The sequence below is a fragment of the Peromyscus eremicus genome, chromosome 1 (genome assembly GCF_949786415.1).
Source record: "Peromyscus eremicus chromosome 1, PerEre_H2_v1, whole genome shotgun sequence".
NCBI lineage: Eukaryota > Metazoa > Chordata > Mammalia > Rodentia > Cricetidae > Peromyscus > Peromyscus eremicus.
In genome coordinates this window covers 191,138,353-191,210,441 of record NC_081416.1, presented here as the reverse complement: position 1 = coordinate 191,210,441, position 72,089 = coordinate 191,138,353, and the positions used below count along the sequence as shown (strand labels likewise).

Sequence of the window (72,089 nt, the reverse complement as noted above, 5' to 3'; positions counted from 1 at the left end):
ATAAAAGAGTTTTCACTACATTCTGTCCTTGTTGTGAGAAACTTAGTGACACTGAATTAAAAAGAAATGGAAATACGAAATTATAAAACAGTAGACATACAATGCTATCTGATCACTGTCCAGATTCAGGAAACAGAGAAAGAAAATAAATTAAAATAAATTATATGAAAGCAGGAGACTGGCTAAAAAAGTAAGTGAGGAATTTAAAATTGAAAACCAAGTTTCTGCCATATCATATGTAATTGTGATAGAAATTAACACCATCAATTATAAAATTATGTTCTTTATAAAGTTTTGCTCAACAGTCTCTTGATGGCAGGCTACCACACATAGATTTCAAGAATATGAAAATGCAATGTTCTTGGAAATGTGTACAACAGAACTAAATGATAATCAGTGAGTTACATGCTAGGAAATACCTAACAAGTGAAATATTTCTGTGGATTATTACAGAGAGCTTACTGAAAATGAAGGGAAGTTTGCAGGCTATAGTTTTCTCAGAGTCAGAAAGTTGCAGCATTTTTCACATGGAGGTATTTGGCAAGCATAAAAGTAGCTGCAAAGAGCAGCTCCAGAAAGCTTTCATCAAATTTTTGAAAGCCACTCTGTACAGAACTGTATGGTAAACTCTGATTGCGTTCAAGGGGGCACTAAGAGGACATAACTTGTGGAAAGACTTAATCTGAAAAAATATGTACATAAGAATGGATACTGTCAGAGATAGTGGTATCTTGTTCTGTAGTAATGTGGAAAGGTGGGGTTACCCAACGGGAGACTAGATGATGCACAAGTATCCCTCAGATTCCAGGTTAATGTCTGTCCTGATCTATGCTATTATTTTTGCACTTTAGTCATTATGATCCCAAATTTGTGGTAGGATTTTGAAGATGATGGAATATTTTAGAGTTTAGATATTTGAATGAATGTAAATGATTACCATTACTATTATTCGTTAGAGTTATTATCACCCCCAAACTTTGAAGATAATTTCCAATTCTTATTCCATGATAAAGTGTTTGTTCCACCATCTCTCTTGTGAGAACCTGATACCACATCTTCTCATCAGCAAGATACTGCTATTATTCTTTTTTAGGCCAAAATGGTATGAAAATTCTAAAGCCATTGAATTAAATAGGATTGATATCTGTTAAGTGCTTCATCTCAGATAATTTCTTTTAACCAAGAGAGAAGTAACTAATGCTAATATACACAAATTTTTTACCTCCAGGGAAACTCACATTGTGCATATCTTTTTCTCCATAAAGTATCTTTGGTAGGATTAACTTCCTTATGTTTGTCATTGAACTCAGCTCCCTCAGCCTACCTCTGCTCCAGTCCTCACTCACTTCTGATTCTGATCTGTAATGTTTTTAACAAATATTAGCTATCCATCAGGTATATCTGTTAGTTCTACACAGTGAGAGGTTCCATTTCCTCTCACTGAAAAAGTGAAGTTACAAAGAACAAAGGGATAGAAAATACTGTGAAACAGGTGAATGAGCCTTTCTGCCATGCTCCTGTGTGCTTCTTCCTTCAGAACATAACTAGGAATGGTAACTTGCTAAACTATTGCTTGGGCAGACAATCTCCTTGTGCCATTTTCAGTTTAGAAGTAAAGGATAATACAGCATTCCATTTATACAATTGTCTGGGTAACTAACCTCTGATGGAAACAATTGCCTTCCTTTTGTTGTTATTTATTTTTGAGGCAGTAGGTTAATTAGAATATTTCTCCAGTAAAAGGCTCTTTTCCTGACTTTTGGACTTATTCCTCATATTGGGTTGTCTTGCCTAGCCTTAATACATGAGGATGTTCTTATATTTATTGTAACATTATATGCCATGTTCTGCTGACATCCATAGGAGATCTGCCCTTTCCTGAACAGAAAATGAGGCAGAATGGATTTAATCTTGGGAAAAGATATGGAGTGAAGGGGAAGGATTGCAAGGAAGGAAGAAGGGGAAACTGCAACCAGTATATAAAATAAAGAAGAAAGAAAGAAACAAGAAAAGAAAGAATGAAAAAATATTTCTCCCTCTCCTTGAATTTCTTTAAATTGTCCTTTATATCAGTCATTGATATTCCTCAAATTTGAGGTGTCTTTTTTTACTAATTGCTATCCCATGCATATATGTATTTGGATTTGCTTATATATTCCTAAATACAGCATACTGAGGACATATAATTTTCCATGTATGCATATTTACAGAGCTAAGCATATGACACTGAACACTTTGTATACACTTCCCTAGAGAGTACAACCTCCCATGACTCCAGCTTTATTCATTTTTCTGTAGTTATTTATGTAGCATTGAGGATCATATCAATGACCTGCGTGGCACAATAACCCAAGGAATGCTAGAGTGACAGAAATATCTTGGCAGTAAACAATACATCTCTAATTAGGCTCAAATCCAGCTCAAACAACAGGAGTACCATGTCAACAAACTGCCTCCTTGAGAATTTTATCTGAGTTCCCTTGCAAAAGATTATCAAAGCTGTGCTTGTTTATCATTATAAACTGTCAAGTCTGCATGTGTCCTTGCAAAGAAGACGTTTACAGACACAGACACAGATAAACACACACACACACACACACACATACACACACACAGAGAGAGAGAGAGAGAGAAAGAGAGAGAGAGAGAGAGAGAGAGAGAGAGAGAGAGAGAGAGAGAGAGAGAGAAGAAGGAGGAGGAGGAGGAGGAGGAGGAGGAGGAGGGAGGAAGAGAGGGAGAGAAAGAATGTGGAGGAAAATTAGACAGGAGGTTTTATATATGTGTCTAAGACACCTAATCGCTCCTGAAATAGACTTTCCAAGTGCAGGCAGTTGGGTTGAAGCCCCCACACTAGTGTTAAGAAATCCTCATCTATATTCTTTTTTTTTTTTTTTTTGAGACAGGGTTTCTCTGTGTAGCTTTGCGCCTTTCCTGGAACTCACTTGGTAGTCCAGGCTGGCCTCGAACTCACAGAGATCCACCTGGCTCTGCCTCCCGAGTGCTGGGATTAAAGGCGTGTGCCACCACTTCCCAGCATCATCTATATTCTATAATGAAGCCCAGTAGATGCATTGGGTCCACAGCATGAATTTTAGAGGAATTGTACCTGTGGTTCTTAATGTTATCTTAGAAGAAGGGGTAGATGTAGCTTATGGCTTCCCTTAGGAATAGCTTTTAGCAACAAAAACACTTTAAAACTTTTTATGGTAATTTCATTCTTGAGAATATGGATTTTGTTATTTTAAATGAATTTTGACTTGAAGCAAAGTACTTCCTTTATAGATGCTCATTATGAAAAAGCAATAGGATGTTAATAGAATGTTAGGCTGACCTGTCCCACAGTAAAGTCAACAGATTATTATTGTCACAATGTTTCTAAAACATAAAATGTCTGTACTATGAGAAAATTTTGTCTCAATTTTTACTATTCGATTAAACCTGAGATTAAGAAGAAATATCTCCATGCATTCATTGTCCTTCAAGTATAAATTAATTTATTTCTTAATTTTTATTGGGACGACTCTAAAAATATAATATTGATGTAAGTTTCAGAGTAATTTGAGAACATATCTAATTACTAACTTAGTAAGGAAATCTGAAGACCAACTTTAAAAGCATTGATGATATATATCAACTTTAAATGCAAATGAATAGAAAAACATTTTTGTTTTTGAGATTATAATGAAGTTACATTCATTATAATGAAATTATCATTTCTCTGTTCTTTTTTCTCCCATTAAATGCTCCAGTATATACATTCTTTCTCTTTCAAACTCATGAATTTTTTTATAATTGTTTTTACATATATACATATATATATATTTTGAGTATATTTTAGGAATATGAATGTAAATATAATAATGATACATAACAAAGAACTTATATTTATATGCACAAATAACCTATGCATTTAATTAAAATAATATAATACATGATTCACAAATATGTATATGTACATATATAATCCTAAATTATATATGAACATCATTTTATCTTACAAATTGTTATTTTTTAAAATTTTTATTTATTAAGAAATTTTCTACTCACTCTACATACCACCCACAGATCCCACCTCCTACCTCCTCCCATCCCCAACCCTCCCTCCCAAGCCACCCCACATCCCCACATCCCCCAAATCAAGGTCTCCCATGAGGAGACAGCAGAGCCCAGCACACTGAGCCTAGGCAGGTCAAAGTCCCTTCCCACTGCACCAAGGTTGTGCAGGGCATCACACCACTGGCACTGGGCTCCCAAAGGCCTGCCCATGCACCAGGGATAGATCCCGATCCCCCTGCCTGGGTGCCCCCCCAAACAGTTCAAGCCAAACAACAATCTTTCATATCCAGAGGACCTAGTTCAGTCCCATGGGGGCTCCACAGCCAGTAGTCTATAGTTCATGGGTTTCCACTAGTGTGGCCGTTCATCTCTGCACATCTACCCGTCATGATCTTGATATTGCCTGCCTGCAGAATCCCTCCTCTCTCTCATTGATTTGATTTCTGGAGGTTAGCCTGGTGCCTAGCCATGGATTTCTGCATCTTCTTCCATCAGTCAATGGACAAAAGTTCTATGATGCCAGTTAGGGTATTCACTAGACCAGTCACCAGAGTAGACCAGTCCAGGCACCCTCTAGACCACTGCCAGCAGTCCAAGATTGGATCATCCTTGTGGATTCCTGAGAGCCTCCTTAGCCCCCTGCCTCTTCCTATTCTCATAATGTCCTTATCTATCATGGTATTTCCCTTCCTGCCCTCCCACTCTGTCCCTGTTCCAGCTCGACCCTCCCATTCCACTATGTGCTCATCCACCATTCCTCACCCTCCGTCACCTCCCCACACCCAGTCTGATGATGTAGATATCACCCACTTCTCCTTTGTTGGGCCATCCATGTGACCCTCCTAGAGTCTTTCCCTGTTAGCTAGCCTCTCTGGAGCTGTGGGTTGTAGTCTGGCAATCCCTTTCCTCACATCTTGAATCCACTTATGAGTCAGGACATACTATGTTTGTCCTTCTGAGTCTGTGTTATCTCACTCAGGATGAAATTTTCTAGTTCCATCCATTTGCATGCAAATTTCATGATGTCATTGATTTTACTGCTGAGTAGTACTCCATTGTATATATGTGTCACATTTTTTTTATCCATTCTTCAGTTGAGGGGCATCTAGGTTGTTTCTAGGTTCTTTCTATTATGAATAATGCTGATATGAACATGGTTGAGCATGTTTCCTTGTGGTAAGATTGAGCATTTCTTGGGTATATGCCCAAGAGTGGCATATCTGGGTCTTGAGAAAAATTGATTCCCAATTATCTGAGAAACTCCTATACTGATTTCCAGAGTGGCTGTACAAGTTTGCATTCCCACCAACAGTGGAGAAGTGTTCCCCTTGCTCCACATCCTTTCCAACATAAGCTGTCTTCAGTGTTTTTGATCTTAGCCATTCTGGCAGGTGTAAGATGATGTCTCAGAGTTGTTTTGATTTGCACTTCCCTGATGACTAAAGATGTTGAGCAATTCCATAAATGTCTTTCAGCTATTTGAGATTCTTCTGTTGAGAATTCTCTGTTAAGCTCTGTAGCCCATTTTTTAATTGGATTGTTCAGTATTTTGAATTCTACCTTTTTAGTTTTTTATATATTTTGGAGATCAGCCCTCAGTCTATCCTGCCACCTTACTGAAGGAGTTTATCAGCTGTAGGATTTCTCTGGTAGAATTTTTGGGGTCACTTATGTATACTATTACATCATCTGCAAATAGTGAAAGTTTGACTTCTTTCTTTCCAATTTGTATCCCTTTGATCTCCTTTTTTGTCATATTGCTCTAGCTAGAGCTTCAAGTACCATGTTGAATATGTATGGGGAGAGGTGACAGCCTTGTCTTGTTCCTGATTTTAGTGGAATCGCTTTGAGTTTCTCTCTATTTACTTTGATGTTGGCTGTTAGCTTGCTGTAAATTGCCTTTATTATGTTTAGGTATGTTCCCTGTATTTCTGATCTCTCTAGAACCTTTATCATGAAGGGGTGTTGGATTTTGTCAAAGGCTTTTTCAGCATCTAATGAGGTGATCATGTGTTTTTTTCTTTCAGTTTGTTTATATGGTGTATTACATTGACAGATTTTCATATGTTGCACCATCCTTGCATCCCTTAGATGAAGCCTACTTGGTCATCGTGGATAATTTTTTTGATGTGTTCCTGAATTTGGTTAGTCAATATTTTATTGAGTATTTTTGCATCAATGTTCATGTGGGAGATTGGTATGTAATTCTTTCTTTGTTGCATCTTTGTGTGGTTTGGGTATCAGGGTAACTGTAGCTTCATAAGAAGAGTTTGGTAATATTCCTTCTGTTTCTATTGTATGGAACAATTTGAAGAGTATTAGTATTAGCTCTTCTTTGAATATCTGGTAGAATTTTGCACTGAAACCATATCATCCTGGGCTTTTTTTTTTGGTTTAGGAGATGTTTATTGACCATTTCTATTTCCTTAGGGGTTATTGGTCTATTTAAATAGTTTATCTGGCCTTGATTTAATTTAGGTATGTTGTACCTATCCAGAAAATCATCCATTTCTTTCTGATTTTCCAATTTTGTGGAGTAGATGTTTATAGTATGACCTGATGACTCTCTGAATGTCCTTATTGTCTGTTGTTATGTCTCCCTTTTCATTTCTGATTTTGTTAATTTGGATGCTTTCTCTCTGCCTTTTGGTTAATTTGGATAAGGGCTTGTCTATCTTGTAGATTTTCTCGAAGAACCAACTCTTTGTTTTATTGATTTGTATTGTTTTCTTTGTTTCTATTTAATTGATTTCAGCCCTCAAGTTGATTATTTCCTGGCATCTGTTTCTCCTGGGTAAGTTTTCTTCTTCTTGTTCTAGAGCTCTCAGGTGTGCTGTAAGTCATTAATATGAGACTTCTCCAACTTCTTTATGTGGGTATTTAGTGTGATGAATTTTCCTCTTAGCACTGCTTTTATAGTGTCCCATAAGTTTGGCTATGTTGTACATTCATTTTCATTGAATTTCTAGGAAATCTTTAATTTCTTTCTTTATTTCTTCCTTGACCGATTGGTGATTCATTTGGGCATTATTCAGTTTCCATAAGACTGTAGACTTTCTGTAATATTTGTTGTTGTTGAAATCTAACTTTAAGCCATGCTGATCCACTAAGATACAGGAGAATATTTCAAATATTTTGTATCTGTTGAGATGTGCTTTGTGACCAAGCATGTGGTCAATTTTGGAGAAGGTTCTATGGGGTGCTGGAAAGAAAGTATATTCTTTTGTGTTAGGGTGGTATATTCTGTAGATATCTATTAAGTTCATTTGAGTCATAATGTCTGTTAGTTCCTTTATTTCTTTGTTAAGTTTCTGTCTGGCAGACCTGTCCATTGGTGAGAGTGGGGTGTTGAAGTCTCCCACTACTAGTGTATGAGTATTGATGTGCGATTTAAGCTTTAGTAATGTTTCTTTTATGAATGTAGGTGTCCTTGTATTTGGGGCATAATTATTCAGAATTCAGACTTCATCTTGTCGGATTTTCCCTGTGATAAATATGTAATGTCCTTCCCAATCTCTTTTGATTAATTTTAGTTTGAAGTCTATTTTATTGCATATTGCTTCTCAAACCCATTAATTGGAAAGTCTTTTCCCAGCCTTCTATTCTGAGGTAGTGTCTGTCTTTGAAGTTGAGGTGTGTTTCTTATATGCAACAAATGGATGGATCTTGTTTTCATATCCATTCTGTTAGCCTGTGTCTTTATATAGGTGAATTGAGACCATTGATATTAATGGATATTAATGACCAGTTATCGTTAATTTCTGTTATTTTTGGTGGTAGTGTTGTATGTTTCCCTTCTTTGGTACTTGTTATTGTGGGACTATCTATTGCCGGTGTTTTCATGTGTTTATCTGACTTCCTTAGGTTGGATTTTTCCTTCCAGTTCTTTCTGTAGGTCTGGATTTGTGGAGAGATATTGTTTAAATCTGGTTTTATCATGGAATATTTTGTTTACTCTGTCTATGTTGATTGAGAGTTTTGTTAGGTATAATAGTCTGGGTTGGCATCCAAGGTCTTTTATTGTCTGCATAATGTCTGTCCAGGACTTTCTGGCTTTTAGAGTCTCAATTGAGAAGACAGGTGTTATTCTTAAGGGTCTGCCTTTATATGTTACTTGGCCTTTTTCTTTTGCAGCTCTTAATATTTTTCTTTATTCTGTATGTTTAGTGGTTTGATTATTATGTGGTGAGGGGACTTTCTTTTTGGATCCAGTCTATTTGGTGTTTTGTAACCTTCTTGTATCTTTATAGGCATTTCCTTCTTTAGGTTGGGAAAGTTTTCTTCTATGATTTTGTTGAATATATTTTCTATGCCTTTGAGTTGGTAATCTTCTTCTTCTATCCCTATTATTCTTAGGTTGGTCTTTTCATGGTGTCCCAAAATTCCTGGACATTTTGAGTTATGGTTTTGTTGGCTTTAGTGTTTTCTTTGACTGATAAATCCATTTCCTCTACTGTATATTCAATGCCAGATATCCACTCTTCCATCTCTTGCATTCTGTTGGTTTTGCTTGCTTCTGTAGTTCCTTATCATTTACTTAGATTTTCCTCTTCCAGCATTCACTCAGTTTGCATCTTTTTTATTGTTATGATTTCAATTTTCAAATCTTGGGCTGTTTTCCACACTTTTTTAATTGCTTTCTCTTGGCTATCTTTAAGGGATTTACTGATTTCTTACAATTTTCTTGTTTGAATTTTTCTCGATTTCTTTAAGGGAATTTTTCATTTCCTCTTTTAGGAACTCTAACATCTCCTTAAGGTCATTTTTAAGGTCAATTTCTTCTGTTTCTTCTGTGTTGGTATGTTCAGGTCTTGCTGATGTAGGTTCTGATGGAGCCATATTGGTTTTTATGTTGTTGACTGTATTTTTGCACTGGAGTCTACTCATCTCTTTCTCCACTTGGTGCAAGTGGTGTCTGTGTCTGAGGGCAGTTCTCTTGGTCTGATTGATACTCCTGGTCCATTGGGAGCTCTTGGTCTAGTAGGTGCTGATGGACTCTGTCTCAGAGAGCAGCTCCTAGTCCAATTGGTGCTCATGAGCTCTGTCTAAGGGAGTAGCTGCAATCTTCATGTGTGGTTGGGGGGCTTGTGGGTTACAGATTCTGGTGGGGGATGGTGGTAGTCCTACCTGTCTCCTGAGGCCTGCCTATTTGCTTGAGACTGGGACTGCAATGGGTGGTGGTGTAGGGGCACAGGGTTGTGCCCCTTGGCCCCACCTAGACAAAGACTCACTTTTTAGTCTAATCTGGCAATGGCAGGCTCTGTCTCAGGGAACACTTGCAGTCTGGGAGGGTGGGTGGGACTTGGGAGGGGTGAAGCTTGTGAATTACAGTGTCTGGTGGGGGATGGTGGTAGTCTAACCTGTCTGCAGTAGGTCTGCCTGATGACTGGCCTGAAACTGGGTCTGCAATAGGTGGTGGTGTAAGGGCATAGAGTTGTGCCCCTGGGCCCAAAGCCTAGGGGCTGGGGTGTTCAGGTATGAGGATAAAGACTCACCTCTTAGTCCAATCGGATGCTGGTGGGGTATCTCTCAGGGAACAGTTGCAGTCTTGGAGGGTGTGTGGGATTTGGGAGAGGGCCTTACAAATTATTTAGTGTTTTCTGCCTGATGGTAGGCGGATGGTAGACTTTTTCTTCCTCTGTTAGCATTAATTTGTACACTGTAGTTCTTGCATGGTTGGGGGCCCATGAGATTTTCTTATTCACATAAGGATGCTAAAAGTTGTGGTCCTAGATCAGCTCATATTTAGGAAGTATTTTTGTCATACTTTCTGTGTCTTTATTGGCAATGTATGGCATTCCTAGAAGACATAATCTCAAAGCAAACTCTCTGGTACTTACATTTTTTCTATTCCATCTTTTTCAGTGAAACCTAAACCTCAGGAGTGGCAATAGTATTTATTGTAAATGTGTCAGGTGGGACTGGAATCCACAATTCTTCATTTTGGTTGGTTGTGGCTTTTGATCATTGTATGCATCTGTTTCAATCACATGTCCTTAAAGGGATGTGAGGAGTAGACTTAACTGTATGTGTGGGAACAAGCATTTAGAATGTTTAGGGGCTATACTGCTTTAGTGAAGTGGCAGTTACAGTTTCTCCTCTGTGACCCAAGACTTCATAGCTCTTGATAGTTGGTTTAGTTTCCATAACAAGGCACAATTTTCCTTTTGAACAGCAGGAATTCTGTTCAATACAGCTAAAAACTGCATTTGCAAACCCTCTTAGCCTAATATATAGACATAAGAGCAAAGAAGTCACCACAGCAAGGATAAAACTCACAGTAGTAAAGGTCTAACAATTTTATAAAATTTTACTTTTATTTAATGATGTGGAAATGGGAAATATTTTACTTAATACATTGTATGTATTTTTAGGAACTCATGGTGAATTCTGGAGAAATGTAAAATAATAAAATTGCACATTGTAACCTATTCATGATTTTAGATGAGGAATACATACCAATTCATGGAAAATCAATGAACTGAAAGAAGCATGTAGATGTAACCAACCATCTTATTAAATAAGAAACACAGAACCAATGCAAAGAAGAAAGCCAAGAAATCACAGCTAAAAGCGTTACCCTGCAGCTAGCCTCTTTAGCCAAGAGACCTCTCCGAAAGAGAGCTACTTCCTGTGTGTTTGTCTTTACATAGTCTTTCTGTTCTGACTTCTCATTGGTTGTAAACCCAAACACATGACTGCCTCATCACTGCCTGTCTGTAGAGACTTCCAGGTCTTCTATGGTTGGTATTGAGATTAAAGGTGTGTGTCTCCAATGCTGGCTGTATCCCTGAACACACAGAGATCTACCTAGCTCTGCCTACCAAGTGCTGGGATTAAAGGTGTGTGCCACCACCGCCATGCTCTTGCCAAGGCTCTAATAGCTCTGACCCCCGGGCAACTATATTTATTAACATACAATTAAAGTCACATTTCAGTACAAATAAAATACCACCATATTTCCCCTTTTCTATTTTAATAAAAAGAGAAAAGGAAAAAGGTTATAAGTAACAAAAGAAAAACTATATACAAAAGTGAAATAACTATATACAATATATACAAGTAATAAATACCTAAACAATGTTTAGACCATTTGTATTTGACAAATTCAGAGAAAATAATTTCATTATCCTATTTTGGTAAGTCCAAAATGTATCTAATTCACTTTCTATACTAAATAATCTTCAACTATAACTAACTAATCTTCAACTCCCTCAGAGACCCAACAAGGAAATAATATTAGCTAACAAAAATAAAAACAGGAAGTGCATGCAAGCAACTTCCAAAAAATTTGTGAGTTGACAGAAACAGCCAGCTGCCTGGACAGTCACCTGAGGTTTCTCTGCAGTGTTGGGGCATCATCTTCAGCCTATAGGCTTAGTGTATCTGACAAACTCATTTTTGAAGTAGGATGTACACAAGGTCAACAGTTCAACCTCATATTGGGTGAGAGCAGTCCATATACCAGAAACACCTGAATTCCACTAGTGTCCTGTGTAGCTAGAGTTTTCCTGCCTGGCCCACAGTCAGGACAAATCTCTGCCACCCGCCAGTCCTACAACTGCTCAGACCCAACCAAGTAAACACAGAGACTTATATCACTTACAAACTGTATGGCCATACCAGGCTTCTTGCTAACTGTTCTTATATCTTAAATTAATCCATTTCTATAAATCTATACCTTGCCACATGGCTTGTGGCTTACCGGCATCTTCACATGCTGTTTGTCATGACAGCGGCTGGTAGTGTCTCTGTCTAAGCCTTCCACTTCCCAGAATTCTTCTCCTCCTTGTCCCGCCTATACTTCCTCCTGCCTGACTACTGGTCAATCAGTGTTTTATTTACTAACCAATCAGAGCAACACATTTGCCATACAGAACATCCCACAGCAGTCCTGTCATGTTTCAGGATTTTAAATTCTGATAATTGTTGATGTTTTTTACTCAGCTGTCCATTCTTCTTGGCTGTGTATATATGGCTTCATCTCAGCATCCCGTTCTTCTCCACATCCCTCTATTAAATGCCAGTCTACTATTGAGAGGCATGAGCTTAGTTACTCTTCAAGAATAACTGTTTCAGCTGCTGTTCCGTTGCACATCAGAAGCCATCGACCCACTGCCTGTTCAGCTGCCTTCAAAGAAAAGGGCAATGTACCTTTTCCAGATTGCGAAGGCCACTTTAGGGATGGTGCCATATTCTCCTGGCCTCAGAAGATGCCTTTTGATAAAGCCATAACCACACTTGTTTTGGAAAGAATCAGTAGTCCTTTGTTTCATGTCCTGTTCGTCCATTTTGACCTGTTGATTTGAGGATACTTCGTTGTCCAGTGGCTAACTTTTGCCACAATGAAAGTTAACTCCAAGTGCAGTTTCTTCAATGCCCATATTTTCTCTGAAGTAGATTGTTACTGCCAGGAGCCGACATTCTCATAGTCATAACAAAAAAGAAAAATTTTCTAAATTATTAAAACATTCTAAATGCCATATTCTGTAGATCTCCGAAGGGTTTGAATATTACCTGTTCAGATAAATGATGTGTATATATCTAGACTTAAAGAGAAAGTGGGGGTATTCATCAAGACTTAAAACAGTTGGAAATGTGACATATGTCCTCAGATGATAAATAAGGAAGGGGTCCATGTAGGCCTAGTTACTTGTTCTGAGAGACTGACATTTGATATTGAGTAATATAATTCTCATTAAGTCTACATTAAAACTTAGCATGCAATAAATTATGCAATGACTGATGAAGTATTATGTTCACAAAAGATTACATTCACATTTTGAAAATCCTGTATTCTTTAGTATAATCACTCAAACCCAAATGGAGCATGATACTTACTAAAGGGCCTTGAAGTCTTAAGAAACAGATAGATGTCCTTGTACAAATCTGGTATATTGAAAGTTTAGTATAAAATAAAATTATAATCTATATATTTTATCATAGTGATTAGAAGACAAGATAAAAATTTATTAGAATCCAATTTCAAAATTTAAAACAACATGTGATTAATGCAATTGGATAATAGAATATGCATGAAGCTCTTAAACATATAAATCAATAACATAAATATTAACAGTCTATATTAGGGAAGAATATGGTGGGATACTGTGTCTTTCCATCTTTAATCCCAGAAGAGCAGAGGCAGATGCAGGCAAATCTCTATGAGTTCAAAATGACATGATATTTACAGAAAGTTTCAGATAAGCCCAGATGTATATTCAGGTCCTACAACATGGATTTTAAGCATGTATAACTTCATTGACTCCAGTATAAAGAATCTATAATACAATTGGTTAAACACATGCTAGCCAAATGAATCAAACCTGTAATATAATGGTATAACACACATTTGCAGTAGATATCAACTGGACTTCATCTTTGAAATTCATCACTTAACATAAGAACTATGTTTAATTTTGAACTAGGTTTTGAGAGGGTTATTCCTTCTAGAATTTGACCTATTACTGATATGATGAACTGAATTCTTATCTGGCCTTACTAAGATAATATAACACTTAGGGGCAAAAATGAAGCCAAGGAGGGCTGCACTAGAAGCCAAGATAGAGAAGACTTCCATAGCCACCATGACCTTCCCCTTGGTGCTGTGGTAGACAGGGAGGAATGTGACCCAGACACAGAAGAACACCAGCATGCTAAATGATAGGAACTTGGCTTTATTGAATGTGTCATGCAGATTCGGTGACATGAAAGCCATAGTAAAACTCCCAAGTGCCAAGGAGCAGAGATATCCCAGTATACCATGGAAGGCAAAAATCTGAGCCCTTGTTACACACAACGATGATATGTCCATGTTTAGCATGAGCATCTTTGTCAAGGAAGGTAGGAGAGGTTCCTAGCCAGATTCCACAGAAGACAAGGTGGATGAGAGTACTTATGGGGATTATAAGGTTTGGAGCCTTTGATATTATTAACCACCTCACCACTTTATTTGGAAAAGTGACCTTGAAGGCAATAATCACAGTGAAAGCACCTCCAAATGTGATGTGCTGCATGATACAGGTTGTGGTGTTGGGACTGCCAACAAGGAACAGAGAAAAAAGATGGTGAGTGTGATGAGCAACATATAACTGAGGGTCCTATTATTAGCCTTGACAATTGGAGTGTCTCTGTGTGTCACAAATAGTCCAAGAACCACAGCTGTGAGTACAGAGAAGCACAGAGCTGTTGTTGTGAGAGACATCCCCAAGGGGTCCTTATGGTCAAGAAAGCTCACAGCTTTCTGGAGGCAGTGTTTCTTCTCTGTGCTTGCATAATGACTTTCTGGACACTTCATTCTCTTTTCCATATCTGGTAAAAATGAAGATGATATTTTGTTCAAATTGAAATTATCTATGTAATTCTATCCCATTTCTCTGTACTTGTTAACAGGACTGTTATCTACATCACTTTCCTTCTTCTCAGGGACAAAGAAGTATGAACTCTGTAGTGAATACTTTCATATTTATAATACACATCGTCCTTATTAGATATTTCAGTTATTATTTATATGCACATATAAACTGTATGGCTCCAACTCACGCCCCTTTACTTGTGTTTCATTCCTCACTTTCTCCATCTTTTACTTACCAACTTATTGTGCTCTCTATCTCTTCTTTTTACATTTTAATACACATTGAGTCTATTCTGTGATGGTTGTATTTACAGGTTATAGGGGAATCTGCTGGAATGTGGGTAGCATTTCAGAATCTGCAACCTTAAAGAAAAGAGATGTCCCTTTTGTTGTAAGTAGTTATCAATTACCAGTAGATTCTCATACTACTCATCTTCTTTACAGTAATATAAATTAAATAAACCTTTTCTTTCTTACATACTTTCAGTGCCTCTTTTGTTATTGGTGTGTCTCTTTGCAAGTCTTTAGAATACTGGGTTACAATGCATAAACCTGAGTTGCTAGCCAGCTGGCATTGCTCCCATTGGAAGGTTCCTCTTCTCCAAGACCCCCCAGCAGACCCTGCAATCTACATACCCTGCCCCCACACCCATCTGGCTGAGATCCCCGCCACTTCCTGAGAATTGGAGACCAGCCCCCAGCTCCCATCGGCCCAGCTGTGAGTGACTGGGGTCATACCCAGGGAGGCCTGCACCTAGGTCTCATCCCTGGGGCATAGTCATTCCAGGAGAACCCATCCCACTCGGCCCTAGTTGCCAGCCAGCAGGCAGGGCTCCCACGGAAGGTTCCCCTTCTCCAAGACCTCCCAGCAGACCCTGAAATCTACACGCCCTGCCCTTACACTCATCGACCCGATACCCCTGCCACTTCCTGAGAATTGGAGATTAGCCCCCAGCTCCCATCTGGCCCAGAGCTCCCATCTGGCCCAGAGAGCTCCTATCCAGCACAGAGAGCTCTCATCCAGCCCAGAGAGTTCCCAACTGACCCAGAGAGCTCCCATCTGGTCCAGAGAGCTCTCATCAGGCCCAGGAGCTCACACATAGCCCAGAGTGCTCCCATCCAGCCCAGAGAAATAGAGAGCCCTAATTGGACAAAGAGCCATCATTGGACCAAGAGTAAACTCAGGAGACAGGGAATCTGCTAGCCTTGATTAGACCAAGAGTGGCTTTCTGAAAAGTAGAATCTGCCACCTCTCATTGGACCAAGAGAGGCTTCCTGAAACACTGAATCTGTCAGCTCTGACTGGACCAAGAGCCCTGATAAGAACAAGAATGAATCCATGAGCAGATGGGCAGATGTCAAGTTAGAAGTATGTACAGCAATAGTAAATAATAGATAATAAAGAGCAATACAGTATCACCAGAAACTAGCCCTACTCCAACAGCAAGACCTGAACATCACAAAGTGGAAGAAGCAGAAGAAAGCAACCTTATGAATAGCATCATGAAGATGCTAGAGTCCTTTAAACAAAATCAAAAACGAAATTGAGGAAAAGATAAACAAAAAAGTGGAAGAAATCAATAAAGAAAATAAAAAGTCAAACAAAACTGGAAGAAATCTATAAAAAAAAATAGAGGAAAAGACAAAGTAGAAGAAAACAATATATCCCTTAAAGAAAACCTTGAAAAAGCAATGAAACAGATGAGAGAAACAGTTCAAGATATGAAAAGGGAAACAGAAACAGTGAGGAAGACACAAATAGGGAATGCTAGAAATAGAAAATCTGAGTAAAAGAACAGGAAACACAGATGCAAGCATAACCAACAGAATACAAGAGATGCAAAAGATTATCTTTGGCGTTGAAGATACGGTAGAAGAAATAGATTCAGCAGTCAAAGAAAATACTAAAGCCAAAAGAGTCATAACACAACATGTCCAAGAAATATGGGATACCATGAAAAGACCAAACCTATAAATAATAGGGATAGAGGAAGGAGGAGAATAACAACTCAAAAGCACAGAAAATATATTCAATAAGACCATAGAAAAAAACTTTCCCAACTTAAAGAAGGAAATGCCTATGAAGATACAAGAAGCCTATAGAACACCAAACAGACTAGACCCCCAACAAAAGTCCCCTCGCCACATAATAATTAACAAACTAAACCTAAAAAATAAAGAAAAAATGCTAAGATCAACAAAGGAAAAATGCCAAGTGACTTATAAAGGCAAACCCATCAGAATAACACCCGATTTCTCAATGGAGACTTTGAAAGCCAGAAGGACCTGGACAGATGTAATGCAGACACTAAGAGACAATTGATGCCAGCCTAGTCTAATATACCCAGCAAAACTTTCAATCATCATAGATGGAGTGAACAAGACATTCCAAGACAAAGCCAGATTTAAACAATACTTATCCACAAACCCAGCCCTACTGAAAGCACTGGAAGGAAAATTCCAACCTAAGGAAGTCAGATGCACCCTCAAAAACACAGGCAATAGATAACACCACAGCAGTAAACCCCAAAGAAGAGAAGTACACATACACTACCACCAAAAAATAACAGGAATGAACAATCTTTGGTCATTAATATCCCTTAATGTCAATGGACTTAATTCACCTAAAAAAAGACACAGGCTAACAGGGCCCATCTTTCTGCTGCATACAACAAACACATCTCAAATTAAAAAATAGACAGTACCTCAGAATAAAAGTCCAGGAAAAATTTTTTACAATCAAATGGTCTTAAGAAGCAAGCTGGTGTAGCCATCCTAATATCCAGCAAAATAGATTTCAAACTAAAATCAATCAAAAGAGATCAAGAAGGGCATTATATACTAATCACAGGAAAGATCCACCAAGATGAAGTTTCAATTCTGAACATTTATGCCCCAAACACAAGGGCACCAACATATGTAAAAGAAACATTACTAAAGCTTAAATCACATATAAAACCCCACACATTAATAGTGGGAGATTTCAACACCCCACTCTCACCACTGGACAGATCTGCCAAATTGAAACTTAACAGAGAAATAAAGGACTTAATGGATGTTATGACTCAAATAGAATTAATTAATATCTACAGAACATTCCATCCTAACAAAAAAGAATATACCTTCTTCTCAGCATGCCATGGAACTTTTCCTAAAATCGATCACATACTGGTACACAATTCATATCTCAACAGGTACAAAATTATTGGAATAACCTCCTGTGTTCTATCAGACCACCATGGGTTAAAGTTAGATTTCAGCAACAAAAACTACAGAAAGCCTACAATCTGATGGAAACTAAATAATGCTCAACTGAATCACCAATGGGTCAGGAAGAAATAAAGAAATAAATTAAAAATTTCCTAGAGATCAATGAAAATGAATATGCCACATACCCATACTTATGGTACACTATGAAAGCAGTGCTAAGAGGAAAATTCATAGCACTAAATGTCCAAATAAAGAAGTTGGAGAAATCTCACACTAGCGACTTAACAGCACACCTGAAAGCTCTAGAACAATAAGAAGCAATGTCACCCAGGAAGAATAGACTCCAGGAAATAATCAAATTGAGAGCTGAAATGAATAAAATAGAAACAAAGAGAACAATACAAAGAATCAATGAAACAAAGTGTTGGTTCTTTGAGAAAATCAACAAGATAGACAAGCCCTTATCCAAACTAACCAAAGGGCAGAGAGAGAGTGTCCAAACTAACAAAATCAGAAATGAAAAGAGAGACATAACAACTAACACTGAGGACATCCAGAGAATCATCAGGTCGTACTTCAAAAACCTCTACTCCACAAAACTGGAAAATCTATAAGAAACAGATAATTTTCTGGATAGGTACCACATACATAAGTTAAATCAGACCAGATAAACTATTTAAATAATCCAATAACCCCTAAGGAAATAGAAATCATCATTAAAAGTCTCCCAGCCAAAAAAAGCCCAGGACCAGATGGTTTCAGCATAGAATTCTACAAGATCTTCAAAGAAGAGTTAATACCAATACTTTTTAAATTGTTCCACATAATAGACACAGAAGGAAAGTTATCAAACTCCTATGAGGCTACAATTACCCTGATTCCTAAGCCAAAAAAAGATGCAACAAACAAAGAGGGCTACAGACCAGTCTCCCTCATCAACATTGATGCTAAAATACTCAATAAAATACTGGCAAACAGACTACAAGAACACATCAATACAATTATCCAACATGATCAAATAGGCTTCATCCCAGGGTTGCAAGGGTGGTTCAACATATGAAAGTCTGTCAATGTAATACACCATATAAACAAACTGAAAGAAAAAAAAACCCACATGATCATTGCACTAGACGCTGAAAAGGCATTTGACAAAATCCAACACCCCTTCATGATAAAGGTCTTGAAGAGATCAGGAATACAGGGACCATATCTAAACATAAAAAGGCAAGTTACAGCAAGCCAACAGCCAACATGAAAGTAAATGGAGTGAAACTCAAAGCAATTCCACTAAAATCAGGAACAAGGCAAGGCTGTCTGCTTTCTCCATACTTATTCAATATAGTGCTTGAAGTTCCAGCCAAGCAATAAGACAACATGAGGAGATCAAGGGGATACAAATTGGAAAGGAAGAATTCAAGCTTTCCCTATTTGCAGATGACATGATAGTATACATGAGTGACCTCAAGAATTCGACCAAGGAACTCATACAGCTTATAAACACCTTCAGCAATGTAGCAGGATACAAGATTAACTAAAAAAAATCAGTAGCCCTCCTATATACAATTGACAAACAGGCTGAGAAGGAAATCAGAGATACATCACCCTTTACAATAGCCACAATTGATATAAAATACCTTGGTGTAACTCTAACCAAGCAAGTGAAGGACCTTTATGCCTAGAAGTTTAAGTCCCTGAAAAAAGAAATTGAAGATGATGTCAAAAAATGGAAAGATCTCCCATGCTCATGGATAGGCAGGATTAACATAGTAAAAATAGCAATCTTACCAAAAGCAATCTACAGATTCAATGCAATCCCCATCAAAACACCAACACATTTCTTCACAGACCTGGAAAGAACAATAGTCAACTTCATATGGAAAAACAAAACACCCAAGATAGCCAAAAGAATCTTGTACAATAAAACAACCTCTGCAGGCAGCACGATCCCTGACTTCAAGCTCTACTACAGAGCTACAGTAATGAAAAGAGCTTGGTACTTGCATAAAAATCGCCATGTGGACCAATGGAATCGAATTGAAGACCCTGACATTAATCCGTACACCTATGAACATATCATTTTTGACAAAGAAGCCAAAGCTGTACAATTGAAAAAGAAAGCATCTTCAACAAATGGTGCTGGCATAACTGGATATCAATGTGTAGAAGGCTGCAAATAGATCCACATCTGTCACTGTGCACAAAACTTAAGTCCAATGGATCACAGACCTCAACATAAATCCAGCTACTCTGAACCTGATAGAAGAGAAGTTAAGAAGTAGTCTTGAATGCATTGGCACCAAAGATCCTTCCTAAATATAACAACAGTAGCACAGAAACTGAGAGAAACAATTGATCAATGGGACCTCTTGAAACTGTGAAGCTTTTGTAGAGCAAAGGACACAGTCAACAAGACAAAACGACAGCCTACAGAATGGTAAAAGATCTTCACCAACTCCACATCTGACAGAGGACTGATATCCAGACTATATAAAGAACTCAAAAAATTAGACATCAAAATGTCCAATAGTCCAATTAAGAAATGGGCTATAGAGCTAAACAGAGAATTCTCAACAGAGGAAGCTCAAATGGCTGAAAGACATTTAAGGAATTGCTCAACATCTCTAATCATCAGGAAAATGCAAATCAAAATGACTCTGAGATACCACCTTACTCCCACCAGAATGGCTAACATCAAAAACACTGAAGACAGCTTATACTGGAAAGGATGTGGGGTAAGGGGATCTCTCCTCCAGTGTTGTTGGGAATGCAAGCATGTACAGCCACTTTGAAAATTAATATGGTGCTTTCTTAGATATTGGGAATCAACCTCCCCCTAGACCCAGCTATACCACTCTTGGCCATGTTCCCAAGGAATGCTCAATCATAACATAAGGGCACATGCTCAGCTATGTTCATAACAACATTGTTTGTAATAGCCAGAACCTCAAAAGAACCTAGATGCCCTTCAACTGAAGAATGGATAAAGAAATTGTGGTACATATACACAATGGAGTACTACTCTGCAGAGAAAAACAATGACATCATGAGGTTTGCAGACAAATTGATGGATCTAGAAAAAATCATCCTGAGTGATATAACCCAGACTCAGAAAGAAAAACTTGGCATGTACTCACCTATAGGTAGATAGTAGATGTAAAACAAAGGATGACTAGACTGCTACTCACAACCTCAGGGAGGCTACCTAGTAAAGAGGACCCTAAGAAAGGCACAGGGATGGCACAACAACAGAGAAATGGATGAGATTTACATGAGCAAACTGGACGTGGGGGTAATGAAGGGCAAGGGTCAGGGGAAAGAGCTTAGGAGAGTGGGAGATCCCAGCTGGATCAAGAACAGAGAGAAAGACAAGGAAAGAGAGACCATGATAAATGAAGACCCCATGGAAATAGGAAGAAGTAAAGTGATAGAGAGGTCCACAAAAATCCACAAAGATACCTCCACAATAGACTACTGGCAATGGTTGAGAGAAAGCCAGAAATGACTTACTCTGGTGATTGGATGGCCAAACACCCTAACTGTTTTGGTAGAACTCTCATCCAATGACTGATGGAAGCAGATGCAGAGATCCACAGCCAGGCCCTAAGTGGAGCTCCAGGAGTCGAATTGGCGAGAAAGAGGAGAGACTGTATGAGCGAGAGATGTTGAGATCATGATTGGAAAAAGCACAGGGACAAATAGCCAAACTAGTGGAAACACATGAACTATGAACCAATAGCTGAGGAGCCCCCAACTTGATCAGGTCCTCTGGATAAGTGAGATAGTCAAATAGCTTTAACTGTTTTGGAGGCCCCCAGGCAGTGGGACCAAGACCTATCCTTAGTGCATGAACTGGCTTTCTGGAGCCTGGGACCTATGCTGGGACACTTTTTAGCAGCCTGGGTGAAGGGAGGAGGAGACTGGACCTGCTTCAACTGAATTTACCAGGCTGAGCTGAATCCCCAGGGAAGTCCTGTCCCTGGAGGAGATGGGAATGAAGGGTGGATTAGGGGGACAGTGAGGGGGGGGCGGGAGGAGGGAGGACAGGGGAATCTGTGGCTGATGTGTAAAATTAAATTATAAAATTTAAAAAATAATAAAAAATGCATAAACCTGCTTTCTTTCTGATTCTCATCATAAATTATATTCACATTATGAATTTGAATAGTGCAAAAGAGAGAAAATGGCCTGTGAAATAATTTGATAAAATTTTGTTTTTAAGCATTGGTTTTCAAATTTCTTGTCATTATAAAATACATTGTGTTTTCTAATTTTGACTCTTTTCTGTGGATGCTTTAGTAAATAGACATTACTATATTGTTACAGGATTGAATAGTGCACTAGTGAACAGTTGTAATTCTGGTTGGGGAAAGGTCAGAACTATTTTAGAGTATGAAATAAGACAGTCCTATATTATTGTGCTCTTGAAAATTTGCAAAATTCATCTTGTATTTGAGGTATATTAACAGTGATTTATGCATGCCAGATTTCTACTGTAATTTTTTCTGTGTTTGAAAAGAAACTCATTACCAGACTTTTAGTTTTATTTTATTGGTAAATTTTATTAACATATTATTGAATAATCTTCAGTAAAATCAAATTTATTTCTATATATCTTGTAAATATTGTTTCCTACAGAATGTGTCCTATTTTGACACATTGATATATCAGTTGTCAAGTTCTACTTTCAAGGTACTGCCTCAGACTCTGTTATTTCCTGCTCATTTATGTGGAGGTATTTATTTCCTTTTGGTTTTCTACCTTTCAATGGATGACTAACATGTATAACTCCATTCCTTGCTAAAGGCACATGATACATGTAATAAAACTACTATATATAGAATAACTATATGTATTTCAAGATACTACAACATTTTTAATACATTGAATCAGTAATCTATTCTCAAATATCTGACATAATTGAGTTACATAATTTTTGGAAGTATACTTCTTAATTAGAAAGTATAAAGGACTATTCATGGGTAAGTGAACCATTCCTAAGTATGTGTATATCTATATCTATATTTATATAGATATAGATACACACACACACACACACACACACATATATATATATATATATATATATATATATATATATATATATATGAATGTGTGCATTTTGTGCTTAGATATTCACTAAAGAAGTATTTTTTAATAACAGCTATTTTTAGTAACAGTCTATTATATCTCAATGTGAGAAACCCATGGGAGAGGTCTCAAAAAGATTCTAAATTCAAAGGTCATGAAATACTGCAAGGGAGTAGAAAGTTACAGACACAGCAGGCAGTTGAATATATATATTTTAGGTATGATATCATGCATATCATAACTCAAAAGTTCAGTGAAGATAAAATATCATCAAGTATGTAAGGTTAGCATAAAGTATTACCCTTAAATATGAAGCTATTTGACCTCATAGCAGCTATAAGAGGAAAACTCATTAATGTTTAAGAATGCAGCCTTTGCTAATCAATTAACACTCCACTGGGAGGCTACAGTAAAGAGTATTTGGGTAGCATAAATTGAATTGAGTGAGTTTTTCTTAATTATTTAAAATTGGGAGAGAGTAAGTTAGATAGGTAGATAAGTTGCAGATGTGGGAAGGTATGAATATGATTCAAATTCATAGTATAAAATTCTCAAAGAAAAAGAATTGTTTAAAAATTTCAAAATTGGAATAACCCCAGTAACAATTTTAATATTAGGTATGAAAATACTAGCTTTTAAATATTTTTCTTCCCAATGAAACATGCTGTGAATATGTTCATGACCTATTTTTCTAAATGGACATTCCATATTCCATTGCAGCTTTTAGGTCTTGGTACAGCTCTCCATAAAAGGCTGTAGAAATTGTTTTCAGTATATTTTTATATACTGCTTCTCAAAAATTGAAGCCAAAAATGGACATAATCCTATCAATTAAGGAAATTTAAAATTTTAGTTATACTGTACAGTCAAAAATTATATATTGGTGTTATCAAACACAAATTTCTAATCTTGTGTTCTGAATGAAATAGCTTCCTGGGAATGATCAATAGAATAACCTATCCTACACTTAGGTGAGTTATAACCATTATTGAAATACAGTTAGGAAAATATCCAATCTTGCTACTTTTTTGTTTACTATGTGTTACATTATATGTGGGACAAAGCATATTGATTAGCAAAGAGGAAAGGCATTTCCTGCAGCAAACAATATCTGCAGTTGATCATAAATATAAGTCAATTATAAATTTTAATGCCTAATCTGCACTATTTCAAGACATGGTGATGCACATTTCATATCCTAAATAAGAGAAGGAATAAATTTGTCTGACTTCTGTCTAGATATTTTTCAGTTTTTAAGATAATGCAGAATTCTGTAGAACTGTGGAACCATTTCTGTAAGATTTATTCTTACCTGTCTTACTGGAAATCTCATTGTCTCCACAAGGAGTGCTTTCATACCAGCAAACAGCCTTGACCTCCAGGGAAATTTTCCTGAATCCAGACCCATAGCTCTTACTGCACACAGACTTAGGAATCTGAGAAAATGGGAGCAACGTTAACAAATTCTCATGGTTTATTAAAAACTTCAATAATAATGTTTTTAATACCACACAATTAATTTGCAAGTTTTATTCCTATGAATTTTAAAAGGATCTTGAGCATCTGTGATCTCCATAATATTGGTCTAAGGATTATCACATTCTTAGACTATAGTATAGTGGGGTAGGAAAAATTATAATGCTGGTAGGTGATAGAAGCCATGACCTAAAAGGTCAAATGGACCTTCCAGATGGATCCTGTCTCTATACTTACTTTCTAATGTGTTGAGAAAGTTTTATGTTCATTATGATTGTGAATGTTGATTGTGAATTTGACAGGACTTATAATCATGAAGTAAACATATTGTTTGGTATATTTGTGAGTATTCCTAAAGAGAAGTTAAAAGAGTTCAGTCTAATAGTAAGCATCATCATAGGTTGTTGTATGAGAATGAATAACAATGTGAAAAGGTGATCTGTGGTATTCACATTTTTATATTGACTGAGAATATGATGTCATCAGGAACTTCATGTTCCTAGAACAATACATTTACAAAGATAAGGGCTACATTCTCATACTGTCAGCCAAAAGAAACACTTTCTTAAGTTATATTGGGTACGTAGGTATTTGCAGCAACAGAACAGGAGAGTAACATACAAACACACTCATTATAATATTTTCCCATTTAAGACATGTATAAAAGAAAAATGATAACTATTTATGGTCTGTAATTTTAAAGCATGGAATCAAAATGAAGTTTTCAAATTTTAGATACAGTGAAGAAATTCTATAGAGACATTGTGTATTGCTTTGAAATAAAAGTGGCAATCAAAAGCACAGATATATGATTACATATTTTATCAATGGTGGTGCTATCTTGAGAGTTACTGATACTATAAGAGTTGGAGACTTATTGGCAGAATTATTTCAATGGTTGGAGTTCTGGTGATTTATGAGCCTGACCTAATTCCACTATTCACTCTCTGCTTCCAGTGTGTGAACTGAGACATTATGTTTCAGGTTTCTGCCCATCTCTCCTTGGATGCCACACATTGGCATGCCTCCTGACCATAAAGGACTCCCACACCTCTAGAAATGTAGATCATATAAACTCTTTGTTTCCAAAAATCACTTTTGGTGATAGCGTTTGAACATAGCAAGAAAAAATAACTCATTCAGTTTTGTGTTGTGAATGTAAAGATTTTCTACACCAGACTACCATGGGAGACGTTATGAGGATTGCATGTACCACTTCTCAGATGTACTTAATTTGTGTCAACTTGATAACAACTAATCCATGCATCACTGAATATTAACAGACATTTAAAGCCAAGAATTTTCATTTTTAAGAATCAGGGAATGATAAAAACACTTTCTTCTATTAGTGATGATTTATCCTTCTCTACTTGGAATTTTATGTTAATGGGATTTTATTTCAAAACCAGGAGTTGTTATACTGGGGGGTATATTTGTGTTATTATGGTAAGCTTAGTGCATTGAGAGAATACATAACCCACCACTGAATATCTTTTTGGCCATTGAATCGTCTGCTCAGATAAAGACAACTGTTGACCCAGGGGAGCATTGGGCGAAAAGGATCCTACTTTCACTTTTTGTATAAGACCCTTTGGAAAATTCCAAAAGTTGAGAATATCATAATTATTATCATGTAACTTCTGTTTCAATTCTAAAGCCACGTTGGCTCCCACATGGATATTCCTCAAGAAAAGATGAAGCTGAAAGTGATGCAAGAACATATTTTAAAGTGGATGTGAGAGGTTGACCAGAAATGAATTATAGAGCGATTATCACTGGTCATAATCTCTGGTGTAGGCCATCAAACTACATATATATTTCAACATTTTCCATACATAATATATATATGTACATACTCACAAAGCCATATGTATATATGCATATGTATGTGTGTTTATATACATTTTTATATGTAAAATGTTGAAATATGTAATACCTAATTTGGTGCCTCTGAAAACTCTCAAAGTATCACATTGTTGATGCTCTAATACAATGAAAGGGATATTACCTGCCAGCAGGAGAACATCATTCTTTTCTCATTTCCTAACGGTTGCATTTGAACTTGGTGAAGACTCATCTCATGGAGACTGTGGGCCACAGTATAAACAGCTTTGTATGTATTGTAGCTGTCTTCATTCATTGCTGTGTCAAAAATGTATCTAGGCAGAAATTCCAGGGAAGCATTGAGTTGGCAGTTTTCCAAAAGTTGACAATCAAGCTCTGAAAATGAGCACTTGAAGAACATAATCCACACTTTAGGAAGGTAATTGTCTTCTGGGTACTTATAAGGATTAACTGTTTGTATAAAATTTTTGAATTCAATGACCTGCTCATGGTATTGTGAAAAAATGAGACTTCCATGGAATGAATCTAGCAAGAAAAAATCAGTGATATTAGTAAGGTCTCATTCAGAGGTCATGAGCCAAACTTTCATTGTCAAAATCTGTTGCCCTAGATTTCACATTAAACCTTGTAGTGAATCATTGTCACCATAAATGATGATGACATTGGTCGATGATTCCTGGACCATGCCAAGACTTTTCCAGTATTTGTATGAAAATGAATTCCAGGTACTTTGGATCATTTCAACAAAAGCTATGCAGACTTGATTAGTCTCCATCTTTTCTCTGATATCTGATAGAAATTGAGTCCCTCTGTGGTCATCTGGGATAAGCAAACCAATCCAGTTCCAGCCAAAATGAACAATCAGAGAGACCATTGCAAGAGACAGAGATGTGCCTTTGGGGGCCATCTGGTAGAGAGAAGTAAACTGACCTCAGTCACTGAAGATAGGGTCAAAAGGACCAACAGTGAGGTGAAGAGAAAATGATTGGGAACAAGAGAAAGAACAATGGCATTATGCACAATCCTTGTTCTGCAGACACAGATGGAAATGATCAGCATTATGATGGATTCATCTTGATTTTAAAGGCAAATTTATGATACAATTCTTCAGAAAATTACTGGACTGTCCTCCATTAATCCTCCTTGTCTACTCCATCCTCCCCTTTCTTTCCTTTCCAAGTGACTGAAATAAAGGTCCATCTTCAATTGTCTGGACACTTGTCATCAATAGTTAACTAATTCAAACCTCCCACTTTTGCTTTTGCATTTACCAAAATGTCAGCAAAAGAGATCTGATTCTTTATCCCATACAACTCCTCACCTGTGGAAATTTGTAGAGCTGAGGCAGTGTCTCAATATAAGCAGATTTTGCCCACGATGGTCCTGTCAGTACCACAACTGACTTTCTCTCCTTTACACAGTTATAATTAAGGTAGGGATTACTCATGTTTGCAAGCCAAATGAAAGAATTCATAAGAATGTCTTTCTCACTGTATGGGACATTATAAAAATCAAATCCCAGAAATATGTTGGGTAAAAAATGAGGGTTCCTGTTGATCTCCTCAATGGCAAATACCAGGGATAGAACCAATTCATATATTTTAAAATTATACCTGCAGAAATTGAATAAAAATATACCTGAGGAAATTACAGACCACACAGAGCTGCAGATTTAGTGTAATGGTTTTCTAGTGCAAATATTAGTGTTTATGTAAAATCCATATTAAAAAAAATTGCCACTAAAAGAGGAGGGTTTATATGAGAGAAAATTGTTGAGACCAAGGTTGGATAAAGCATAGGGACAAATAGCCAAACGAATGGAAACAAATGAACTATGAACCAATGGCTGAGGGGTCACCAACTGGATCAGGCCCTCTGAATGGGTGAGACAGTTGATTAGCTTGATCTGTTTGGGAGGCATCCAGGCAGTGGGACTGGGTCCTGTGCTCATTGCATGAGTTGGCTGTTTGAAACCTGGGGCCTATGCAGGGTCGCTTGGCTCGGCCTGGGATGAGGGGACTGGACCTGCCTGGACTGAGTCTACCAGGTTGATCTCAGTCCTCGTGGGAGGCTTTGCCCTGGAGGAGGTGGGAGTGGGGGGTGGGCAGGGGGAAGGTGAGGGGGGACGGAGGGGGGAGAACAGGGAAATCTGTGGCTGATATGTAGAACTGAACTGTATTGCAAAATAAAAACATGAAAAAAGTGAAAATGTACAAACATTTCTGAGAATGAAAATGCATGAATCTTAAACCTTTTTCTTAATGAATCAACTCCAAACTAATTAACTGATAAGAATTGAGGAGAAAAAAATTATGGAATTTGGAGATTTGTGAGAGATGTTTTTGATTATTTAAATTTTTTGAAAGTAAAATATAATTACATCATGAAAAAAAAGGAACTGAGAATTTTTTGCTCTGTGTTTACAGTATCGAAAATAATTCCTTGAGTAGGTGTTTATTCAATACAGCTAATTAAATGAATAAATCTGTTAGATATGCATAAAAAATTGCCACTAAATGCCTGGAATTCAACTCACTATGTTACCTCATTAGGATGATATAAGATTATATATATATATATATATATATATATATATATATATATATATATATGACCCTTATAATTGGCAGTCCTATGACTGCTCACTGTACTTTCTATTGTATTTGGTACACAAAAAAATTTACCCATAAATGTAAAAAAAGTACCTTACAAAATACTATATCCTCTGCTGCATTGTTTTTTTGTTGTGTGATTCATCTTTATGTTTGTGCAACTTTGATACATTATCTTTGTGTGAGTTTATATTACTTTTGTATCTTTTATGTGTGTGCCATTGTGTGTGAAATATTTGAAATTTAAATGTTATGAGGGAAAGACAGAGGGTAACCTCCACAAGCAGATGTGGCTTTACTTTTCCTTTTAACAGTGGCTCTACTCATCCATTTGCATATGCCTGGATTTCTTTATTGCATACTTCCAGGGCTTCTCATGTATAAGTATCCTCTCTTTTAAAAGTGGATCTACTCATCCATTTGCATATGCTTGAATTACACATGTTCACTCAGGCAATTTTTGGATATCTGAACTCAGGTAATCTCACTTGCACCTGAAGCATTTTTACCTTCTGAGATATACCTTAATTGTCAATGCCTGAAATTTAGAAATACAAGTTTCATTACAATACCATAAAATATTACTTAAAAACCTCCATGCCAGGCAATGGAAAACTGTTTTTGAATTGTTTTTAGGGGAGTCCAAGAGACTTCCTCCAAAAATATAGGCTGTTTTCTATGCCCTTCATGCCTTTTAGAAAAAGAAGGAAAGATCTTACTACTGAAGATATCACACACTTCAAACAGTGAAATGATCAATCTGTGTGTACCAGGAAGCTTCCCTACTGAGGAATGCCTCCCAAAGTTACAAAAGCAGTCATACAACCTCACAATGAAGAAAAGCTACTAGTAGTCCTATCCATCTGTAAGGAGAATGAATGACAACACTAGTAAGCAGAGTAAGACATTCTGATAGGTATAATCATGACACTTATAGCATTGGAAAACTCACAGTCACCAAATTGGACTTAAGGCATGATGGGATAGCAAGGAAGCTATGCCTGTATGTTGTACATTTAGACAACTACCTATAGCAGAAGGAATGGGCTCTAGAGAAGAACCTACTACTGTCAGTTTTCATAACTAGTATAATTTCTAAATGTAATCTAAATTAACCTTATATCCACAAATAAGTATAGCTTTCTACCTCTATAAAGATGCTTCTTTATATGGTAGATGCAGATCATTACAGGATGCCATAATTTGTAATAGTATACTGTTTAGCCAAATGCAGGGTTTTTAACCCCAATTAATACATTTACAATACAATGTCTAAACTTAAAGCCCAGGAAACTTCATAGAAGATGGGTCAAAAAAATGTTATGAGACAGAGATGGGGACAAATGTTGCAAGATATTCAAAGTCCATAGTTCTGGTAATGTCTCTAATTGTACTAACTTACTTTTTGCTTGGGTAGTTTTGCTTCTGGCTAACTAGTCTTGTTAACTGAAATATATCAACCCAGAAGATGATTTTTGTGCTTAATAGCTCACCCTGATAATATCTCAGTGCTCAACTGAGATCCTGAGCACCTAGTATAGTTTAAGCCAGCCAATAAATACTTTCTTTTTCCTTAAACTCATGTCCAAACAGTGTTCTATGGTTAGTAGCCACAACATTTCTGGAGGTTCCACCAAGATACCAGAGCAAGACCTTGAGACATAAAGTGTCTTAGAGCTCTTCAGAGCAAAGAAGAGTGCAGGGGTCAAGGAATTCATAATGGGTTTGCAGTCAGATGTCCATGTACACAGAATGTACTTTGATCAGTTTTTGCCTAGGGAATCTGAGGAATCTGATACCTTCACCCCAAAATGAAACAAATTAGAAAGTCTCTTGTTCTGTCACCTTGAAGGTCAGTCTGATTAAAGTGCCTTCTGTGTGGACACATAGGAAAGCAGTCAGAGGTGACATCTGGCCCAGTGTCTAGGAACCATGTGAAATGACACCGGGTTCCCTCTATTTGTTCAGTTGTGTGAATGTGTGGTGGCCAAACCCAGGTTGCTTTCAGTGTGTTTGTGTGTATGTAAGTGTGTGTGTGTGCGTGTGTGTGTATGTGTGTCCTTCTTTGTGTTTCTGACCTTTTTGTTTACCTGTATTTATCTGTGGCTTTCTCTGGTATCACACCCTCCCCTAATCTGTGTTAAGACCTGTGTCATCTCTTGTTGGAGACCCAAACCCTTTTGGCTCTCTTAGGTCCCCCAGGGAAACAAACACTCAAACTAACAGTTCCACCTCTCCCACAATTATTATATGTAATTTTACTATGTTAAGGTTAAAACCTTCTTTTTTGAAAAAAAAGAAAAGAGGAAGTGCTGTGGGAATTCTGTATGTCAAATGCGTTGCTCTGATTGGTCTATAAATAAAACACTGATTGGCCAGTAGCCAGGCAGGAAGTATAGGTGTGACTAACAGAGTGGAGAATTGAGGGAACTGGAAGGCGGAGGGAGACACTGCCGGCTGCGGCCATGACTAGCAGCATGTGAAGATGCTGGTAAGCCATGAGCCACGTGGCAAGGTATAGATTTATAGAAATGGGTTAATTTAAGACATAAGAACAGTTAGCAAGAAGCTTGGCATGGCCATACAGTTTGCAAGCAATAGAAGTCTCTGTGTTTACTTGGTTGGGTCTGAGTGGCTGTGGGACTGGCGGGTGAAAGAGATTTGTCCTGACTGTGTGCCAGACAGGAAAACTCTAGCTACAAGGATCTTACAGCCTAACTGATTAGCAGCCAGAGTGCTTCTTTATTTATACAGAATTTAGAAAGCAGGGATACATCCATGATGTTCCAAAACATAGATCATATCATTTTGTTTTTGGACATGTGTTTCACTTCCTTTTGCTCATCTTTTTATCATCATTAATAAACTGTGAAAAAACAGAGTTATCATTTGCAATCATTTTCCCTCAAGTTTTGACATCATCAATAAACAGAATTGACATTCTTACTCATTAACACCATAACTCAAGTTTTGAGAATCTAGAGGCAAATGGCAGCCTGTTCTCAGGCTGGTTAACTTTGGTTGCTTCAAGGACACTAGACCAAAAAAAACTTCAATCCATCCTGGACATTTTGCCATGTCTCAAGCAGTATAGTGCTCAGAGTGCCCAGGAAATAACTTCAGACCAAAGATGCTGCAGTTATTATTCCAGTTCTGGCACAATACAATCATTGTTCATATTATATGTTCATAGAATTTGTCTATATGTCTAATCTTGGCATTCTGTTGCATTATAGTGGCTCTGCATGAGCCAACTTTTCTAAGACAGGGAGGTCCTGACATCTCATTCTTTTATCATCTTTCCACTCCATACTTTGCTCATCAATATGTCTCTATGTAGGGCAGAGTTGTACACCATGAAATTGTCTGAGTGTATAGTGGGAAGTGGTTGATAATCTGAACTGTGGTCAACTCCTTAGCCCACTGAATCTTGTTGACCTTTTTGAGTTTATTTTGTTTTGACTATCTTGTTCCTGTGTAAATACAGGGACAGCTGTTTCAAGAATGTCTCACAGCCTCATGAAGAGATCTCTGGCTTTTTTTTATGTTACAACCTCCAAGGCATGAGGAAAGTCTTGAAGTAGATAAGGATATCTTCCTAAAAGCAGGGGGAATAGTATGTTCAGGACTGTCATGGGGAAGCTTAGAAGAAGCATTCCTAGGAGAAGGCATACATAATTCATAAGAAATTTCCCATCAATCTAATATCCCCAAATTGTATAAATACTAAAAGTGCCCCAAATATGCAACGGGTGGAAAGGAAAACCAAAGGTGGCATGGCTGCCATCATGTGGCTCAGCTCTGCTCTATCTTTGTCCTGAAGCTGTGCTGGCTTCATGACTTTTGCCATTTAATTCAGATATGGCTGTGCCATACACAAATTGGTATAACTGGTGAAACAGTGATTATATTTTAAATAAAATAAAATCCTTCACCCAGATTTCTATAGTGACTCTACATATTACTACTCCCATTAGGAGTCAATAATCCCTCCTAAATTCCAAGAATCTCATCATTTTTTTTCTTGATATGCTCATTTATGTATGGAGTGGAATGGAATCTCCATGATGTCTTTATTTAGATTTTTCTGATAGCTCAAGATATTGTAGATTAAAAAACAATGTTCCTAGATTTTGCATTTCTTCTTTTCAGAATTGTCTGTTCATTTTGTCTAGACTATTTAGTAACTGGTAGGTTTGTATTTAAGGTGTTTTCTTTTCATATTTAGTTACATAATTTAGATATCAAACCTTGTATTATGTAAAGTTTTCAATGATTTTTGCCTATTCTGTAGGTTGTCTGGTCTCTGGAATATAATTTCCTTTGTTGTGAAGAAAATAATTTCATGACCCTCATTTGTTGATTATTGAAACCATTTTCTATGCTGTTGAAGTGCTTTTCATAGATTTCTTCTTTTACCTGTAATTTCTGTATTTTCTTCTACAAGTTTCAGTGTATCCAGTCTTGAGTGAACTCTTTAACCCATTTTTAATTGGTGTCTGTATAGGGTAGGAGATATGGATGCATTTCAATCTGTAAGTGAATGTATAGTTTTGTCAAAAATGCTTGTTTAACTCCAGGGCATATTCTCTTGATCCCTTCACCAAAACACATGGATCCACAGCTGTTAAGATTAACTTTGAGTCAGGTTCTCTCACTGAACTTTGGGTCCCTGGAGGACATGCCCTTGTGGATATGACATAGGAGTATGAAGAGTACACAATAGAAAGTGATTAGAGAAGAGCATAAGATTCTCAGAAGTGCAATGATACGTGCTTGTGAAGAATGTAGAAGAGTGAGCTGAGGGAAAAAAGAGTATTTTTTTTGTTTTTGTTTTTTTGCAATCCTGATGGAGATGGTGAAATAAAGGTGGCCATTTACATTAGGAACCACATAGGTCATCTAGAAGTTCTCGGTAAGGAGGAAGTTGTGGCTTTGTAGAATGCCAAATAGAATATATGAGAAATGGTGTCTCATCAATGGAAGGATGTTAGCCATGTTTTCAGGATGCAAGATGGAGACATGTTAGGAGAAATGGAGCAGGGCTGACACATTAGTGAGTGTTCTGAGTAGTTACTAGGGGCGCATGCATTGAAGAAAAAAAGTTACTGGGTTTTATCCTTGGTCTTTGATTTATGTTGTGTGTCAGCAGAGTCCTTTGACTACAGATGGTCAAACTTCAGGAAAAGCCAAAGAACAAGAACCTAGTTAATTTGTACAGGTAGAAGAAGCTCACTGTCTTTTTTTAGGAAAACAGGCAACTTCTCTTTCAACTGTATTTAGCAATATGAATATAATAGTGAATTTGCATAGAAGAAATGCATTGTTTTTTCTAGGAAAAAGAGGTGAATTCTCTTTTAACTGATTTTAGCAATGTTTATAAAATAGTGAGTTTGCTTAGAGGAAATACATTGCATTTTCTAAGAAAAGAGGTATCTTTTTATAATGTATGCATATTTACAGAACTAAGCATTTGACACTGAACACTTTGTATGCAATACCTGGACAGTGTTACCTCCCATTACTTCAGCTTTACTCATTTTTCTGTAGTTATTTGTGTAGGATTGAGGATCTTATCAATGACCTGCATAGCATAATAACCCAATGAGTGCTAGAGTGACAGAAATATCTTGGCAGTAAACAAAAAAACATCTCTAATTAGGCTCAAATCCAGCTCAAAAAAGAGGAATATCATGCCAACAAACTGCCTCCTTGAGAATTTTATCTGAGTCCTCTTGCAAAAGATCACCAAAGCTAGCTTGTTTACCATTATAAACTGCCAAGTCTGCACGTGTCCTTTCAAAGGACATGCACACACACACACAGACACACACACACACACAGACACAAACACACACACACACACAGACACACACAGAAACACACACACACACACACACAGACAGAGACAGAGAGACAAAGACAGAGGAGGGAGAAATGGAGAGAGAGAAAAAAAGAATATGGAGAAAAATTAGACAGGAGGTTTCATCTATGTGTCTAAGACACCTAATTGCTCCTGAAATAGACTTTCCAGGTGCAGGCAGTTGGGTTGGAGTCCCCACCCCAGTGTTAAGAACTCCTCATCTATATTCTATAATGAAGCCTAGTGAATGCATTGGGTCCACAGCATGAATTTTAGAGGAATTGAGACTGTGGTTCTTTTTTTTTTTTTTTTTTTTTTTTTTGGTTTTTCGAGACAGGGTTTCTCTGTGTAGTTTTGCACCTTTCCTGGAACTCACTTGGTAGTCCAGGCTGGCCTCGAACTCACAGAGATCCACCTGGCTCTGCCTCCCGAGTGCTGGTATTAAAGGCGTGTGCCACCACCACCCAGCAAGACTGTGGTTCTTTTTTTTTTTTTTTTTTTAGTGGCATATATTTTTAATCCCAGCATACAGAAGACAGAAAAAGGTGTTCCTCTGAGTTCAAGGCTGGCCTGGTCTACACACTAAGTTCCCAGGCCAGCCAGGGGTACACAGTGAGACCCTGTGTCAGAAAAATTTTTTTTTTTTTTAATTTTTATTTTGCAATACAATTCAGTTCTACATATCAGCCACAGATTCCCTTGTTCTCCCCCCTCCCGCCTCCCTCACCTTCCCCCCCCAGCCCGCCCCCATTCCAATCTCCTCCCGGGCAAAGCCTTCCCCACAGACTGAGATCAACCTGGTGGACTCAGTCCAGGTAGGTCCAGTCCCCTCCTCCCAGGCTGAGCCAAGGAACCCTGCATAGGCCCCAGGTTTCAACCAGCCGACTCATGCAATGAGCACAGGACCCGGTGCCACTGCCTGGATGCCTCCCAAACAGATCAGGCCAATCAACTGTCTCACCCACTCAGAAGGCCCGATCCAGTTGGTGACCCCCCAGCCATTGGTTCACACTCCATGTAAGACTGTGGTTCTTAATGGTACCTTAGAAGAAAGAGTAGATGTAGCTTATGGCTTCCCTTGGGAATGACTTTTTGCAACAAAAACATTTTAAAACTTTTTGTGGTACTTTCCTTCTTGAGAATATAGATTTTGTTATTTTTAAGTTACTTTTGACTTCAAGCAAAGTACTTCCTTTATAGATGCTTATTATGAAAAAAAAAACAGTAGGATGTTAGTAGAATGTTAGGCTGACCTGTCACACAGTAAAGTCAACAGATTATTATTGTCATGATGTATCTAAAACATAAAATGTCTATATTATGAGAAAATTTTGTCTCAATTTTTACTATTAGGTTAAACCTGAGAGTAAGAAGAAATATCTCCACTCATTCATTGTCCTTTTAGTTTATTTTAATTTATTTCTTAATTTTTATTGGGACAACTGTTTAAATATAAGATTGATGTATGTTTCATGGTAATTTCAAAACATATCTAATTACTTACAAAGTAAGGAAATCTGAAGACCACCTTTAAAAGTGTAGATGACAAATATCAACCTTAAATGCCAATGAGTAGAAAAACAATTTATTTTTGAGATTATAATGAAATTACCTCATTTTTTGGTTCTTTTTTTTCCTCCCATTAAATGCTCCTGTATACCCATTCTTTCTTTCAAACTCATGAATTTTTTCATAATTATTATTACATAAATACATATATATGAGTGTTTGAGTAGATTGTAGGAATATAAATGTATATATAATAATGATACATAACATATAACTTATATTTACATGCACAAATAACCTATGCATTTAATTAAAATAATATATAATTCATATGAATATGTGTATGTATATGTACATTCATATGTATATGAATAATCCTAAATTATACATGAACACCATTTCGTCTTATAAATTATTTAGTTTGTTCTACCCCACAGTAGGCTTTTTCTTCCTCTGTTGGCACTGATTCGTACACTGTAGTTCTTATATGGTTGAGGCCCCATGAGATTTTTCCCATTCACATCAGGATGCCAAAAGTTGTGGTCCTAGTTCAGCTCATATTTAGGAAGTCATGTTTATCAGACTTTCTCTGTCTTTATGGGCAATGTATAACATATCTAAGAGACATAATCTCACAGCAAACTCTCTGGTCCTCAGGCTCTTACATTCTTTCTATTCCTTCTTCCTCTGTGAAACCTGAACCTTAGGAATGGCAATTGCATTTATTGTAAATATATCAGGTGGAACTGGGATCCACAATTCTTCATTTTGATTGATTGCGGTTTTATGTCATTGTATGCATCTCTTTCAATATGAAATGTCATTAAAGAGATGTGAGGAATAAACTTAATTTTATGTATGCGAACAAGTATTTAGAATGTTTAGGTGCTATGCTGTTTTAGTAAAATGAAAGTTATTGCTTCTCCTCTGAGATCCAATACTTCACTAGATCTTGGTAGTTGGTTTGGTTTCCATAGTTAGGTAAAATTTCCCCCTTGACCAGCAGGAATTCTGTTCAATTACAGCTAACAATAGTGTTTGTGAAACCTCCTAGAGTAGTATACAGATATAAAAACAAAGAAGTCACCACAGCAAGGATAAAACTCACAGTAGTAAATGTCTAACAATTTTATAGAATTTTACTTTTATTTAATGATTTGGAAATGGAAAATACTTTACTTTAAAATAGTATATGTATTTTTATGAACCAGTGATATATTCTAGAAAAATTTGTAATAATAAAGTTGTACGTTGTAACCAATTCATGAATTTACATGAAAAATACATACCAATTCAAGGAAAAACAGTAAATTGAAAGAAGCATTCAGATAAATGAGGTGTAAATGTCTACATTTGAAGAGAAATTTGGGGGTAGTCATTAAGACTTAAAACAGTTAGAAATGTGACACATGTCTTCAGAGTATAAATAAGGAAGGGGTCCATGTAGTTAGACCTAGTTACTTGTTATGAGTGACTGACATTTGACATTGGGTAACATGATTCTTACTAGGTCTACATTATAACTCTGCATGCAATATACTATGCAATGACTGATGAAGTAGTATGTTCTCAAAAGATTACATTCACATTCTCAAAATCCTGTATTCTTCAGTATAATCACTCAAACCCAAATGAAACATGATAACATATTAACGGCCTTGAGGTCTTAAGAAACAGATTGATGCCCTTGTACGAATCTGGTATATTAAAAGTTGAATATAAAATAAAATTATAATCTACATATTTTATCACAGTGATTAGGAAACAAGATAAAAATTTACTAGGATCCACTTTCAAAATTTAAAACAAAATGTGATTAACAAAATTGGATAAGAGAGTATGCATGAAGCTCTTAAAATGTAAATCAATAACATGAATAATAACAGTCTATATTAGAGAAGAATATTGTGGAGTTCTGTGACATGCTATCTTTAATCCTAGAAGAGCAGAGGCAGATGTAGGAAAATCTGTATGAGTTCAAAATAACATGATAATCACAGAAAGTTTCAGACGAGCCCAGATGTATACTGAGGTCCTGCTCATATGAATATACAACCTGGATTTTAAGCATGGATAACTTCATTGGCTCCAGTATAAAGAAGTTATAATAAAATTGATTAAACACATACTAGCCCAATGAATCAAGCCCACATTACAATGGTATAATACACATTTGTAGTATATATCAACTGGACTTCATCTTTTAAGTTCAACACTTATCATAAGAACTATGTTTAATTTTGAACTAGGTTTTGGGAGAGTTATTCCTTCTAGAATGTGGCCTATTCCTGATATGATGAACTGAATTCTTATCTGGCCTTACTAAAATAATGTAACACTTAGGTGCAAAAATGAAGCCAAGGAGGGCTGCACTAGAAGCCAAGATAGAGAAGACTTCCATAGCCACCATAAACTTTCCCTTGGTGCTGTGGTAGACAGGAAGGAATGTGACCCAGACACAGAAGAACACCAGCATGCTAAATGATAGGAACTTGGCTTCATTGAATGTGTCTGGCAGATTCCGGGACAAGAAAGCCATAATGTAACTTCCAAGTGCCAAGGAGCAGAGGTATCCCAGTATACCATGGAAGGCAAAATCTGAGCCCTTGTTACACACGAGGATGATATGTCCATGTTCAGCATGAGCATCTTTGTCAAGGAATGGAGGAGAGGTTCCTAGCCAGATTCCACAGAGGACATGGTGGATCAGAGTACATATGGGGATTATAAGGTTTAGAGCCTTTGATATTATTAACCACCTCACCACTTTATTTGGAAAAGTGATCTTGAAGGCAATAATCACAGTGATAGCTTTGGCCAACACAGTGGCAAGAGCCACAGTGAAAGCACCTCCAAATGTTATCTGCTGCAGGATACAGGTTGTGGTGTTGGGACGGCCAATGAAGAGCAAGGAACATAGGAAACAGACTGTGAGTGTTATAAGCAATGTATAACTAAGGGTCCTATTATTAGCCTTGATAATTGGAGTGTCTCTGCGCTTCACAGAGTCCAAGAACCACAGTTGTGAGTACAGAGAAGCACAGAGCTATGGTTGTGAGAGACATCCCCAAGGGGTCCTCGTGGTTTAGAAAACTCACAGCTTTCTTGAGACAGTGTTTCTTCTCTGTCTCTGCATAATGATTCTCTGGACACTTCATGCACTGATCCATACCTGATCAGAAATGAAGGAGAGATTTAATCCAAGCTGAAGTTATCCCTTTTATTCTAAGCCATTTTTCTGTACTTTTTGACAGAACTGCTATGTACATCACTTTCCTTTTTTCTCAGGGACAAAGAAACACAAACTCTGTAGTGAAAACTTTCATATTTATACCACCTAACTTCTTTATCTGATATTTCAGTTATTATTTATGTGAACTTATAAAGTGTGTTGATCCAACTTAGCCCTCTTTCCTTTTGCTCCATTCATCACCTTCTCCTACTTTTACTTTCCAACTTAATGTGCTCTCTTATCTCTTCTTTTTACATTTTAATACTCACTGAGTATATTCAGTGATGCTAGTATTTACATATTATGGGGGCAACAACTGAAATATGGGCAACATTTCAGAGACCACAACCTTAAAGAAAAGTGATGTTCCTTTTTTGGTAGTAGTTATCAATTACTAGTAGCTTCTCATACAACTCATCTTCTTTATAGTGATATAAATTAAATACACCTTACACTTTTCTCTCTTATATACCTTCACACCTCTTGTGCTATTGGTGTATCTCTTTGGAAGTTATTAGAATACTGAGTTACAATACATAAGCCTACTGTATTTCTGATACCACATCGTAAGTCATATCCACATAATTAATTTGAATATTGCAAAAGAGGGAGTATGCTCTTGAAATTATTTTCATAAAATACTCTTCTTAAACATAGGATCTCAATTTTTTTATAATTATAAAATGCTTCCTGTTTTCTAATTTTGACTCCTTTCTGGAAGCTTTAGTGAATAGGCATTGCTACATTGTTACAGGCTTGACTAATGCACTAGTGAACAGTCATCATTCCTATTGGACAAATGTCAGAACTATTGAAACAGTTTTAGGGTATGAAATAAAACAGTGTTATAATATTCTGCTCTTGGAAATTCATAAAATTCCTCTTGTATTTGAAGTACAAGATCAGTGATTTATGCATGCTGGATTTCTACTGTCATTTTTTCATATGTTTTTAAAAAAAAACTCATCACCTGATTTTCAATTTTATTTTGTTGATAAATTTTATTAACACATTATTGAATTCACTTTAGTAGAATAAAACTTATTTCTATATATCTTGTAAATAATGTTTCCTTCAGCTATTGTGACACGTTGTTATATCTGTTCTCAGGATCTACTTTCAAGGTATAACCTCAGGTTCTGTTATTTCCTTCTCTTTTATGTAGAGGTGTTCGTTTTAGTTTTCTAAGTTTTAATGGGTGACTCATATATAACTCCATTCCTTACTAAATGCACATGATACATGTAATAAGAACTACTATATATATGTGTGTGTGTGTGTGAATGTGCACATGCATATTCACTAAAGGATTGTTTCTTTTGAATAATAGCTTGAGGGCACAGTCTTTTACATCTCATTGTGAGAAATCCATGAAAGAAGTTGAAGAAAGAAGGTAAAAGTCAGAGGTCATGAAATACTTCAAGGGAATAGAAACTTCCAGACACAGCTGGGCAGTTGATTACATAAATTTGAGGTTTGATATCATGCATATAGCATGTGAAAGCTCAGGGCAGACCAAATATCATTATGTATGGAGAACTGGCATAAAGTACTACACTTAACTGAGAATCTGTTTGAACTCATAGCTGCTATACGGGGAAGACACTTTAATCTTTAAGAGTGTGGCAGGGCTGGAGGGATAGCTCAGCTGTTAAAGGCTAGGCTCACAACCAAAAATATAAGAGTGTGGCAGTAGGTATTAGTCCATATTTCATCAGGGACCCCACTCGAAAGAGTATTTGGGTAGCAGAAACTGAATTCAATGAGTTTTTCTTAATTTGTTTTAACAAGAGAGAAAAGAAATTAGGTAGGAAAGTGGAAGATTTGGGAGGGTATGAATATGATGAAAATACATAGTGTGAAATTCTCAAAGAATAGAAAATATTTCAAAATTTCAAAATTGAAATAAACCTGGTCACAAATTTAATATCAGGTGTGAAAATACTAGCTTTTAAAGATTTTTCTTCCAAATGAAACATGCTGTGAATATGTTCAGGACCTATTCTTCTAAATGGAGACTCTATATTCCATTGCAGCTCTTAGGTCTTGATACAACTCTCAGTAAGAGACCGTTGAAACTGCTTTGAGGACATTGTTTTATATACTGTTTCTCAGAATTGGAGCATAAAATGGACATAAATCTATTCATTAAGAAAATTTGAAATTTTAGTTATGCTGTGCCATCAATAATTTTACATTGGGGATATCAAACACAAATTGCTAATTTTCTGTTCTTGCTGGGAAGAATAATTATTAAAATAACCTATCTTACATTTAGGTGAGTTCTAATCATTATTGAAATAAAGTTAGAAAAACATCCAATTTGTGTACGTTATTACTATGTTTTAAATTATGTGGGGAAATAAAGAATATTGATTAGTCCAGAGGAAAGAGGTTTCCTGCAGGAAACAATAGCTGAAGTTGATCATAAATGTAAATCAATTATAAATTTCAGTGCTTTCTTTGCACTATTTCAAGACATGGTGATGTACATTTTATATCCTAAATAATAGAAGAAATAAAATTGTCTGACTTCTCTCTGGATATTTTTCAGATTTTAGAATAATGCAGAGTCCTGTCGAAATATGGAATCATTCCCAATAAGATTTCTGCTTACCTGTTTCGTTGGAAATCTCATTGTCTGGACAAGGAGTGCAATCGTAGCAGCAAACACTTTTGCCGGCTAGGGAAATTTTCCTGAATCCAGGTCCACAGTTCTCATGGCACACAGACTGAGGGATCTGAGAACAATGAGAGTAAAGGTAACAAACGCTCATGGTTTATTAAAACCCCTGAAATGACATTTTTAATATCAATTAATTAATTTGTCAGTTTTAATCTTATAAATATAGAAAGTGATTTTGAAAATCTGTGCCCTACACAAAATTGGTTTGAGGATTATCACACAATTAGACAGTTTGGAGCATAATGAGATAGGGACAGGTTTGATGCAGGGAGGTCATAGAAGCCATGATCTAGAAAGGCAAGTGGTCCTTCCAGATGGACCTTGTCTCTGTGCTTGCTTTCTAATGTGTTGAGATACTTTTATTTCCACCATGATTGTGAATCTTGCTAGTCAACTTGACAGAAGTTATAATCAGCATGTAATCAAATATTCCTGTGAGTATTCTTAAAGATAAATTTAAAGGGTTCACTCTAAAAATGAGCATCACCATTCTATATGCTGTTATCTCAGAATTAAAAATGAGAAAAAGGTGATTAGTGGTATTTGCTTTTTTCTATTGACTGAGGATATGATGTCATCAGGAACCTCATGCTCCTGGAGCAATAAATTTCCAAAGATAAGGGCTGAATGCTCATACTGTCAACCAAAAGAAACTCTTGCTTAGGTTACATTGGTATGTATGTATCTTCAGTAGCAGAAGAGGAGATAACACACATACATGTATGCTATAGTATTACAATTGAAGGGGTGGATAAAAGAAATGATAACTGCTTATCTTTGTAATTTTAAACATGGAATCAAGATGAACTATTCAAATTTTAGATACAGTGAAGGAATTCTAATAGAGACATTGTGTATTGGTTTGAATGAAAAGTGGCAATTATAAACACAGATATGTGACTATATATTTTCTCAATGGTGGTGCTATCTTGAGAGTTATTGCTAATTTAAGAGTCGCAGACTTATTGGCAGAATTACTTCAGTGGTTGTGGGTTTTGAAAATTTATGACCCTCACCTAATTCCAGTTTTCACTCTCTGCTTCCAGTGTGTGGACGGAGATATTTTGTTTCAGGTTCCTGCCCATCTCTCTATCAGTGCCACACACTGACATGCCTCCTGAAAGTAAAAGACTCATGTACCTCCAGAACTATAAATGAGATAAACTCTTTTTTTTCAAAAGTCACTTCTGGAGATTGTATTTGATCATAGCAAGAAAATATACTTATTCAGTTTTCTGTTGTGAATTTAGAGATTTTCTACATCAGAATGTCCTGTGAGACATTATGAGGATTGCATATACCAATTATCTGGTGTACTTAATTTGTATCAACTTGACAATATTTAACCAACCCATGCATCACTGAATATTAGCAGACATTTATATCTAAAACTGTCCTTTTTTAAGAATCAGGGGATGATAAAGCATTGTCTTCTAGTAGTTATTTTTTGTCTTTCTCTACTGGGAATTTTATAGTACTGGGATTTAATTTCAAAAGTAGAAGTTGTTATACTGGGGGATATATTTGTATTATTATGTTAAGTTTAATGCATTGAGATAATATATAACACACCTCTGAATATCTTTCTGGCCACTGTATCATCTGCTCAGATAAAGTCAACTGTTGACTCTGGAGACCATTGGGCAAAAAATTTCCTACTTTCACTTTTAGTCCAATACCCTTGGGAAAATTCCAAAAGTTGAGAATATCATACTTTTCATCGTCTAACTTCTGTTTCCATTCTAGAGCCATGTTGGCTCCCTCATGTATATTCCTCAAGAAAGGATGAAGCTGAAAGTGATGCAAGAAGAATATGTTTTAAAGTAGATTTGAAGATTCCACCACCAAAGGATTATAGAATAACTCTCAATGTTCATAATCTGTGGTGTAGGACACGACATTAATGTAGGTATCATTGAAGGTCAGCAATGGTTACCCAAGTTAACAGGATACAATTCTACTACTGAGGAACAGTTAGCCTCAAGAAAATCTTTTGTACGAACTTAGGAATGGAATTGGTGAGTTTTGATTGAAACATCACAATTTCTTTAAAAGAAAGCTATACCCATTTACACACAGGGTGTATCCTAAAGTTCAGTGAGTAAAATTTGAGTACTTATGACTAAATAGTAGTTAAAAGAAAACATTTATGTACTAGTACTAGTAACTTGGGATATTGAGCTTTCATTGTTTCACTGAGAAAATTCTCTAGGTTTCTGGTGTAATCATTACAATGAAAAAATTGTTCAGCTATTTGTGACACAATTTTTATATTCATTAAAATCATTTCCTATTTGCCACTAGCTCCTTATTCCTCAGCAACATAAACAGAAAGATCTGTACTGACCTGGAAGATAGGATAACACATGCAGAATCTCCTGTGGATGAATATACACAGACATACAGACAGACATATAGACAGACAGACAGACAGACACACACACACACAATCACACACACACACACACACACACACACACACACACACACACATATATATACATATGCATATACTATATGCAAAATACTGAAATATGTAATACCTAGTTTGGTGCCCCTGAAAACTCTCAAAATATCACATTGTTGATTATCTAATAGAACAGAAGGGATATTACCTGCCAGGGGAAGAACACCATTTTTTGCCCATTTCTAAATGGCTGCATCTGTGCTTGCTGAAGACTCATCTCGTGGAAACTGTGGGCCACAGTATAAACAGCTTTATATGTATTGTAGCTGTGTGCATTCATTGCCATGTCAAAAATATGTCTAGGCAGTAATTCCAAGGAAGCATTGGGGTGGCAGTTCTCCAAAAGATGACAATCCAGCTCTGAAAATGAGCACTTGAAGAACAAAAACCACAGTTTAGGAAGGTAATTGTCTTCTGGGTATTTGTAAGGATTAACTGGATAAAATTTTTAAATTCAGCCACCTGCTCATGGTGTTGTGAAAAAAATGAGACTTCCATGGAATGAATCTAGCAAGAAATAATCAGCGATATTAGTAACATCACATTGAGAAGTCATGACCCAGACTTTCCTTGTCAAAATATGTTGCCCTAGATTTTGCATTAAACCTTGTAGTGAATCATTGTCACCATAAATGATAATGATATTGGCCAATGATTCCTGGATGATAGCAAGAGTTTTCCAGTATTTGTCAGGAAATGAAGCTCCGGAGCTTTGCATCATTTCAACAAAAGCTATGCAGACTTGATTTTTCTCCATCTTTTCTCTTATATCTGATAGAAACTGAGTTCCTCTGTGGTCATCTGGGACAAGCAGACCAACCCAGGTCCAGTCAAAATGAAGCATCAGAGAGACCATTGCAAGAGACAGAGATATGCCTTTGGGGGTCATCTGGTAGAGAGAAGTAAACTGACCTCGGTCACTGAAGATAGGATCAAAAGGACCAACAGTGAGCTGAAGAGAAAACAATTGGGAACAAGAGAAAGAACAATGGCATTATGAACAATCCTTGTTCTGCAGAAACAGATGGAAATGGTCAGCATAAGGATGATTCATCCTGATTTTAAAGGCGAATTTCTGTGAGTGAATTTTCCAGACAATTACTGTGCTATTTTCTATTTTTAATAATCCTCCTTGTCTACTCCATTCTCCCCTTTCTTTTCCAAATGACTGAAATAGAGGTCCATCTCCAATTGTCTGGACAGATGTCATTGATAGCTAACTAATTCAAATAAACCTTTTGTATCTTTGGACACACCTGAAATTTCAGCAAAGGAGATCTGGCTACTTTTCCCACACAAGGCCTCACCTGTGGAAATTTGTAGAGCTGAAGCAGTGTCCCAATATGGGCAGATTTTGCCCATGATGGTCCTGTTAGTGCAGCAGCTGACTTTCTCTCCTTTACATAGTTATAATTACAGTAGGGAATTTTCAGGCCTGTGAGCCAAATAAGGGGATTCAGAAGAATGTTTTTCTCACTGTATGGGACATTATAGAAATCAAATCCCAGAGATATGTTGGGTAAAAGATGAGGGTTCCTGTTGATCTCCTCAATGGCAAATACCAGGGACAGAACCAACTGGTATATTTTAAAATTATATCTGCATAAATTGAATAAAAACACACCTGAAGAAATTATAGACCACACCGAGCTGCAGATTTTTTGCAGTAGATTTCTAGTTCAAATATTAGTGTTTATATAAAATTCACATTTAAATTTCCCACTAAATGACTGAGTTCAACTGCCTATGTTACTTTGTTAGGATGATATAAGATCCTGTAGGTATGACCCACATAATTGGCTGTCCCATGACTGTTCACTGTACTTTCTATTGTATTTGGTACACTAAAAGTTTTGCCCATGAATTTAAAAATTGTCCCTTACAAATTACTTTATCTCCTGCTGCATTGTTCTTTGATGTTTGTCTTCTACATAGGAAAACAAATAATCCTCCATTAAGACACTCGGCTTTCCAAGATAATATCTTAATCAAGAATACTGCTGAGTTAGTGTGACTCATTTTTATAAATATTTGTGATATTTTGACAACATTGTTTTGTGTGAGTTTATATTACTTTTGTATCATTTGTATGTGCGCCTGTGTGTGTGTGTGTGTGTGTGTGTGTGTGTGTGTGCATGTTTGCGCATGCCACTCTATGTGAAAATGTTTGAATTTTAGATGTTGTGAGTGCAAGACAGAGGAAAACCTCTACAGGCATTTCTGGCTTTACTTTTCCTTTTTAACAGAGTCGCTATTGTTTCCGTTGCATATGCCTGGATATCTTCATTGCAAACTTCAAGACTTCTCAGGTATAAGTTTCCTCTCCTCCACATGATCCCTAGATTACAAATGTTCACTCAAGAATTTTCTGTGGATCTGAACTCAGGGAATCTCACTTGCAACTGAAGCATTTTTACCTTCTGTGATATTCCTTATTTTAGTGCCAATGTCTGAAATTTAGAAAAATAGGTTTAGTGGGAAAATAGTTTATAAAAGGGCCATTGGGAGACTGTGACAAGAGTTACAGTCCTTGGGCTACAGAATGTCATCTTAAAAAGCCAAATTTATAGATGGCTACCTCTCTTGGCTACAAGCTGAAGATGGAAAAAGAGACTCTCTCAACAGGATTGTTGTCATCCTTCACATTCCAACTACAAAGACTAAGGGACAGATTCCAGAATTCCTAGGTGCAACAGGGTATTTCAGCCTCTAGATACCAGTGATTGTGGAAACAGCAATGCCTCTATACATAAGCACAGAGTAGAAAAAATAAGGCCTTAATCTTGATTGAGACTAAATGAAAGACATTCAAGGCTTTAAAAATATCTCTGAATTTGGCTCCAGCCCTAGAACTTCCAGATGCCTCAAAACCTTTTCATTGTCAGTCCATCACAGAAAAGACAAAGGGAGTTTTACCCAAATGTTGGAACCATGGAAATTCCCTGAGATACATCAGTCCAAATGATTGGAGCCTGTAGTCACAGGATGACCTGTCTGTCAAATATGTGTGGAGAGTACTGCTAGCTTCATAAAAAAATGCAATCAAGTTAAATGTGTTAAGATCTGATACTCATAGTATCTAGGAAAAATGAGGTCTTCTACTGAGGAAAAAAAATCACCAACTGTTAAATGAGAGTTTGGCCCAGTACAAAACTCTACTCATGGCCCCAACTTGAGTTCAGTTTGTCATCAACGAGCTATCGTTCTTGCCTGATGATGCCCTACAGTTGCTCATATAAGACTGTCACCACATGAAAGATGAAACCAGGTATATGGGAGGTGCAATACTTACTTTTAATGAAATTATTTGTGCCCAAACCAGGAAACTCATCCCAGGTAGAGGAACTGAATGATCTAGCCCAGTATCTCATATGGGGAAAAGGAAACTCCACTACTATATACATGAACCATCAGTTGATATGACTTTACAAGAGGGTATGTCAACTGTGTTATCTATAGAGAAAAATGGCTTCTCACTGCTGGAAAAAAAGACATTCAAAATCTTGGCCCTCCTAGGGGCTGTGTGGCTTCCCCTAGAAATTGCTGTTCTCCATAGACATACAGTTGAACTCACTGTCTGACAGATGACACTAAAACCTATTGATGTTCTGATGACACATACCACAAGCCAGTGCTACTTGAGATTGCATGGTAAAGAAAAATGGTCAGTACAAAACTATATGTAGTCAGGAGATATCCTATGTCTTGGCCTGCTGGCAGTCAGAACAAATCTCTCCCACTTGTATCCCCCAAGTAAACACACAGAGGCTTATATTAATTATAACTGCATGGCTATTGCTCAATGTTTTTGCTAGCTAGATCTTATATCTTAAATTAGCCCATAACTATTAATCTAAGTATCACCACATATTCTGTGGCTTTACCCATGTCCCATTACATGTTGCTTCTTGGGTGACTTGCTGGCGTCTCTCCCATGCCTTCTTCCTGACTTTCTTTTTGAATTTACTGCCTGCCTCTAAGCTGCCTTGCCATAAGCCAAATGGCTTTTTTTATTAACCAATCAGAGCAACACATATTTTCAGTATACAGAAAGACATTCCTCTATCATCTATTTGTTGATGGAAGGTACCAGAGGAAAAGTTCATTCTCTCAGAAATAACTGGCTGCATTCTGGTTATAAACCTTCACCAGGCTACTCCCCTGGGTACCACAAAACTTTCTGAGTTGTTCAGACCAAGGTTTGTTATACCTATACTTGACACACTAGCATGGCATATCTCAGCCATATTCCAGGATTGTGTTAAAATTAATCAAAAACAGAGAGCCCTTACCCAGGAAGGGATCAAATGAAAGACAAACACCCAGTAAAACTTTGGGAAAACTGACTTCAACCAAGATCTGGCTTACTGGGGAAGGGAAAAATACTTAAACTTTCTTAAAGATACCGCTTTTCAGTGGTTAGAAGTGTTTCCCATGTAGACTAAAATTGTTTGAATAGTAGCTAAAAAGCTAAGGCATGAATAGGTGCTCCAATTTGGCTTCCTTGTAGCAATAGGGTCCAACAATATCCTGATTTTCATAGCCCAAACCCTCTTAATTAATAGCTATGGATTTAGACATACAGCAAAAACTTCACTGTGTATCTAGACCTCAGAGTTCTGAGCTGGCAGAAAGAATGAACAGGATATCAAATGAAACTCTAAAAAAATTCTCATTAGAATCCAGAAAAAGATGGCTAGGCTTCCTCCTTTACTGTGCTTCAGTTTACTGCTCTCCATATAGGGAGGGATTAACTACCTATGAGATTAGATTTGGAATTATATATTGCCCACCTGCTTCACCAGCTCAGAGAGAAGTAGTTGACAAAATTATGTAACCATTCCTTTACCAAGTCACTAAAGGCGTTCCAGTTCTCCATACAGGCTATTCACTGAATTATCTGAGATACCAGCCATCTTCTGAGTCCACCACCAATTTCACTTTGCTTAAGTAAATCGATAACCTCTGTGTCAAGTGAGTACCCAAAGGGACACTGGAGCTAATCTGTTAAGGACCCTACAAGGTCATTCTCTCTACTCCTCTGGTGGTGAATGTAGGCGCTCTTACATCATAAACCTACCACACCCAGATAAAGAAAGCGGAAGTCACAGATGATATTCTCAAATGGAATGTCTCTGAAATATGTATGCATTAATAATAAGGTTTCATTGGTCCTCAGGTTGTTGCACTTCCTGCTCTTATAACTCTTACTGAATCTTGTGTTTTTCACTATGGATATGAACATAGGGTCACAGTCAAAGCCTCACTGCTCTCTGGGCTGGAATGGAAAATGAGGATGACAGATACATGGAAGGTATTATCTAATGTGACTACAGACCAGCAAGCAACCTTTATCTCATCTTAACCTTTACTTGCTGATGTCTACTTAAAGTGTTTGGATGTATTGGAGAAATGAAGGACATGAGAGTTTATCTTTCTAGATAGTAATACAGAGTTTACAATTCCATGCATTCCCTGTGGCTTTGTACCCTAGTTGCCAGCATCAAGGAGATTTCCATTGTAAAACTGGAAAGTCCTAAAAAGATTGATTTAAAAACATCTGGTCACTGGGAAATAGGAATAACCTAAGCAATCAGACTCTATTCTGCAGGTGGGACCTTAGGGGTGGAGTTAATCATTCCCATCCAAAATCAGCCAGAATTTTTGGTTATGCTTAGACCATGCCCTCATACTACATAGGGATATGAATTAAACAGACTGTCATCCCATTGACTGACATACTTACAGTGACTCAGGGTAGCTTTAATTAACATTAGGAGACTTACAAAGGACAAAGAAATCTAATATCCCAAATTTTAACCTACAGGCTTTTCCTTATTTGGATAGCTGATATTCAGCCTATAGAAGAACATTAAGATTTCCTGTTTCTGAACTAAAAAACAGTTAGATTCTTTTGCAGAAATGTTCCCACAAAATTGGAGAGGCTTAGAGTTCTCATGAAATATAGGAATGTATGTATGGATTTGGGAGAAAACAGGTTTCTCTTTACTAATTAGTCAGTAGAAATTAGAGAAATTCTTGGCATGGTTGTAAAAATATCTGCTCCCCCTGACAAACTACTCTGCTATCAGCACTGGGTGGGCATCTAACTCTCATTCTGATTGGATCATAAACTAAAATGGTCATGATTTAGCTCATTCCCTGAGAACAGTGGTGAATGTAGCAGTGCCCCAGTCCTTAGTAGGCCTCCAGAGCCTAGCACAACTGACTGGATGGTGGAAGTGCCATTCAGCTTGTAAAGGTCAGCAAATGGACAGCACCACCTGATGAAAATGAAAACAACACACATAGTTTTCAGAAAGATTCTAAATGTATTAAACTTGCTTTTTGCTTTTGTAGTTCCAATTCCAGCTACCTCTTCTTGTTAACTGATGTATTTTTAACACAGAACATGTATTTTGTACTTAAAAGCTCATCCTGAGAAATTTGCCATGGTACCCTGGGATTCTGATCATCTAGTATAGTTGCAGGCTGGCTTAGAAAGGTTTTATATTGGCTTAAATTCTGTTCCAAAATTCTTCTCTGGTGAATATCCTAAACACTAAATTGTATACATAAAACCAGGAATAAAAATTAGTTGATATCATCCAGTTATGAGCCCTGCAAGGTGCAAAAATAACTGACCTAATAAGACATGACCTCTGATGCAATAGCAAAAGAAATGTTACAAGAATATTCAAATAATTTTCTATTTGGATCAAGGGCATGTTCCATGAGAAGAAACTCATTCATAGCATGGTTATTTGGAACACAAAAGAGACCATAGGCCCAAGGAGAGAATATGATATTATTCTGCTAAATGGAATAGAATTAGCATGACTCCTAATAATTTATTTGTCAAATCATAGATCAGAACATTGATCCATTTTTGTCACAGAAACCTCTCCTGATCATTTTGGAGAGAATGAGGCACTGGATAATGCTCAGCTTCAGAGGAAGAATACATATTATTCTCAGGCACAGAAATTTCTGTGATCTTCCAGAGGTTGTAGATAATTAAAAGATAATTATTTTCCAGAAAGAACAGAGTAATTGTGGATACAAATGCATATTTTCAGTGACACCAGATGTGCAAAAGGTTATGATAGGAAAAAAACTCAAGCATAAAGAAGAGTGTTTTGTGTGAAATCTCACTACTAACCATGGGGCTTTTGTATTTGATAGGTTTTGTGACAGAAAATTATTTTCAAAGTTTGCCCTTTGGTAATTTTACCACAGTCCAGAGAAGCTCCAGTGCTAAGAGTAATTCAACACATAAACAGGACTCTTTGGCGATAAAAGAAGAAATTTCAAACTTAGGTGAATAGTATGGTTAATATGGAGGAGTACATATGGAAGGAGTTAGGGGAGGCATGAATATAATCAAAACACCCTGTATTTAAGTTCTCATTTAATTGATAAAATATTTAAAGACACCAAGAAAGCAGCCAGACACACCAAAATGATAAATAAAAGAACTGCAGATACTGGAAGGAAATTGGGCACAAAATTCCTCAATAGTTGAAACCAAGAAAAAAACAGTGGAAACCAAGTTTTCTCTTCTATAAATATGTAGCTTTAAATGTGTGTATATATGTATTTATGCATACACACATACACCATACTTTTTGAGAGTTTCATGCATGTATGTAGTCTCATGAACATATTATAGTTCATAATCCCTGGTATATTTTCCATGAAAAAACAGCAGAGGTGCTCAAAGCATCCAAACAGTAAGCAAAGATAAGGGGGTAGAAACGATAATCAATACATGTGATCAGTTTATGTTGGGTCTCTGTTTCTTACAATATATAGCATACCAAAAATTATGTACAGTTCATGCACAGACACTTAAAATGTTTTTGCAGCATGAACACTATACTGTTAGGGTTTAAAAATGAAAGTGAAACAAAACAAAACACTGAGATAGCTATGGAGTAAACCATACCGGTTGCCTAGAAGTCAGCAGTGAGGGAGAGAAGTAAGAAAGCCATGCTTAAACTGCTTGAGTTAAGCAAACATGGAGGTCAGACACAGATTGAGAAGAAGCCACATGGCAGGGAAGATGCTTTCAGAGAAAGAGAAAGAGAGCCCAAGATATCACAGAAGCATAGTTAGGATCTGTCCAGAACCCAAAAGAGAGAAACAAAAAGGAAACAAAAACAAATTAGATTTTTCTGAATCAGCACTCAGTTGTGTTCAAAATCAAGAAAACTTATGATACAATCAAGTACTTAAATTTGAGATGTGGCTGTTTGAGAATTTCTATACAAAATTTTAAACCTATCTCCTATATACCAGTTAAAATTAACTTTAGATTTTAATATATTTCATGTATATTTACTTTTAAAAAATTTCACTAATTTGAAAACCTTAAGAAACTGGCAAAAAATGGTTAGAAATAAAAATACAAGATTCTGACTCTTCAAAATATGATGTAAAGTATTGTCAGGGGACGATAACTGTAGAAAATGTACAGTCATATTCAAAGGCTTAGAAATTTGAGAATATGTTCTAGGAATTCCTGAATTGCATAATTTCTACTGGAAATCAGACACATCATTATTTATTTATTCAATTACACTAGATACAATTGGATAAGTATTGGATACTTTAATATTGGATATTTAATATTTTTATATATTGGATATATATAATATATTGGCTAATATAATATTTTATAAATATTATCCAATATTTGGATATTTTAATATTTGATAATTTAATATTTTTAATATTAAAATGTTATTTTTTAATAATTTAAAATTGGATAATTTAATTGGATAATTTAATATTTTTAATCTCGTCAGACAAAAATCAATCTAAAATATCTGAATTATTACTGAATGTGAATTCAGTGGTAGATAGACACATGTATTTCAGGAAGTGACACATTGAGAGAAATTTTAAAATAATCACCACAGTGGTAATGCTGGCAACCTTCAGCACTCACTTTGTGAGACCCTGAAAAACATTCTTACACAAGGTAGGTTGGTGTATATCTGATTATCTTCCTGTATGTTTGTTTCTGGCTGTGATATATCTGGGAAGATTACACATTTATTGTGAAACACCCTAAGAAAAAGAGGATAGCAGGTAAGATCTCAGTACTTATGAGAAGTACATACTGAGGATGAAAAAAGCACAGTGGCTAAACCAGAACAAACAGCAAAGAAGGGCTTTAAAAATAAATTAATGCAGTCCACACAGACCTTTATAAAAGGATGTAGAGAGTGTTCAGTGATCACTCTACCCATATGAAAAGAAAAGGTCATAAACCCTCAATTCATTGAAAGAGGGACATCAATCATGAGACCACAGGCAATAATGGAGAGAAGATCTCAGAATCATGACAGATTTAGGAGTAGAGACATTTTTACTGGTAATACACAGACGGAGGACACATGAGGAAAAACACACAAGGTGACTTCGATTGTCTGAGTTATGCTCCAGAAAACTGATAATTATATCCCTTTACTGTTTTTTTCAATTCCAGAAAAAATAAAATGTACATATATTTTCAAAAATAAATGAAGTATTAAAAAACTTAGAACAAGCATCCCACTGCAAAATATTTTAGAATAAGCTGCAAGAAAATGCTTTTGCTTATGGTGTATGAAACTACACACAAAATAGAATATATTTTATTAAAAGAGAAAAACTATTAACATCTAAATTGTGCAAGACAATATTCATATGACACATGAGTTTATATCACCTTATTAACATAAGAAATGTTTGTAGAGTTGTAGTAAGCTACTTTGATATATCAAGTCAGTCACATTTTTAAGTAAATGGGAGGGATATGTTCTTCATCTCATACACTTCTAGAGACAATACCAATTTTAATTTGGAAGGATAACAGCCACCATGTATAACAGGATTTGCAATATGGGACAAAATATGGTTCACCCTATAAGCACTGATTATGGTCTGAGTTTGATCTCAACACATACATGGTGGGAGGTGAAGTTATCCTCTCACAGATGGTCTCTCACCTGCATGTGAGAACTGAGGCATAAGTGTACATGGACACACACAAACATTGTAGTAAAAATGCTTTGAAAAGTCTGTACCATGTGTATTCTATTAGACTACGTTATGTTGCCTATAAAAGATAACTTACATTAATTGGAATAAATTTTTAATGTTCATATATCATATTATCTGAACAGTTATGATAGCCTTAAAGTAAAATCCAGTTAGAAATTTGGAATACACAAAAACCAATATAGTGGAGCTAAATTCCTGCCCACCACTTATATGATTTGTAATCTTGATAACTAAGATGATTATTTCTAAACATGTAAAAATGCAGAAACAATTGAAAAGAGACAAAGAGACAGAGCCTTAGAGAGATGACACATTCACTCTTTGAACATATATATACACTCTCACACTATAATAAATGATGCAATCAGAAGCCATACAAAATGATGTTAGTTTAGAGATACATACACTTCTTGTACCCCAACATGTGTGAAAAAAGCGTAGGAAAATATACAGTGGTAGAATTTGAGGGAGAAAAGAAAAGGTGGAAAGTCATACATGTTAATCTTTTGTAGTAACAAAAATATTTTCCTGTCACAAATTTGGTTTGATTTTATTTCTGACTTAATACAAAACTGTCTATGTGGCTACAATCATATCTATTTGTCTTATGAACACACTCATGAAAATGAGATAAAAAAACTTATTTAAGATGCATTGAGCAAACATGTAAAAGGGAAAATCTGTCTGAGAGTAAAATATTAGCAAATAATTAATGTAATTTAAAAAATCTTGAAGACAGGAAGAGGTATTTTGACAACAAAGAATTATTACCAACTTCTAATTCTGACACCCTTACTCCTAAATCAGTGGCCTCTTACACACACAAACTTGTGTATCTACCATCACATCCCTCCATAGTAACAGCTTTTGGGGACATCGCATCTTTTCACAAGAGAACATAAAGACTTCTAGGTTGCACTGGAGAGCCAGGTCAAATCTTGATAAAACCATCTTCCCTCCGAAGACCTAACATGAGAAACAAGTGGCTGTAAAGTCATGGCCAACCAAGATCACAAGATTACAATTGTCATATTCAGAAACACTAATTAGTAAACAAGCAAGCGACCTTATTGTATCATCATTGAGAAAAGAAAAATAAATGAAGACTGACATACAATTAAATTAGGAATTTTGGATTGGAAAAGGGTTTTTCATGATAAAAATAACAAGTATAGAAGCTTGAATCCAAATATCACCTGGGTCATTTTTAACGTGAAATCTGAAACAGGATAAATGAACAACACTTACTGTATGTGCAGGTCGGTGTAAATGTGCGGCAGATAAGGATGTGGAACTTTGTTACCTGTGTAGAAAGTATGAACTGGGAAAAATACACCAATGACCACATCTCCTTCATGGTGAAAATCTTCTTTGTTTATGACATAACACTCAGAGGAGCTATAGGCATGACTGTGATTAAACAAGATCCTGATAATAATAACAAAAAGAAAACATCTTATTAACACGTGTGTCTGCTCAGACATCAGTCTGATGGATCCAGATCTCATAGTGTCCTGCAGGTTTTTACTTAGCTCAAGTGTTTGTGACTATATGCGCTTCTAACTTTGTTGATGAGTGAGGTTGTCACAGTAATCACTCTGAGCACTTTCTTATACAATCTCCACTGCCACTGAGAATTCTGGAACTCTTTCTACCCTTGGGCTCTGCATCTGAGGCCCTGTACTCAGGTGAAAAACAAGCTGGAAAATACGTTTGTAGATTTTCTTCTGTATCCGCAGGCACCATGATTTCAGCTAAAGCAACAGGCGGTAAGAGCTCAGGGATTAAGTCCTCTTTGGCCAATTTGGTTACAAAAATGAAACAAGAAACTTTTCATATGAAAATAACTGAGATTGTTGTAAACAGCGTACATAAGAGGATGCCATTCTAATTTTAATGGGAAAGAGTAGGGGCCAAACTCCCAAGAGGGACAAAACCCACCAAAATGATTTCATGATTTCCCAAACCAAAGTATCAGTGGATTCTACCTTGCTTAATGTCTGTGTTTCAGAGTTTCATTCCTTCTGTGATACATCTACACATGCATATTAATATAATGTCCACACCCAGTACAATCCACTTACTTCTCACTTTGAGAAAATTAATAGTCCTGCTAAACTATTCAGTTCCAAATGGGCCACTTGATTGAGTAATGAATTTTCCTGTTCAGATTCTGGACTTTGAGCTACTGTGCCATTGCTGTCCTAGTTAATCCTAAGATAATCACTAAATAGGTATGTTGTTCTAGTCCATACCTGTATCGAGTGATGTGGCTTTTCCAGCTACTTTTCTGAGAACATGGGGATAATAGAAAATCCTTCTCTTTTCTGTATAGAATGTAATATGGTGATATTTTATTTGTACTGAAATGTGATTTTATTTGTAAATAAAGTTGCCTGGGGGTCATAGCAGAGCTGGGCGTTCACGGTGCATGCCTTTAATTCCAGCATTGGGTAGGCAGAGCTAGGTAGATCTCTGTGTGGTCAAGGATACAGCCAGCATTGGAGACACACGCCTTTAATCTCAATATCAACCATAGAAGACATGGAGGTCTGTACAGACAGGTAGTGACAAGGTGGTCATGTGGTTGGGTTTACAACCAATGAGAAGGCAGAACAGAAAGTCTACATAAAGACAAACACATAGGAAGTAGGTCTCTGTTGGCTGAAGAGGATTGCTGAAGCAGGAAGGGTAAGGCTCTTAGCTCTGACCTCTTGGACTTTTATCTTTACATTGGCTCTGTGTTTCTTATTTAACAAGACGGTTTCTTCTACAGCATAATAATATAAAAACCTCTAAATGTATCCTTCACCTAATACACAAAAGCTGTGATGAGGAGGGCTCTATTTCCCAGTTCACAGGATAAGGTAACACAGTGAAAGTTCTTTGTATTATCTTGCATTAGTGAATTGATTCTCCAAACCATATATAAGCTCCTTGAGGAAATGCTGGAAAAGTGAAGTGAAACTGAGGATTGATAACCATTATTCTTTCTGAGTCATATGAAGTAGAAGGCAGACAGAATCATCTGAAATAAGCCACTTGGAGTTGAAATTAGGAAATTCTTCCTTCACTTTTGCATAGAAAAATATCACTTGTGTGTCAATAACGGAAAGTAAGATGAAGCGAGATAACCAAAGAGGATATGTGGATGTTGTATAAATGTCCCATAAGGGATGTGCTGCTTACACACAACATTCTTTGGACTTTATCACATAGATCCTAAGATGTGTTCTTTTTTATTTTAGATTATATTTTACTTTATGTCTTAGAAGCTCATTATTTTCTAATGAGAGAAAGAAATCAAGTGGATTTTTTTCTTTTTTTTAAAGCAAGTAGTTTATTTATTTATTTATTTATTTATTTATTTATTTATTTATTTATTTATTTATTTATGCTTTTTTGAGACAGGGTTTCTCTGTGTAGCTTTGTGCCTTTCCTTTTCTCTCTGTAGACAAGGCTGGCCTTGAACTCAGAAAGATCTGCCTGCCTCTAACTCTTGAGTGCTGGAATTAAAGGCATGTACCACCACCATCCAGCTCAAGTGGATTTTAATATGAGGGAAGACTGAGTGGAACTGGAATGAGTGGAGGGATGGAAAATTATGATCAGGATATATTGTATGAGAAAAGATTATATTTTTAATAAAACTTGGAAAATTAAAAAGAAGAAAGTGTAGCATGTATCTTAAAAGGTCTTATTAATAAAAATGAACCTGGAGCCAGGTATTGGGGTGAACACTGAAAGACCAGAGAGACAGAACAGGCCACAGCTAACTTCACCTCACCAACTTCTCAGCCGATCTTGTTTCCTCCAACTGGAAGCATCTGAGTCCTCATCTGGAATGAATCTCAGCTGAACTGCTGCTAAAAGCCTAAAAGCTTAACCAGGGTCTAGTAGAAGGCCTAGTTCCTCATGAATTATAATCCTTTCTGCTTCCTGCCATCACTTCCTGGGATTAAAGGTATGTGTCACCATGCCTGGCTGGTGGCTTTGAACTCAGAGATCTGGATGGATCTCTGACTCCAGAATGCTAGTATTAAAGGTGTGTGTATGTGTGTGTGTGTGTGTGTGTGTGTGTGTGTGTGTGTGTGTGTACCACCATTTTCTGGCCTCTATGTCTAACTAGTGGTTGTTCTGTTCTCTGACCCCAGAAAGGTTATTAGGGTACACAATATATTGGGGGACACAATATCACCTCAAGAAAGCAAAATAATTTCACTTTAATGAATTAGATATCTATTCTTTTTATGGATTTGCCAATCCAGACATAATACACATATCAAAACTAACATCTAGTACCTTATTGAATACCATATGCACCATCATGGTATTCCACACATTATTTCTTTCTTTGTGTGTTTATTTCTTTTTGTTTTAAAATCCCAATCAGTTTCCTCTCCTTCCCCTCTCCCCACATCCTCCCACTCCCCAACACACCCCTCCAGTATTCCTCCACTGTTTCTCTTCAGATACATGTTGGTCCACCATGCATGTCAGACAGCTATGGTTTAAAAAGTTATAGTAAGACTGAGCAATTCCTCTTCTATTAAAGATAGAGGAGGCAATCATGTAGGAGTAATGGGTTTCAAAATCAGGCAACAGAGTCAGAGACAGACCCTCATCCCACTGTTATTAGTTCCACAAGAAGACTAAGCTACACAACTGTAACATGTATGCAGATGGAATAGATCAGTCCCCTGCAGTGGAGTACTGGGATAGACAACTGGAATCTGGGGGCATCTCTGTGATGATCTACAACCTAGAGCAATGGAAACTCTCAGGAATCGATGAGGATGTCTCTAAGACTCTTAGCAATAGGGGATATTGGGCCTAAACCAGTCATCTCCTATAACCAGACAAGAATTTCAGGGGAGGAACTGGGACACCAACAGAGCATTATTTCTTACAAAGAAACTGTCTTCACAGGCAGAAAATTACAATATTAAGCCCATATTCGTGAAATTCACTAGTATTAATATGGCTTCCACCATCCCTCATTAGCCAGCGTGTAATGGTGAAATGGCCTTTCTAATTAGGATACCATTTATGTGGTGTTTGCATTGTGGGCTGTGACAGTGCTCTCCAGGAGGTGGTGTTTGCTTTTAATCAGGATCCAGTATATTGTATGCTTTCTTTCTCAGCCATCATTTATGGGTCAAGGAATTATGGGGTAGAAATTAGAATGTTTCCATTCCATATCACTTCTAGTGATACAGGAAGTAATGCTTATTGCTGCCATGAACTGATAGTTTGCTGTCCTAAAAATGTGATTTTAGGAGCTGGAGTACTACTCCCTGGAGGCACAATATATATTTCTCCCAATTAGGACCTTATATTTCACCCTGGTCAATTTGAGCTTTCAAGGCCCTTATTGAGTAGGCTACCATACGATTAACAGTGCTAAGAGATGTGATTGGTCCACACTACTGAGGAACTATTCAGTTGTTTTTCTATAATGAAGGTATAGAAGATTATACTTGGATTAAAGCAGATCCCTTAGGACTATGGTCTGTGTTACCATGTCCTGGGATTAATGCCAGTGCGAAACTGAAACTAAAACTAATCCATGTCTGATGATACAGAGCCCATGACTTTCAGAGTGAAGATAGATATACACCATTAAGGGAAAGAAAAAAGACCTTTTTAGGTGCTTGGTTACTATGGGGGAAATAAATAATGAGTGGAAGTATAATGTTATTAATAATATCTAAACCCATATGAACAGTTGCAGAAATGCAGACATTTTTGTTAGGAACACCTTTCTGTGTATAAATACGTATATGTCAGTATTTGTGATTTAACTCATTATTCCTCATATGTCATAAAAGTATTTTATATATTCATGGTTTCTAATGTTATGAGAAAAAAAGACTAAATGTTTCTTAAGGGACCTCACCATCTATTTTAAAATGATAATGATGCATTTGACATTATAAATGAGATTGTTGTATTATATTCATTGGAGCACATGACCTGGTTATTGTTTTCATAACAAATAAAGCATGACATAAAAAGATTTGATTGTGTGTCATGTTGATATTGAATGGACTTTTGATGGTTAGGCTCTGTTTACTACTGGACTGTGCTGTGGGATGTCCTGTATGCTATAAATATATGTTGCTATGATTGATTGATAAATAAAATGCTGATTGGCCAGTAACCAGGCCGGCAGGATAGCTGGGTGGGACTGAGATAATTCCAACTACAAATAGTACCCAATGGGGTGGCAAGAGTTTCCACCTAAAACTTGAGAAAAAAGATTCTACTACAGAGCTAAAAACAGCTTCCTTGTTGTCTCTGTCAAGTTAGTGGCAGCCTGGGGGTTTGAGCTATGCTATGGCGGGTTCATGGCATGCAGGCTTGACCTACGCTGTGTTACACAGAGGTGTCTCCAAGCTGTGCACTATGCTGTGTGTTGGATACAGTTTTTGCTAGTTAAAAAAAGGGGGTTTCTGGGCTACATGCTGCTGAGTGGAATCATAGACCCACTGCTTCTGAGAGTTGATAGCTCCTAGAGCTGGTGTTAAACATACCACCACTATGTTGAAAAGCTGAGGTGGGTGGAGCCAGCAGCCATAGCTACAGTTTCAGTTTTAGAATGCTGCAGTTTAAAGCAATAGATTCAAAATAAGACAGATTCAGATGGGATAAACCTCTAAACAGTTTACAATGTATGTAAAAATGTACATAGGCTTGAAAGAGAGAAAAAATATATGCAGTTATATAAAGAAATAGATAGTATTTAAAAATAAAGTCTTTAAAGAGACAGTAAAGGTAGTATAAATAAATACACCATATAAAGATGGATGTTACATAGAGAATCTGGATTGTGTTGTCTTTGGGATTTTTAACTGCAGAGAGACATTTGATTATAAATTCAGATGAGTTAAACCAATATGTATATTTTAAAGGTAACTTGACTTCAAAATTTGGATCTAAAGATATGCTGCTTTGGAAAGAAGGCTCTGCTTTTGTTTCCACAGAAAGCAAGAGGCTATGGATTTGTTCTAGATTAAGATACATCACTTTTGACCAGCCAAGCCCCCCTGAAATGTCTCTGATGACACCATGGCCCAGGTGATCCAACATCCAAAATGGTTTCAAGGCAACTGGTGCAGACAATACAGCCTCACAGACTACTCAAAAATCCTAAAATTTTCTTTATGCCCCCATATGAATACAGTGCTCTCACCCAGCCAGAAGTAGTATGAGAAACTATGCCCAAATTTCCAAATATACCAAGCTGACTTTGGAGATGGAATTGGCTCACTCCTACTCTAAACCCAAGCATATTCTTAAAAAAAAAAAAAACTAGGTTGAGAGATTCTTGGGTCCCATATTAGAAAATCCCTCTAGTGTGGGAAAGATAAAAATCAATATTTTCATTTAAAATAGGTTGATTATAAATAAAATCTCTTTCTAAAGAAGAAAAGGAGATAGAATAGATATCATAGGAGGAAAGGATAGATTAATGAACCTAATGTTAATAAGCAATAACTTGTTTAGAAATGTTTTACATTGCTATGGATTTAAACTTAATTTGGTTATAGTATATATATAAATATATATATATATTATATAGAAATAAATATATATATTTCTACTCCCGTTTGAGGTATTATGTTTATGTAACTCATTTAGAATGTAATGGATAATTAAGAAATACAGATTAATAATTAGTTTTTTATGATAGTCAAACTTGTAGCCATGTTAGTTAAGTTTTCTAGGTATACATAGATATATTTCAGATAGATAGGTAATCTTCAAATACTTCAAAGACCTACAGAATATGGCATTTAAAATGTTTTAAAAATTAGACTTTCTGGACAGTGAGACATGCCTGCTCCTGGCAGCACCAATTTACTTCAGATAGGAGGATGGACATTGAAGACACTCTGTATGGAGTTGATCTTCTTCTTGGCAAAAATAGCCATTTGGGCAAGAAACTGTTCTTGCCTAGACTGCTTAATCAACTGGACATGCAGGACCCATAGGAAGGTGACCACAGAACTTTGCTTGGCAAAATGGTCATTCAGGTTCCTGCTTCACAGAGGAAACTGCCAGACATTCTACAGGACAAAGTGAAAAGTGACTGAGAGACTCTAGACCTATAGGCTGAAGACAGATGACACAACTTAACAAATGAACTTTAGATGACTGTCCAGGCTGCCAGCTGTCTCTGTCTACTCTCGCAAGACTCCCAAAAGTTGCTTGTGACCTTCTCCCATTTCTCAGGTAATATTATACTCTTCTGAGGTCTTTGATGTAGTTGAAGACTAGATAGTTATAATTTTCCTTACTTATGATAAAAGATAAGTTAGATATGAAACCCTAGACGCACAAATATAAGATATATAGGATATCTTATTTAATTCTGCCAAATACATGGATTAGATGTTATAAATAGACTGGATATTGTAACTGTAATTCTTGCTTGATAATTGTTTTGTTATATGCAATTTTACTATGTGAAAGTTAAAATCTTCCTTTAAAAAAAACCTAGAAAAGTGGAAGTGCTGTGGGATGTCCTGTATGTTGTAAATATATGTTGAATGATTGACTGATAAAAAAAATTGGCCAGTAGCCAGGCAGGAAGTATAGTGTAGGCAGGACAAGAAGAAAGGAGAATTCTGGGTAGAAGAGGGCTAGGAGACACTGCCAACTGCTGCCATGAGAAGATGTTAAGATACCAGTAAGCCTCAGCCTGAACTAGACCCTCTGGATAACTGAGACAGTTGATTAGCTTTAAATGTTTGGGAGGCCCCCAGAAAGTGGAGCCAGTACCTGTCCTAGGTGCATGGGTTGTCTTTTTGGGGCCTGGGGCCTATGCTGGGACACTTTGCCCAGCCTTGGTGTAGGGAGGAGGGGACTGGACCTGCCTCGGTTGAGTCTACCAGGCTGGGCTGACTCCCCAGAGGAGACCTTGCCTTGGAGGAGGCGGGAATGTGGGTGAATTGGGGGGGACCAATAGGGGGTAGGAGGAGGGAGGATGGGGGAATCTGTGGCTGATATGTGAAATTAAGTTAATTATAAAATAAAAAATATTTTTTAAAAAAAGATACCAGTAAGCCATGAGCCACAGGGCAACTTATAGATGAATAGAAATGGGTTATTTTAAGTTGTAATATTTAGATAGCAAGAAGCCTGAGCCATTAGCCCAAACAATTTAAATAATATAAGCATACGTATGTTTATTTGAGTCTGAATGGCTGCTGGGCCAGGAGGGACTGGAGGTAACTCCAGCTACAGGACTGCATATTGGATAATCTAAAAAACTATTCGGAATGCCTGAAACATATGTTCTTAATGAGAATACTGGGAGCAAGAAAACCTACCATGAAGGTGGGCTTCAACTTCTGGTAACAGACAGGACAAAGGGTATTAGACAAAAAAAAAAAAAAAAAAAAAACTTTAATTTTTAATGACTTGTCCTCACTCATGTACCATATCAGTCTCTACTGTTGGTCTGCAATTATTTCACTGATATTTGCATCAGACTCTTTATGATTTCAGCACAGAATGGCAATAAGCACCTCTCCAGGAATTTTCAAAGACTTCAACACAATCTTTGGACTGCTGAGACATCCAGTCCCCTGAACTGAACTACTGAATTATCAGTCATTCCAGTGTGAGATATCGATTGCTGAACTACCTAGAACACAACAGGGAAACCTATCCCATAAATCCCATAAATATACAAATATATGTACTCATTCTCTATATTCTCTTACAAAATAGTCCACAGTAATACAGTTTATTTTCTGTACTCTTACCCTCAACTTTGTAAGCCTGGACATTATAAGTTCTCATTAGCCTGCTCACCACACCTACTGCTATTTGCTCTTTGACATGATGGCCTGAAATCTCTCTAAAATAAAGAAATAAATAGTACTCTTTGTTTTCATAAATTTTATGTCATTTAAATTCTAATAAATAAGAGAGAAGTAGATTAAGCAAATTCCAAACAATTGTTTTCCTGAAGGACATCCCTCACTCTCTTTGGACCCATGCCCTAATGGATTTGCAAAATTCCATTGCAGTAATGAAATGTTGAGCAGCAGATTTATTCATGAAAAATGTGAGTTTACTTAAAATGTTTATAGCATGAGAATTCAAGCAGCATTGTAATGTCAGAGAAGGACTTGCCATCAATATCTTTTGGTAGATGTAATACAAATGAATGGAGAGACAGAGAGAGACAGACAGACAGAGAGACAGACGGAGAAACCAGAGAGATGAAGATAGACAGACAGACAAGAGAAGATAGATAAATATTGAATGTAGTTAATTATTTGTATGTCATTTTAATTCTTATTTATATTTTTATAATGTAAAACAATTTTAAATTCAAATATATTTTGTTCATATTCTTCCCCTCCCACAAGTCCTTCCAGATGCTCTCCTCCCTATCCAACTAATTAAATTCCTTCTCAAAAACAAAGAGAATCTCAGTAAAAGAAAACACCCCAAAACCAAGATAACAAAATAATACAACACCAACAAAGAAAAAAAAACCACTGAACTTAAACTAAATAAAATTACATACACAAAGCCTGTGGATTCCATTACATGTTGATAAAATCTCCTGATCATGAGGCCTACCCTACAGTGGTTTATATACACACTGTCACTCCATAGGAGAAAACTGAACTTCCATATCCCAACAGGTTATAAAAAGAGTTCAGTGGTTAAGGTTTATGTTTGTAGAAAGGTTTCCATACATTCATTTATTCTTTCTTTCTTTCATTCATTCTCTCATCCACCACTTACATATACTTAATGAAATAAAATGAGATATCAAAGAAAATTGTCACTATGAATCATCTCAAAGAAGAAATAAAATCATGACATTCACCCAGCTATGAACCATGATAGGTACAGTAACAACTGACCTGTGGTGAGAAATGGACTGAAAGTTATGTTTGTAACCAATCATTTTCTGATTGTATCTAAGGTCCATACCATGGTATGGATCCCATGGCTGGAAATATAAACATGACTAAATTTATGTGGCTAGATAGTTCATAGACTCTAGGCAAGAAACAGATGCTATTATTCTGAAATGGACACAGTGTTAAAACAAGGCCTAGTTATTTTTTGCTATACAACGGGTTACTTCATCTCTCAATCCTCACCAGAGAAGGTCCTGTTTGAAGTAGATGGCAATTCAAACAGAATTCTACAACTGACCAAGTAGCAGACAATAAGAGACCTGAAGCTCACAGCCATATATGTGAAAAACAATATATTCAACCCTACTAAACATCTTTCAAGAAGGTCTGTAAAAAGACTGTAAAATTCAGAGTGTGTAGATAGCCTGAGAGAAACATTGTTTTTGGAACACCACAGGGGAGGTGTATATATGAAGTTACAGTGATTATGACAGTATTCACAAGACTTGATATAATGAAAAAAAATTCTAGCATGGCACTCTGAGGAAGGCACAAAGTCCTGTTTATTTTATATACTATTTTCTCTTATGGAAAATAGATTTATTTCTCATACAATATGTCTGGATTATAATTTCCCATCCCACCAATCTTCCCAGGTCCTTCTGACCCATCTTCCTCTCTGGATCCACTCCATTTTTGCCTCTCATTAGAAATGAACAGGCTTCTAAGAGAAAACAACAAAACATGACAACCTAAAATATAGCAAGATGAAGCAAAAAATATCATACTGTTTGACGTAGAGTTGCCTTGTTCCTGATATTCATGGAGTTGCTATGATTTTCTCTTCATTTAATTTCATATTGGCATGGGCTTGATGTAAACTCCCTGTAGTATCCTGAGGTATATCACTTGTATCTCTGATTTCTCCTGTACTTCCGTCATAAAGGGGTATTGAATTTTGTCAAAGGACTTTTCTGCATTCAATGAGATGATCTTGTGTGTTTTTTTCTTTCAGTTTCTTTAGATGGTGGATTATATTGGCTGATTTTCATCTGTTGAAGCATCCCTACACCTCCCTCTAAGATGTAACATAGTTGATCATGGTGAATGATCATTTTGATGTGTACTTGGATCCTTTGCTTTTAATATATTGAGAAAATTTGGTTCTATGTTCATGAGGGAAATTGGTTTGTAATTCTCTTTATTTGTTGAGTGCTTATTTATGCAAAGGGCATATATGGCCAAGATACAGATAGAGAGCTGGAGAGAAAGAGAGAGAGGAAATAAAAACAAACGTTAAAATAAAAAAAATTAAAAAACAGACAGATTAAATTTAAAATAAATGGGAAAGGCCTGACACACCAAAATGAAACAAGGAACCTCCAAAGGTGACTTTGAGTTTACTTTCTTTGGGCCATCTAGTACTGGACCTGTGGCCTATCCTTAAGAGAAGTCAGTTTCCCTAGTGATACTCCCTTGGAAAAATCTAAGTATTCATTTGAAAGTGGTTATCTTTTTATAGGTGAATTAAGTCCATTGATATTAAGGGATATTAATGACCAATGATTGTTCATTCCTGTTATTTTGTGGTGGTAGTGTGTGTGTACTTCTCTTTTTTGGGGTTTACTGCTGTGGCATTATCTAATGCCTATGTTTTTGAGGGTGTATCTGACTTCCTTAGGTTGGAATTTTCCTTCTAGTGCTTTCAGTAGGGCTGGGTTTGTGGATAAGTATTGTTTAAATCTGGCTTTGTCTTGGAATGTCTTATTCCCTCCGTCTATGATGACTGAAAATTTTGCTGGGTATATTAGTCTAGGCTGGCATCCATGGTGTCTGCATTACATTTGTCCAGGTCCTTCTGGCTTTCAAAGTCTCCATTGAGAAATTGGGTGTTATTCTGATGGGTTTGCCTTTATAAGTCACTTGGCCTTTTTCCTTTGCTGCTCTTAATATTCTTTCTTTATTCTGTGTAGATGTAACCAACTTTCTTATTAAATAAGAAACACAGTACCAATGCAAAGAAGAAAGCAAAGAGGTCAGAGCTAAGAGCTAAAACCTTACCCTTCCTCCTGCGGTGGTCCTACCTCTCCGAACCAGAGCTACTTTCTGTGTTATAGTCCTTATATAGAATTTCTGTTCTGCCTTCTCATTGGTTGTAAACCCAACCACATGACCGTCTCGTCACGGCCTGTCTGTATAGATCTCCAGTTTTTCCATGGACTTAATTCACCTATAAAAAGATAACCACTTTCAAATGAATACTTAGATTTTTCCAAGGGAGTATCACTAGGGAAACTGACTTCTCTTAAGGATAGGCCACAGGTCCAGTACTAGATGGCCCAAAGAAAGTATTGGTATTGAGATTAAAGGCATGTGTATCCAATAATGGCTGTATCCCTGAACACACAGAGACTTACTTAGCTCTGGCTACCAAGTGCTGGGATTACAAGCGTACGCCACCACTGCCCTGCTTTCCTATAGCTTGCTAATAGCTCTGATCCTGGGCAACTTTATTTATTAACATATAAATAATATTTTAATACAAATAAAATATCACTATAATTCTGTACATTAAGTTGTTTAATTATTATGTGGCAAGAGGACTTTTTTGGGGGGTCTAGTCTGTTTGGAGTTCTATAGGCTTCTTGTATCTTTATAGTCATTTTCTTCAAGTTCAGAAAGTTTTCTTCTATGATCTTGTTGAATATATTTTCTGTGCCTTTGAGTTGTTATTCATCTCCTTCCTCTATCCCTATTATTCTTAGCTTTGGTCTTTTCATGGTGTCCCAAATTTCTTGGACATTTTGGGTCATAACTTTGTTGGCTTTAGTGTTTTCTTTGAGTGATAATGAATCTATTTCTTCTACTGTATCTTCAACAACAGAGATCCTCTCTTCCATCTCTTGCATTCTGTTGGTTATACTTGCATCTGAAGTTCCCATTCTTTTACTCAGATTTTCTATTTCCAGCATTCCCTCTGTTTGTGTCTTCTTCATTTTTTTTTAATTTTTATTTTGCAATACAATTCAGTTCTACATATCAGCCACGGATTCCCTTGTTCTCCCCCCTCCCGCCCCCCTCACCTTCCCCCCAGCCTTCCCCCCATTCCCATCTCCTCCATGGCAAAGCCTTCCCCGCAGACTGAGCTCAACCTGGTAGATTCAGTCCAGGTAGGTCCAGTCCCCTCCTCCCAGGCCGAGCCAAGCGACCCTGCATAGGCCCCAGGTTTCAAACAGCCTATTTCCTTTTTCAGGTCTTGGACTCTTTCCTTCATCTGTTTCATTGCTTTTTCATAATTTTCTTTCAGGGCTTTATTGTTTTCTTCTAAAGCTTTACTGTTTTCTTCTGCTTTGTTTTTCCTCAAAGATACCCCCACAGCAGACTACTGACAATGGTTGAGAGAAAGCCCGAACTGACTTACTCTGGTGATAAGATGGCCAAACACCCTAATTGTTGTGCTAAAAACCCCATCTAATGACTGAGGGAACTAGATGCAGAGATCCATGGCCAGGCCTCAGGTGGAACTCCAGGAGTCCAATTGGTGAGAAAGAGGAGGGTTTGTATGAGTGAGAATTGTTGAGACCAAGGTTGGATAAAGCACAGGGACAAATAGCCAAACGAATGGAAACACATGAACTATGAACCAATAGCTGAGGAGCCCCCAACTGGATCAGGCCCTCTGGATAAGTGAGACAGTTGATTAGCTTGATCTGTTTGGGAGGCATTCAGGCAGTGGGACCAGGTCTGGTACTCAGTGCATGAGTTGGCTGTTTGAAACCTGGGGCTTATACAGGGACACTTGGCTCAGGCTGGGAGGAGGGGACTGGACTTGCCTGGACTGAATCTACCAGGTTGAACTCAATCCTCAGGGAAGTCTTTGCCCTGGAAGAGATGGGAATGGGAGGTGGGCTGGGAGGCAGGCGGGGGGGGGAGGGAGAGAAGGGGGAGAACAAGGGAATCCGTGGCTGATATGTAAAATTAAATTAAATTATAAAATAAAAAAAGATAGTGATTATCATTTGGAGATAGCCATTGAGTAAGTGTTGAAGAAATGAATCCACTTCTCCTTTCAGCTCAAGGACCCCATATGTTTCTACTTTTCAAAATTGCTATAAAATTTTGAGGGTTAATTCTAAGATCTAGCAAGTCTACACCAATATAAAGAAGATGAAAAAATTATATAATAGAAATCAGTTTTACAGCACACCCATGAACTTTCAGCATTCTCTGATTGAGTTGGTATGTTAGATGGGTATTTTCATGATTAAAAAGGGAGGCAATTCTTAAAACAAAATAAAAGATTATACACATAGGACTGGAGTTGTTGGGAGTGGATAACACTAGTACTAACATTAATCTTAAGGTGTCTTAGCCAACTTTAAAAAGGAATCAAACTCAGCATGAGCCCAGAGAGCTGTCCCTGCAGTAAGGATACAATTTCTGTTCCCTAGTGTGCTGAGTTAAAGACAAATCAGCCTCCAAGCACTAGATCCAGTGTCTGGCAAGGAAGACTGCATCCTCTTTACTGTGTGCGTGGGGACACTACAGGAGAAGCTACTAGAAAGCTGATGATTCAGAGGGTGATACCTGTGGAGGGATGAGCAACAGATGGGTTTTAAAACAACTTTTTATACTTTGAAAACTAGGTGTCATTATCACTTATATTAAATCAGAGCAGTATGATTATGGAATCCTATCCATGTAGGTGATCTAGGGTTTGGGGGTCTACAACCTCAGTTATCTGTTGCTGGGTCATGTTTCTCTGGATTTATTTTGATTGATGATGTCTTGTCTTTATGTCATTTACAAACTCCCTGGTGAGCACACTCACCTTGAATCTTGTGATTGCCTTTGACTTTGGGAATCTGCCTAGAGGAATAGAAGGCAGACAATACCTATGATATTCCTTTTGGAAACATGCTTTTCTCAGTTCCATGATATCTGTGACAAGAAGTTTAGCTGCAGGGAAGAATCTAGCACCTGAGATATGGGTCTTGAATCTGTGACCTCCCCTCAGATAGGGATCTGTGATTCTGAACATTCACCCTCCCTCAAAACTGCAATATCTTTTACCTACAGTAGCAATGGCCATACAGACTTCAGTAGCAAAGAACTTTGTTGAGATATGTTTGCTGTAAGTAGTAGTAATCAAGAATAATTACAAATTTTTTGCTCCCATCTCTTAATGAAACACTGTAAAGGATGATCTGATAATTCTTTATCATGGAAGGAAGACAAGATTGCACAGAGAATTAGCAATAAATACTGAGTTGTGACATGTGAAGAGCTGACAGTGAGCTGTGAAAGTTCTATTGCATCCTTTTCTTTACCAAGGAAACAGATTTAGTTATTTTCTTTTTGTTCTTCTCAACAGACTATGGTGCTGGGTGGTGGTGTCGCACACCTTTAATCCCAGCACTTGGGAGGCAGAGGCAGGTGGATCTCTTTGAGTTCGAGGCCAGCCTGGTCTACAAATCCAGTTCCAGGAAAGGTGCAAAGCTACACAGAGAAGCCCTGTCTCAAAAAAAAGAGAGAGACTATGGCACTTAAGTTAGTAAATAAAAATGAAATGAGACAAATGAAGGAGAAAGATCTTCATAGACCATAGGAAAATGGCAATAATCCATATTGAATGTTACTGTGTTCTCTGTTCAAATGTACTGACACTGTACATGCCCATGTATGTTTGCCAATGAGTAGTTATATTTTGTAGTAAAGTGTGGTTTATTTAGAATGTTATTGGTCACAGGAAAGAAACCAAAGGAGTAAGTAAAGAAACAGGTGCAGGTTCTCAGATCTCCAGACAAAAGACAACCTCAGAAACAGATGCTGTGACAGGCCAACTCCAACATGTCTGTAACTGACAGATACACCACTGTTGCCTAAATCTGTTAAAAACTACAAATGATGACCACCTAGGAGTTCTCTCCATTTCTTCCCACATTCCCAAATCCAAAAAACTCTCAAGGACAGTATTTGATTTGAGATAGATTTAGAAAGAACATTCAGAGACAGGGATATTTGTCTTGATTGGAGGATGGGGAAATCTCAAACATTTTTACCTTGTATTTAACTGATAGAGAGGAAAATCAACACTGGGTCTCTTTTTCTTTTTCTCTTATTTTCTCTTTTGGTCATTTGTGTTTCTTCTGTCAAGATCTCTCTGTGCTGTTCATTAGTGTATTAAGTAAATCTGTTTTTTTTTTTTTTTTTTTTTTTTTTTTTTTTTTTTTTTTTTGGTTTTTTGAGACAGGGTTTCTCTGTGTAGCTTTGCGCCTTTCCTGAAACTCACTTGGTAGTCCAGGCTGGCCTCGAACTCACAGAGATCCGCCTGGCTCTGCCTCCCGAGTGCTGGGATTAAAGGCGTGCGCCACCACTGCCCGGCTAAGTAAATCTGTAATTCCTGGGAGTCAACATATTTTATTATTAGTTTCTTTTCATGTTTTACACATTTAGATGCTCTCAAAACTATCTTGGCAAGGGTTTTATGCTCTTTTTACTGTTCATATTCTTATTACATTTATTGTTTGTTTGTGGGAGGTGCTTTCTCTTATTCATTTGCAGGTTACAAGACAACTGTTCTCTTTATTTCTTATGAGGTTCACTGGAATAGAATATATGATTGGGATGATTGATTCAATGAGCAATTTTTGCTGTATTCCTTATTTTTCTATTTTTCAGGACATTTTTCAAATCATTGGTGTTAGCTCTTTAAAGGTTTGGTAGAACTAAGCAGAGGACCC

General features: G+C 36.8%; 1 pseudogene; it reads right to left on the bottom strand.

Moving 5' to 3' along the window:
• Positions 1 to 38,258: 38,258 nt before the first annotated feature.
• Positions 38,259 to 56,197, bottom strand: LOC131903906 (vomeronasal type-2 receptor 116-like; annotated as a pseudogene).
• Positions 56,198 to 72,089: the final 15,892 nt, after the last annotated feature.